Source organism: Nomascus leucogenys, chromosome 6 (assembly GCF_006542625.1).
Source record: "Nomascus leucogenys isolate Asia chromosome 6, Asia_NLE_v1, whole genome shotgun sequence".
Classification (NCBI taxonomy): Eukaryota; Metazoa; Chordata; class Mammalia; order Primates; family Hylobatidae; genus Nomascus; species Nomascus leucogenys.
In genome coordinates this window covers 83,982,971-84,052,814 of record NC_044386.1, presented here as the reverse complement: position 1 = coordinate 84,052,814, position 69,844 = coordinate 83,982,971, and the positions used below count along the sequence as shown (strand labels likewise).

The 69,844-nt window shown below is 51.8% G+C and overlaps 1 protein-coding gene across 1 annotated transcript; it reads left to right on the top strand.

Annotated features, from left to right (window-relative positions):
• The first annotated feature begins 32,708 nt into the window (after positions 1 to 32,708).
• On the top strand, positions 32,709 to 68,252 carry RBPMS2 (RNA binding protein, mRNA processing factor 2). The gene is made up of 8 exons (XM_030813820.1): positions 32,709 to 33,065; positions 56,515 to 56,592; positions 57,770 to 57,808; positions 58,668 to 58,730; positions 59,011 to 59,161; positions 59,594 to 59,742; positions 66,917 to 66,986; positions 67,159 to 68,252. The coding sequence occupies exons 1-7, from the start codon at positions 32,979 to 32,981 to the stop codon at positions 66,977 to 66,979; spliced, it is 630 nt and encodes a 209-aa protein (XP_030669680.1). The 5' UTR covers positions 32,709 to 32,978; the 3' UTR covers positions 66,980 to 66,986; positions 67,159 to 68,252.
• Positions 68,253 to 69,844: the final 1,592 nt, after the last annotated feature.

Below are 69,844 nucleotides of genomic sequence, written 5' to 3'. Positions count from 1 at the left end.
TTGAGGAGTCAATTTCTTTTTTTTTTTTTTTTTTTTTTTGAGACAGAGTCTTGCTCTGTTGCCAGGATGGAGTGCTGGAGTGCAGTGGCACGATCTCGGCTCACTGAAACCTCTGACTCCCTGGTTCAAGCGATTCTCCTGCCTCAGCCTCCCAAGGAGCTGGGATTACAGGCACACGCCACCACGTCTAGCTAATTTTTGTATTTTTAGTAGAGACAGGGTTTCACCATGTTGGCCAGGATGGTCTTGATCTCCTGACCTTGTGATCTGCCCACCTCAGCCTCCCAACTGTGCCCAGCTGAGTCAATTGTTTTTCTGTGGCACAATCTCTTTTCTCTGTTCCAAACAGAAGACACTCTTAGGAGCAGAAAACAAGCCCACCAGAGTGACACCTCCTTCCCCTACCCCACAACAAGTGGGCAACCATGGGGGTCTTTAAATGTGGTGCCATTTATATGTCAGATGTTCCCAATTTCCCCATACAATACATCCCTTCTCCCAGGTCCAGCTGTGAGCAGGTCACACTGAGGCCCTGTCCTCAGGGCAGTTACAATCTGGTTGCACTTTGCTTCTTTCACTCTTCCACTGAACAATTCCACTTCCTTCCACTGAACACACGGTTTGGGGACCACCCAGTTCAGCCCAGATAGCACTATCTCATATTCTCTAACAGCTCTGCACCCTTCAGAGTTTTTAGATGGAAAGAGGAGAAACTGACTCAGGATAATTGAAGCAGGAAAGGAAGATAACAACAGGCTATCTCAAAGAACTGATATGAAGCCCAGAAAACTAGGCTTGGAAACAAATAGGAATCCGAAAGGCTAGAGCCACTGGCAGGAGTAGAGCTGGGAGCAGTCAGGCCAGGAAGACCTTTGCAGCCACCACCAGACACTGAGCACAGCTGCCAGGGGCAGGAGCTCTGCACTCTGCTACCTCCTCCCCGAGACTCAGTTCAGACCTAAAGGCCGGCATGCGGCTGGTTGACCTTGGTCTCCCACACAAGTCCTGTGGCCACTGGCAAGAGGCCGAATGTTTCATCAAGTTGCAAGAGGGCCTAGTGATTCTGCCCAGGATGACTCTCCAATCATCCCCGAAGGCTGGGTTATTGGGGATATCTGAGGGTCCGGTGATGCAGTTATCTTCTGCATCCTCACCTGGGACTCCTCTCTCTGACCCCACCCTCCACACATGGCTGAGGCATCCCACTCACCCAGCCCCTTCCCCTTCCGCAGGGACTGATCACAGCTTTTCCCGGTCTCATATGCATCTGTCCTACTATATAAAATGTCTTTCTCGTGAGACTACCTGGGCACCGGAAAGTCCTCTCCTTAGGAATCCCTTCTCATGGTGAAGATGCTCTCTGGAAGGCCCCCAGAGGAAGACAAGTGAGTTCCATATGGTGGGGGAGCTCCAGACATTCCTGACCCGCATGCCAGATCACAATAGTGGATTATTTTATGAGGTGTGCAAGAAACCTCACGGTTCTTTATTTTCTTTTTTTTTTTTTTGAGACGGAGTCTCGCTCTGTCGCCCAGGCTGGAGTGCAGTGGCGCGATCTCGGCTCACTGCAAGCTCCATCTCCCGGGTTCACGCCATTCTCCTGCCTCAGCCTCCTGAGTAGCTGGGACTACAGGCATCTGCCACCACACCCAGCTAATTTTTTTTTTTTTTTGTATTTTTAGTAGAGACGGGGTTTCACCGTGTTAGCCAGGAAGGTCTCGATCTCCTGACCTCGTGATCTGCCCGCCTCAGCCTCCCAAAGTGCTGGGATTACAGGCTTGAGCCACCGCGCCCAGCCAGAATTTTTTTTTTTTTTTTTTTTTTTAGTCGGAGTCTTGCTCTGTTGCCCAGGCTGGAGTGCAGTCATGTGATCTCGGCTCACTGCAAGCTCTGCCTCCAGGGTTCATGCCATTCCCCTGCCTCAGCCTCCCAAGTAGCTGAGACTATAGGCGCCCACCACCATGCCTGGCTAATTTCCCTCTCTGGGAAAGCCTTCCTCCAGTAATCTCCACGTGCTTAGCTATCTGGAAGCTCTCAGAACCATCTGCTTTGGGGCCTTTTATGGAGAATTCGTTATGTAGGCATGATTGATTAACCATTGGCCATCAACTTAACCTTCAGCTCCCTCCCCTCCCCTGAGGTCACAGGGTGGGGCTGAAAGTCCCAACCTTCTAATCCCACCCTGGTCTTTCTGGTGACCAACCCCATCCTGAAGCTGCCTATGGGCTGCCGGCCATCAGGCAATCATCAGCATACAAAAAGACACTTACCACTTTGGAGATTCCAAGGATTTTAGGAGTTGTATGCCAGGAAATGGGGATGAAGACCAAATGTATATTTCACATTCTCACAGGCTGTGCCACTGCTGATGGGGGCGGGGGGCACCCCTTGACTTCTGTTTCCTTCCTAGTTGCAGGGATTTCGCACTCTCCACTCTCCCACAGGAAGGCTGGAGTTGAGTTTGCCAGGTGGACGAGTTGGAGAAAAGGTGTTTGGAGAGAGGAGCTACACAGTGCAAATGCACAGAGATGTGAACTATCCTTGATGGACCTATGGTCCACTTTAAAGGCTTTAATGCAAGAGAAGGTGGTATGTGGGGAGGCTGGCCTGACCCTGAGGGGCCTGAGCTCAGAGAAGGGGGCTCAGCCCAGGGCAATCCAGTCCCCAGCTGGGAGGCAGGCAGGGGGCCAGGCAAGAGGGGCCGGGCGATGGCCCTCAGGAAGATAATCTTATGACCTGACTTGTCACAGTTCCTGCCACTTCTCAAAGACATTCACCCTTGGAGGGGGAGTCCCACTTCCTGCTGTCCCTCCACTTGCCTCCTGTGCCTCGTGCTCCCTCCTCAGTGTCCCCTGGGATCTGCATCTGAGGGTAGTGAGCAATTTACAGGTCAGTCTCCCCGCTAGGATGAAGCGGATCCCTTGATCCCGAGAGACACAGCTGAGATGTCTTTGTGTCCTCACAACCCTCAGCAGGATGACTTTTGAAAGCAGACGCTTCATTAAATGTTTCATAAGTGAACAAAGGCTTGGACAGTGACCTGAGAGGTAAGGAATGTTTACTCCCATTCTGCAAAGGAGGTAGCTGAGGCCTGGAGAGATTCTTAGCGGCAGAACTGGAACTAGAATAGAACCCTGAGCCCTGTGCGCACCTTCACCCTGTCTTCAGTGGGGTGCCAGCTAGGCCTGACCCCATCCTTTCTGACGTCCTGGTATATTTTTCCCATCCGCACTGGGCTAATGATCTTAACCCCCAATCCCAGAGCAGCCGGGCCCTCCCGCTCCCCACGCACCACGGACCACTAGGTGGCGCCAATTGGTCATTCAGTCCTTTCTCAGGGACCCGCAGAGCCTTTGTCTCCCAGTCTCTGGGCTTAGGTGGGGGGTGCATGGACACTTTAGGAGGTGGGGGCTGAGTTAGTGTAGAGCAGGGAAGTTTTAAACAATCTTCCATCAGATTATCTGCTTTGTGCTCATGTAACCCTCTTGTTGGTTTGTTTTTGTTTTTGAGATAGGGTCTAGCTCTGTCACCCAGGTTGGAGTGCAGTGACGCAGTCAGAGCTTGCTGCAGCCTCCAACTCCTGCGCTCAAGCAATACTCCTGCCTCAGCCTCCCAAAGCATTGGGATTACAGGGGCGAGCCACCATGCCTGGCCTCATTAACCCTCTAGTTTGTTTTTCACAATAACCCTGGGAGGTTGGGACAATTGTCCCCATTTTATAAAGAGAGAAACCTAATTTCTTTTTTTTTCTCTTTTTTTTTTTCTTGAGACAGAGTCTTGCTCTGTCACCCAGGTTGCAGTGCAGTGGTGCGATCTCAGCTCACTGCAACCTCTGCCTCATGGGTTTAAGCGATTCTCCTGCCTCAGCCTCCCGAGTAGCTGGGATTACAGCTGGCTAATTTTTGTATTTTTAGTAGAGATGGGGTTTCACTATGTTGACCAGGCTGGTCTCGAACTCCTGGCCTCAAGTGATCCACCCGCCTTGTTCTCCCAAAGTGCTGGGATTACAGGCGTGAACCACTGCGCACGGCTGAGAAATCTAACTTCTTTTTTTTTTTTTTTGAGACGGAGTCTCGCTCTGTCGCCCAGGCTGGAGTGCAGTGGCGCAATCTTGGCTCACTGCAAGCTCTGCCTCCTGGGTTCACGCCATGCTCCTGCCTTAGCCTCTCCGAGTAGCTGGGACTACAGGCGCCCACCACCACGCCCGGCTAATTTTTTTTTTTTTTTTTTTTTTAGTAGAGACGGGGTTTCACCGTGGTCTCGATCTCCTGACCTCGTGATCCACCCGCCTCGGCCTCCCAAAGTGCTGGGATTACAAGCGTGAGCCACCGCGCCCGGCCTGAGAAATCTAACTTCTGAGAGGTTAGGTGACTTGGTCATGGCCACACTGCAAGCTGTGTCTGAAACCCAAGTCCCAGATACAGGGTCCTGGGATTTTTGCAAAGCCAGCAGAGAACCCTGAAGCCAGATTCCTGTGTTTAAACACTGGCTCCATCAGTTCCCGACTGTGTGACCATGGTTATTCTGCTTAAATCTGGGCTCTGGTTTCATCGTTGGTGAAATGAGGATAAAGCCGATCAAACATGGATAGAGTTAGGAAGACAGAAGAGCTGGAGTCAGGCCAGGGATGCAGCAAACCCTCAAGGTCAGCTCTTATTTATTTGTCTTGATTATTGTCACCTGAAGGGGCCATCCCCCCATCAACCCCCTCTTGAGCAGCCTCTGGGGAATAACAAAGAGCATTCACAGCAGCCCAGAGTAAATGAATGCCTTCTTTCACAAAGCCTTCCTTCCTGTCTGGCCTCCTGGAGGACCTGGGCTGTGCCCACCCACCATGGGGAAGGGGAGGATGAAATCTCTCCACTCTGCCTCCTGCAACACATGTGAGGTTCGGGTCCTGGTCAGTTAGTGCATTTGGGCATAATCCCCCCTTCTCTCTTCTGCCCATCTTCTTGTGAAAGCGACTTCGACAACTCTAAAGTGGAATTTTTCTTTTTTTTTTTTGAGACGGAATTTCGCTCTTGTTGACCAGGCTGGAGTGCAATGGCGTGATCTCGGCTCTCTGCAACCTCCCCCTCCCGGGTTCAAGCAATTCTCCTGCCTCAGCCTCCTGAGTAGCTGGGATTACAGGCATGCATCACCATGCCTGGCTAATTTTGTATTTTTAGTAGAGACGGGGTTTCTCCGTGTTGGTCAGGCTGGTCTCGAACTCCCAGCCTTAGGTGATCCGCCCACCTCAACCTCCCAAAGTGCTGGGATTACAGGTGTGAGCCACTGCGCCCAGTCTACAGTGGAATCTTTAGACCTAGTTTACAGAGGAAGTCAAGGCTCACCGAAGGTGGGTGGCCCTAGGTCATATAGCTGTAAATGGCAGATCCAGGTTGGGCATCCAGGTATCTGAGGCCTCACCTTGGTGTTCAGGGCCTTTGAAAAAAGGACCAAACATGGGATGCTTCCTTTCCCCCTAGCTCTGTCCCCAAAACCCCACAGGCCAGACTCCATTTCCTTAAGATTCCAAGAGCATCACCTGCTGGGACATAAATGGCAGGGAGGGGCCCCTGAGTCCTTGGCCCTGGCAGACCAAGACGGGAGGGGTGGGGCTTGAAAGGCTTAGGCGGTGACCCCGAATAGGGAATGGGAACCCCAAATTCCTGAGGAGGCCTGGGGCGGGGGCTGTGAATGAGACAGCCAGCCCATTTCCACTCCTCCCCCGCAGCTCCAGCTCCCGCCTTCAGCCTTAGCCTCCAGGCAGATGCCCGCCCCAGGGGTGCCCCCCAATCCCCGCCCCCAGCGGGTGTTGGGTTCAGTAAGCAGAGCCCCAGCTCACCTGGGAAGGTGCAGAGTGAGGAGGGCGTCCAGTTACAAGCTAGGGCTGGGAGGACAGGCAGGGGCAGCCCAGGGGCAGGGGCCAAAGGTATGGAAAATGATGGTGGGGGCAGGTGTCAGGGGAGGTCTCAAGACAGCCCCCCACTCTGCAGGCCCTATCCCCTTGCCTCCCAGAAAACCTCCACACTCCTGGCATCTGAAGACCGGGGCATCTCCCTGCAGACTAGGCCTGTGCTTGGTAAACTGTGAAAGGCTCTGCACACTCCTGGGAGGTTGTTCTCTTTCAGCTCCACTCCTTTCTCCCCTCCACCCAGATGGCCTCCTCTCCCGCCCCTCTACTGGGCCCTGGCACAGCACTCCATGCCTATTTAAGGCAAATCTCCTGATCTCCTTTTAAATAACATTCGCTTCTTGTTGTGGAGAAAGCAAGCAGGGCCTGAGCTCAGGGAAAGGGGAGGAGACTCAAATATCCCATGGGGTGGGTCATGGGGGAGCATGGGTACGGGAAACAGTTATGTACTCCCCCTCCCAAAATGAGCCTTGAGAAGGTCCTTTCCCCCATCCCCCGAGTCCTGCTGGTCCCTCATTGCATAGGCCCTGGATTGGCTCGAACCCTTTTAGAGGGGCTGGGGCACTCCCAGAAGGCTAGGACAGGGCAGCTCTTGCAGGGTTTGGGGGAGGGGCATGGGGGGATATATGCTTTGGCTAAAGGAGGGGCATACCCAGGAAGACTGGCAAGGGCCTTGGAGGGTCTGAGGTTGGACGGACATCTGACCTCACAGCCCACCCAGTGTGAACGATGCACCAAAACTGCTCTTTGTTAGAACCTGAGGCTCAGAGAGGCCAAAAAACCTGCCCAGGGTCACACAGCCTGAGTGGAAGGGTCTCAAATCCAAGCTGGCAGTCTCCAGATTTAGTGCTTTCTCCCCTTCTCTGCCAGGTCTCCTTGTGTCAGGGACTGTGTGACACGTGACTTCTAGGCCCTTTTCAGGCATCATTTAAAGCCCTGAGCATACACTCTTCCTCCGCCTGCTTCCCTCTCTTCTGCCTCCTCTCCAGACCCACCAGAGCTGCCTTTCCCAAGTCTTGGGTCCCTGACTCAGACCTGCCCCACTCCTACTTCCTTCTCTCCCACTTCCCCTCTTCCTAGTCTTTCCCCCAGGTGGCTGCCTCCCTGGCCTCCCTTCTAAGCATCGCTAATCCCCCTGTGGTCCTCACATGACTGAGACACCCTCTCCAGGGTTCAAAAAGATGGTCAGGGATCTTTTACAGATCATGTTGCCTCCTCGGGACCAGGCTCTTACTCCTCAGGCATGTGAGCCCCAGCAGGCTGGCCCCACCCCTGTCAGGCTGGACTGGGGGCTGGGGGACCAGAGTGAGGAAGAAGCCCTAGCCTGGCCTTCCTCTGCTCACTGAGAGCTGAAAAAAGCATAGTGGTCAGTTGGTCCAGTGGCCTCGTATCACAGATGAGCAAACTGTGGCCCAGGGAATGAGAAGGAAGGCCCCAGGCTCCCCACAGTGAACTAGAAGCTGAGCTGGGTCTGACTGGAGCCCCTAATAACCTAAGGTGGGGGCTTCATCCTGGGAAAAGAGGGTCTATTATAGTAGGAAATTCAGCTACGGTCACTGCCCCAGTGTTAGCGTGCTTGTTGGATGGGGCGGGGGCGGGGGTGCCTGGAGGTGGGAGTATGTGAGGGTGAACTTTGTGTTTAATGAGGGTGTACTTGATCTTCTCTGGGTCTTTCTAGCCTGGCTCTACCGTTAACCTCTTGTGTGTCATTGGGCAAGCCGCTTTTCCCTCTTTGGGCCTCAATTTCCTCCTGTAAAATGAGTTGGAGAGATCTTTGAGATCCCTTCCAGCTCAGACCTCATGCATCTCCCAGCAGCCCAGCCTCATCTGCCCACCTGCTTCCAGGCTCCTGCCCTGGCTAAGGCTTGTCTCACAGCCTGCTGAGGCTCCCATAGCCTCTCTCAGAATGGTCCCTCTCAGCTGGGCACAGCAGCTTATGTCTGTAATCCCAACACTTTTGGGAGTTCAAGTCCAGCCCGGACAACATGGCAAGACCTTGTCTCTACAAAAAATCAAAAAAACATTAGCTGGGTGTGGTGATGCATACCTGTAGTCCCAGCTGCTCGGGAGGCTGAGGCAGGAGGATTGCTTGAGCCCAGGAGGTCAAGGCTGCAGTGAGCTGATTGTGCCACTGTACTCCAGCCTGAAGGACAGAGCAAGATCCTGTCTCAAAAAAAGAAAAGAAAAGGCCAGGCATGGTGGCTCACTCTTGTAATCCCAACACCTTGGGAGGCCAAGGTGGGTGGATCACAAGGTCAGGAGTTCAAGACCAGCCTGGCCAAGATGGTGAAACCCCGTCTCTACTTAAAAAAATACAAAAATTGGCCGGGCATGGTGGTGGGTGCTTGTAATCCCAGCTACTCGGGAGGCTGAGGCAGAGAATAGCTTGAACCTGGGAGGCGGAGGTTGCAGTGAGCCAAGATCGCGCCACTGCACTCCAGCCTGGGCGACAGGGCAAGAGTGTCTCAAAAAAAAAAAGAAAAGAAAAGAAAGGACTGGGTACAGTGGCTCAAACCTGTAATCCCAGCACTTTGGGAGGTCAAGGCAGATGGATCACTTGAGGTCAGGAGTTCAAGACCAGCCTGGCCAACATGGTGAAACCCTGTCTCTACTAAAAATACAAAATTAGCCGGGCATGGTGATGCGAGCCTGTAGTCTCAACTTCTTGGGAGGCTGAGGCAGGAGAATCGCTTGAACCCGGGAGGTAGAGGTTGCAGTGAGCCAAGATTGCACCACTGCACTCCAGTCTGGGTGACAGTGAGACTCCATCTCGAAAAAAAAAAAAAAAGAAAGAAAGAAAGAAAAGAAAAGAAAAGAAAAGAAAAGAAAAATTAGCCCAGTGTGGTAGCACACACCTGTGGTCCCAGCTACTTGGGAGGCTGAGGTGGGAGGATTGCTTGAGCCTGGGAGGTCAAGGCTGCAGTGAGCCAAGATTGTGCCACTGCACTCCAACCTGGGTTACAGAGCAAGCCTTGTCTCAAAATAAGTAAGTAAGTAAATAAATAAATAAATAAATAAATAAAATAAAAAAAGAATGGTCCCCCTCTCCTTATCACATGCATTCAGCACATCCCTCCTGCAGTCTTGGACCCTGGCTGAGTTTCCTCATCTGCCACGCAGCAATGACAACCCTCCCTTGGAGGGTCTGTGATGTGAACACCCAGTGGGACACACCCGTGAGGCTTGGGAAATGCTGATGGCTTAACCAGCAGTCCCAGCTTTTCTGCACTGAACAGAAAGCCTGCCCGTCCCACCGCATTCTCCTTCATCCAAGTTGACCAGGTCCTCCAAGTTTGGTTCAAGTCTTCTTTTCCTCAGAAAAGGCCAGTTCAGGTCCCCTCTGTGAACTGGAGCTCCTACAGGGCTGGACTTCCACTTGCCTGCCTCCATCAGCAGCTCCTACCATCCCGTGGGAATGCAGAGCTGGGGGCTCCAGGAGACCCAGCTACCAGGACATTTGATGAGGAAGTGGCTGGGTCTGTGGGCTCATTCCCATAGAACATGACTCTTCCTGCCCCAGAGCTGTTTTTGACACGGGATTATCTTTGACCTTCAGAAACATCCTTGCTGCCAACTCTAAAAAAGCTCAGAGTTGGCCGGTCGCGGTGGCTCATGCTTGTAATCCCAGCACTTTGGGAGGCCGAGGCAGGTGGATCACAAGGTCAAGAGATCAAGACCATCCCTGGCCAACATGGTGAAATCTCATCTCTACTAAAAATACAAAAAACTTAGCTGGGCATGGTGGCATGCGCCTGTAGTCCCAGCTCCTCGGGAGGCTGAGGTGGGAGAACCGCTTGAACCCAGGAGGCAGAGGTTGCAGTGAGTCGAGATCGCGCCACTGCACTCCAGTCTGGCGACAGAGCAAGACTGTCTCAAGGAAAAAAAAACAAAAACCCAGAGTTGGGCTTCAGGTCACACACTCAGCTGGAGGTTTTAGACCCCATCTTACCCTGTTTCAGTGATTGACCAAATGAATGTTCAGTGTTCAGGACCAAATGACCTTCCGCAAAGGCACAAGAAGGAATAGCTAGCAGGAAATACAGTTTGTTAGAAGATACCACTAAGGGAAGAGAAGCCAGAACCTACCAGTTTGGCATCTTCCTACTCTGGGGTCTGAACTGCATCAGCCACTTACTTCAAGCCTCAGTTTTCTCATCAGTAAAATGGGAATAATGATACCGATTTCATCCTACATGAGAATTAAATGATATATGCAAAGCGCTTTGCTTTGCATATATCAGATGGTTCCCCTGTTTCAATAAGAACTGTAGCTACTATTTTTTGTTCTTTTTTTTTTGAGACGGATTTTCACTCTTGTCGTCCAAGCTGGAGTAGAATGGCGCGATCTCAGCTCACCGCAACCTCTGCCGCCCAGGTTCAAGCAATTCTTCTGCCTCAGCCTCCCGAGTAGCTGGGATTACAGGCGCCTGCCACTGCACCTGGCTAATTTTTGTATTTTTAGTAGAGACGGGGTTTCATCATATTGATCAGGCTGGTCTCGAACTCCTGACCTCAAGTAATCCGCCTGCCTCAGCCTCGCAAAGTGATGGGATTACAAGCGTGAGCCACCGTGCCCAGCCTTGGCCTAATTTTTTGTATTTTTAGTAGAGTCAGGGGTTTCACCATGTCAGCCAGGCTGGTCTCAAACTCCTGACCTCAGGTGATCCACCTGCCTCGGCCTCCCAAAATGCTGGTATTACAGATGTGAGCCACCACACCTGGCCTATTTTTTGTTCATTTATGAAGTGCCAGGCCTTGAGCTAAGCACTTTGCATATATTATTATGAAGTGCCATAAATGAACAAAAAATTCATTGACAAGGTGGGAGGGGAGTGAGTGGAAGTAGAGAGGCACAAACGCAGAGTTTGCTTAGCCAGAGGTGGGCAGGTGGTGAATAGCTAGAGTAAAATCACAACGTCCCAAGTATGGTGCTAAGCAGTCTATATACATTATTTCATTTATTTTTTTATTTTTATTTTGTTTATTTATTTATTTTGAGACTGAGTCTCGTTCTCTTGCCCAGGCTGAAGTGCAGTGGCATGATCTCGGCTCACTGCAACCTCTGCCTCCCAGGTTCAAGTAATTCTTCTGCCTCAGCCTCCCCAGTAGCTGGGACTACAGGCATGCGGCACCACACCCAGTTTATTTTTGTATTTTTAGTAGAATGGGGTTTTGCCATGTTGCTCAGGCTAGTATTGAACTCATGAGCTCTCAAGTGATCTGCCCACCTGGGCCTCTCAAAGTGCTGGGATTACAGGCATGAGCCACTGCACCCAGCCCATTATTTCATTTAAATCTCAGCTTCTTCCTCTGTCAAAAGTAGTGGTTTTGAACAGAAGCTTCCCAAGTCCTTTCTAGTTTAGTGAGTACTTACAGAATGTTTTAAATCTACAAAGTATTTTTCACTTTACAGAGCCGACCACTATTTAGTTCTGTGTTCTAATAGTTGTCAGTGGCCACACAAGTAGATGTGGAACTAGAACCAGGGAGGATGGCTCGGTTTTTCCCCAGAGCCCAGTGGCAGGAGGCTCTGAGCCCGGTGAGCAAGAGCTGAAGGCCCACAGGGGCTAGGGAGGGCACGCCCCTTGAAGGCAACGACGTCATGGAAGCTTGGCTCTGGCTTCCAGCCAGCATCCGGTTCTATCTGGTTGTGCTGGGGCCCAGAGGACTGGGTCTGGAACTCATCAGCCCCACCTGTCAGCCCTCCCCTGGCCGGCAAGCAGGGGCCTTTGGTTATCACTAAGGAGAGTGCGGCTGAGGGTGAGCTGAACATGGCCACAATCCAGAGTCCCAATATCCCATCCCCGCTGGGCAACTCAGGGGAGGGAGCTGTGTTCCTCAGCCAGGCACCCGCAATTTGACTGAGCTCTGTTATGTGACAGGCACCATGAAGTATGCAAAGACCTCATTTATTCATTCAGTAAATATTTATTGAACACTTAACAGTGTGCCTGGCCCTGAGCTGGTTCCAGAGAATCACAAAAATTCCTGCCTGGCCAGGCGTGGTGGCTCACGCCTGTAATCCCAGCACTTTGGGAGGCCTAGATAGAAGGATCCCATGAGCCCAAGAGTCTGAGCCCAGCCTGGACAACATAGTGAGATCCTATCTCTAAATTTTTTTTTTTTGAGACACAGTCTCACTCTGTCGCCAGACTGGGGTGCAGGGGTGCTTAGTAGAGACAGGGTTTCACCATGTTGGCCAGGATGGTCTCAATCTCTTGACCTCATGATCCACCTGCCTCAGTCACCCAAACTGCTGGGATTACAAGCATAAAAAAAATTTTTTTTAAGGTTAAAAAAGTAAAAAAAGTTCGGGTACAGTGGCTCACACCTGTAATCCCAGTACTTTGGGAAGCTAAGGCGGGTGGATCACAAGGTCAGGAGATCGAGACCATCCTGGCTAGCATGGTGAAACCCCATCTCTACTAAAAATACAAAAAATTAGCTGGGCGTGGTGGCGGGTGCCTGTAGTCCCAGCTACTCGGAAAGGCTGAGGCAGGAGAATGGCGTGAACCTGGGAGGCAGAGCTTGCAGTGAGCCGAGATTGCGCCACTGCACTCCAGCCTGGGCGACAGAGCGAGACTCCGTCTCAAAAAAAAAAAAAAAAAAAAAATCACGTATATGGCTGCTATCATACACAGTACTGAGGCCTCGAGTTTTGTGGAATACGTAGTACTGCATTTCCTCTTCACACACGCTGTAAGGTGTAGATATTATTACATCCCCACTTTACAATTTGGGGAAACTGAGGCTCAGATGTCTACTTATTGTCCAAGTCACTTAGCTGTTTTCTGTTTGTTTGTTTGTTTGTTTGTTTTAAAGAGACAGAGTAGGCCGGGCGTGGTGGCTCACGCCTGTAATCCCAGCACTTTGGGAGGCCGAGGCAGGTGGATCACGAGGTCAGGAGATCAAGACCATCCTGGGTAACAGGGTGAAACCCCGTATCTACTAAAAATACAAAAAATTAACTGGGCATGGTGTCAGGCACCTGTAGTCCCAGCTACTTGGGAGGCTGAGGCAGGAGAATGGCGTGAACCCGGGAGGTGGAGCTTGCAGTGAGCCGAGATCGTGCGAGACCACAGTGAAACCCCGTCTCTACTAAAAATACAAAAACATTAGCTGGGCATGGTGGTGGGCGCCTGTAGTCCCAGCTACTCCAGAGGCTGAGGCAGGAGAATGAGAGAATGATGTGAACCCAGGAGGCGGAGCTTGCAGTGAGCCGAGATTGCACTACTGCACTCCAGCCTGGGTGACAGAGTGAGACACCGTCTCAAAAAAAAAAAAAAAAAAAAAGAGACAAAGTAGTTCTCTGTTGCCCAGGCTGGAGTGCAATGGCATGATCAAAGGTCACTGCAACCTCCAACTCCTCAGCTCAAGTGGTCCACCTGCCTCAGCCTCCCAAGTAGCTGGAAATAAAAGGGCATGCCACTACACCCAGCTAATTTTTTATTTTATTCTTCTGTAGAGACAAAGTCTCACTATGTTGTCCAGGCTGGTCTTGAACTCCTAGCCTCAAGTGATCCTCCTGCCTCGGCCTCCCAAACCACTGGGGTTACAGGCATGAGCCACCATTCCCGGCTTCATAGCTGATAAATGGTAGCTCTAAATCTGTCTGGTAACAAATGAACTATAATCATCCTGCAAAATTATTTCCCTTTCTCAACCTGCTTGTTTCTGCCAGTGGCACCACTAAGCCCCCAGGCCTGAGACCCTGCCTTTTCCCCTGATTTCAGTGTCTCAGGACAAAAGCAACCCTGAGAGAGCTGGAGGGTGGCTGGCAACTCAGTGCACACTGAGGGGGCAGGAGGAAAACAGCACTTTTCTTGCTTCTTTTGCCTACCATGGATTTAATGTTGCTAACTCCTAAATCGTAATCCCAACTTTTTTTTTTTTTTTTGAGACGGAGTCTCTCTCTGTCACCCAGGCTGGAGTGCAGTAGCGCAATCTCGGCTCACTGCAAGCTCTGCCTCCTGGGTTCACACCATTCTCCTGCCTCAGCCTCTGGAGCAGCTGGGACTACAGGCGCCCACCACCATGCCCAGCTAATTTTTTTGTATTTTTAGTAGAGACAGGGTTTCACTGTGGTCTCGATCTCCTGATGGCGTGATCCGCCCGCCTCGGCCTCCCAAAATGCTGGGATTACAGGCACGAGCCACCGCCCCTGGCATTTTTTTTTTTTTTTTTTTTTGAGACGGATTCTCACGCTGTTGCTCAGGCTGGAGTGCAGTGGTGCCATCTTGGCTCACTGCAGCCTCTGCCTCCCGGGTTCAAGCGATTCTCCTTGAATTTAGCACATCTGGCTAATTTTTGTATTTTTAGTAGAGACGGGGGTTTTCCACTATGTTGGACAGGCTGGTCTCAGACTCCCGACCTCAGGTGATCCACTCACCTCGGCCTCCCAAAGTGCTGGGATTACAGGTGTGAGCCAGCACACCCAGCATTTTTTTTTTTTTTTTGAGGCAGAGTCTCACTCTTTTGCCCAGGCTGGAGTGCAATGGCACAGTCTCGGCTCACTGCAACCTCCGCCTCCCGGGTTCAAGCTATTCTCCTGCCTCAGCCTACTGAGTAGCTGGAATTACAGGCGTGTACACGCTCAGCTAATTTTTGTATTTTTAGTAGAGATGGGGTTTCACCATGTTGGTCAGGCTGGTCTCGAACTCCCGACCTCAAGTGGTCCACCCACCTAGGCCTCCCGAAGTGCTGAGATTACATGCCTGAGCCACAGTGCCCAGCCCTCCCAGGTTCTTTCTGAGACTTTCACATGCTAATGCAGATTGTGAACCTTCCAGAGTGCTGGAGAGGGGTGAAAGGAGCAGAATGCAGCCTCTCAAACTTCCCTCCTGCAGCACCTACCAGCATTTCTCCTCTGAGAAGGTGGCCACTGCCTGCTATCCACTTTGGGCAGTCTTCTCTGCCCTAATCTCTCTACCACGCCAGGTTCCTATTTCCATCTGCCTGAGAGAGATTTCCTACCACATCCGGACACCTAGCTGGTCCCAAGTGACTGCCTCCACATTCCTCTGGGTCCTGTCCCCAGGGCCCTCTGTCCAGGCCCCTCCCACTTCCCTCCTGCAAAGCTCTGGGAGACCCGGTGCTTCCTCCTCCCTCCACCTTTATGGCCCTGCAGTGGTTATGCCCTGATGACTCTTCAGCTCCCACCCAGGCCTGGATCCAATTCTTGCCTTGTTCATGACAGCACCTCTCTGTTCACCTGACACTCCAGCTACACCAGGCCCTGTATACCCAGACTTTTCTTACTCATGTCCTTTCCTCTGTCCAGAATGCCCCCGACTACCCATCTTCAGGTTCCATCCCATGCAGTGGCCTTCCAGGATCCTTCCCAGCTGACTAGATGAAAGCTGCAAGTGGCTTCTCCTTCCCCTTGGGTGCAGTTGTTTGTGCTCAAAGCAGCTTCATCAGTGGCAGGGTCTGATGTAGTCCTTGGTGCACAGCAGGTGTCCCCTAAATATTCGTAGTTGGAAAGAGTGAGTCTAATCCAACTCCCCCATCTAACAGTGGAGACATAGAGTGGAAGGGATGTGCTTGCTCTACTATCACCAGCCAGGAGACAGGGCAGGGCCTAGGATGGGTCTCCCGTAGGGCTCCTCCGCGAGCGAGGCTTTTTCTGCCACTCACTTTAAGAAGGAATTCCTCTAGGGAGAAAAGAGGTCAGGTGGTGGCCTTCTGCCAGCCAGCCCTCAGTCGTTGTCCCATACTGCAACTGTCTACTCCAGGAAGTCGCTGGTTCCTGCCATATCTCTCAGAGCCTTCCTACTGGCCATCCCACAGTTCCCAGCATCTCTACCATCTGGTCATTGTCGAGGCAGAAAGGCTCTTGGGGATTATCCATCCATAGGGTTCACAAAGTCCTCAGGTTTTCAAACCCTGCCCTCTCTGGCTGTGCTCAAAACTCTTTTTTTTTTTTTAGGCGGAGTTTCACTCTTATTGCCCAGGCTGGAGTGCAGTGGCGCGATCTTGGCTCGCTGCAACCTCCGCCTCCCAGGTTCAAGCAATTCTCCTGCCTCAACATCTTGAGTAGCTGGGATTACAGGTGCCCGCTGCCACGCCCAGCTAGTTTTTTTGTATTTTTAGTAGAGACGGGGTTTCGCCATGTTGGCCAGGCTGGTCTCGAACTTCTGACCTCAGGTGATCGCCCATCTCAGCCTCCCAAAGTGCTGGGATTACAGGCGTGAGCCACTGAACTGGGCTGCTTACAACTCTTACGTGTCCGTGTGTAGATTTTGGGAGCAGGCATGCAGATGATGCAGGGCAGATGAGTCCCAAACGGGGGCTTAGCATGGGAGTGTTCTAGACTTTGCCCAGAAAAGAATTCAAGGTGGGCCAGTAGTAGTAGAAAACAGCTTTATTGAGCAGCATGTTACAGCTCTGGCAGTGTTACAGCTCCGTGCCCGCTCCTGCAGAGCAGGGCTACCCCATAGGCAGTGTGCTGACAGTAGCAGTTCAGGGCAGTTTTGTGGTCATATTCATATCTACTTTTTTTTTTTTTTAAGACAGAGTCTCGCATTGTCACCTGGGCTGGAGTGCAGTGGCACAATCTTGGTTCACTGCAACCTTCGCCTCCCAGGTTCAAGAGATTCTCCTGCCTCAGCCTTCCGAGTAGCTGGGATTACAGGTGCCTACCACCATGCCAGGCTAATTTTTTGTATTTTTAGTAGAGATGGGGTTTCACCATGTTGGTCAGGCTGGTCTCGACCTTCTGACCCCAAATGATCTGCCTGCCTCGGCCTCTCAAAGTGCTGGGATTACAGACATGATCCACCGCGCCTGGTCTATACCCACTTTTAATTACACATAAATTAAGAGGAAATTTATATAGAAATTTCTAGAGAAAGGGTGGTAACTTTTTTTTTTTTTTTTTTTTTTTGAGACGGAGTCTTGCTCTGACACCCAGGATGGAGTGCAGTGGCGCGATCTCGGCTCACTGCAAGCTCTGCCTCCTGGGTTCATGCCATTCTCCTGCCTCAGCCTCTCCGAGTAGCTGGGACTACAGGCGCCCGCCACCACGCCCGGCTAATTTTTTGTATTTTTAGTAGAGACGGGGTTTCACCGTGGTCTCGATCTCCTGAACTCGTGATCCGCCCGCCTCGGCCTCCCAAAGTGCTGGGATTACAAGCGTGAGCCACTGCGCCCGGCCGTATATTTTAAATTATTATTATTTTTCAGACAGAGCCTCAATTTGTTGCCCAGGCTGGAATGCAGCGGTGCAATCACAGCTCACTGCAGCCTCCATCTCCCTGGCTCAAGCAATTGCCCTGCCTCAGCCTCCCGAGTAGTTCAGACTACATGTGTGCACCACCATCCCTGGCTAATTAAAAAAAAAATTTTTTTTTTTTTTTGAGACAGAGTTTCACTTTATTGCCCAGGCTGGAGTGAAATGGCGTGATCTTTGCCCACTGCAACCTCTGCCTCCTGGGTTCATGCGATTCTCCTGCCTCAGCCTCCCAAGTAGCTGGGATTACAGGCATGCACCACCACGCCCAGCTAATTTTGTATTTTTAGTAGAGATGGGGTTTCACTATGTTGGTCAGGCTGGTCTCGAACTCCTGACCTCCAGTGATCCACCCACCTCGGCCTCCCAAAGTGCTAGGATTACAGGTGTGAGCCACTGTGCCTGGGAAAAAATTTTTTTTTTGTGACAGAGTCTCAGTCACCCAGGCTGGAGTGCAGGGGTGCAATCTCAGCTCAGTGCAGTCTCTGCTTCCCAGGCTTGAGATTCTCCTGCCTCAGCCTCTCAAGTAGCTGGGATTACAGGCACCTGCCATAACGTCCAACTAATTTTGGTATTTTTTTTTTTTTTTAGGAGAGCCAGGGTTTCACCATATTGGCCAGGCTGGTCTCGAACTCCTGACCTCAAGTGATCTGCCTACCTCAGCCTCCCAAGGTGCTGAGATTACAGGGGTGAGCCACTGCGCCTGGCCAAATTTTTTTTTTTTTTTTTTTGGTAGAGATGAGGTATCACTATGTTGCCCAGGCTGGTATGAAACTCCTGGACCAGCGTGGGGATGTTAAAGAGAACATAGGCCAGGGGCAGTGGCTCACTCCTGTAATCCCAGCACTTTGGGAGGCCTAGGCAGGAGAATCACTTGAGCTCAGGAGTTCAAGACTAGCCTGGGCAATATAGGGAGACCCTATCTCTACAAATAACAAAAACAATTAGCCAGGTACGGTGGCACACACCTGTAGTCCCAGCTACTTGGGAGGGTGAGGCAGGAGGATTGATTGAACCTGGGAGTTCAAGACTGCAGTGATTGGGCCACGGCACTCTAGCAACAGAGGAGGCAACAGAGCAAGACCCTTTCTCAAAAAAAAAAATTAATTAATTAAAAATAAATAAATATGGCCAGGCGCGGTGGCTCATACCTGTAATCCCAGCACTTTGGGAGGCTGAGGCGGGTGGATCAGAAGGTCAAGAGATCGAGACTATCCTGGCTAACATGGTGAAACCCTGTCTCTACTAAAAAACACAAAAAATTAGCCGGGTGTGGTGCCGGGCAACTGTAGTCCCAGCTACTAGGGAGGCTGAGGCAGGAGAATGGCGCGAACTCAGGCGGAGCTTGCAGTGAGCCGAGATTGTGCCACTGTACTCCAGCCTGGTCGACAGAGCGAGACTCCGTCTCAAAAAAAAATAAAATAAATAAAATATAAATAAATAAATAACAATGTAAAATAAAGCGTACTATAAATTCAAAGGATTATTGTTAGATAAGCAATTAATAAATGTTTGGGCCAGGCACAATGGCTCATGGTTATAATCCCAGCACTTTGGGAGGCTGAGGCATGAGGACTGTTTGAGCCAGGAGTTTGAGACCAGCCTGGGCAACATAGACAGATCTCATCTCTACTAAAATAAAAAATTAGCAGGTGTGGTGGTGTGTGTCTGTGGTCTCAGCCACTCAGGAGGTTGAGGCTGAAGCAGAAGGACTGCTTGAGCCTGGGAGGTCAGAGCCGCAGTGAGTCGTGATCATGCCACTGCATTCCAGCCTGGGCAACAGAAAGAGACCCTGTTTCAAAAAAAAAAAAAATAAAAAAAAAAAAGGTCAGGCATGGTGGCTCATGCCTGTAATCCCAACACTTTGGGAGGCAGAGGTGAGTAGATCACTTGAGCCCAAGAGTTCAAGACCAGCCTGGGCAACATGGTGAGACCCTGTCTCTACAAAAAATACAAAAATTAGCCAGGCGTGGTGGTACACACCTGTAGTCCCAGCTACTCAAGAGGCTGAGGTGGAAGGATTGCCCAAGCAGGGGAGATTAAGGCTGCAGTGAGCTGAGCTCATACTACTGCACTCCAGCCTGGGGAACAGAGTGAGACTCTGTCTCAATAAATAAATAAATGAATAAAATAAAAAATAAAAAAACAAATGTTTATCTTGATGATTCTTGGAAGAAAGCTGAATTTTATTTTGTTTTTTGTTTTTCTTAAAAAATAAAAAAAATAAGGTCAGGCATGGTGGCTCATGCCTGTAAATCCCAGTACTTTGGGAGGCCGAGGCAGGCGGATCACCTGAGGTTGGGAGTTCAAGACCAGTCTGACCAACATGGAGAAACTCTGTCTCTACTAAAAATACAAAATTAGTCGGGTGTGGTGGCATATGCCTGTAATCCCAGCTATTCGGGAGGCTGAGGCAGGAGAATCATTTGAACCCGGGAGGTGGAGGTTGCAGTGAGCCGAGATCACGCCATTGCACTCCAGCCTGGGCAACAAGAGCAAAGAAAGAAATAAAAATAAAAAATAAAATAAAATGCATATATAAAATATATGATATATAACATATATTATATATTATGTATATATTAATAATATATATTAAAATTATATATATATTTTTAGCCATGGGGGTCTCACTATGTTAGGCCCGGCTGGTCTTGAACTCCAGGTTTCGAGCAATCCTCCTGCCTCGGCCTCCCAACGTGCTGGGACTAAAGGCATGAGCCACTGTGCCTAGCCTAAAACTGCATTTTAGACTCTAGACCTCAATTCAGACTTAACTCCTTTGTTACATTCTAGTACCAGAAGTTGGGAGAGTCCTGGGTTCCAATTCCAATCCTGTCAGTTATAGCTGTACATCACAGTCCAGGTTACTTAACCTCTCTGCACTGGAAATATAAAATAAGGAAAAATCATTTCATGGAGCAGCCAGGAAAGATAAATGAGCTCAGGGATGAGATACGCCTAACTTTGGGCCCAGCACACAGCTGGCCTTAGCAGCCTTCCATCATCAGGGTGCAGGGGCCATCATCCTCTTCTCTCCTGGGATCACCAATCTCTACAGCCTTTCCACATAAGCTGCTGGTTTCCTACATCTTCAAGGTACTCCTAGAGGCCTGGCCTACTGGGCAGAATCCCCTTCCCAAAATATTTCACCACCCCCGTTGCCATACAGTTCAGAAGAGGGCTTAACCAGGGTTTGAGGTGACAGGAATCAGAGTCAGGTGCTAGGAATGGGGTGGCTGTCTGCCAAGGCTGCTCTAGGACAGGGAACATGGGTTTGCTCTATGGGACTGTAGAACCCAGGGCCGTTATATATAGAGGAGTTGGGTGGAGGCAGAGAGAGAGGGATTTGGGTTTAACTAATTTTTTTTTTTTTGAGACACAGTCTTGCTCTGTCACCCAGGCTGGAGTGCAGTGGCACGATCTCGGCTCACTGCAACCTCTGCCTCCTGGGTTCAAGTGAGCACGCTCGACTAATTTTTCTATTTTATTTTATTTTTTGAGACGGAGTTTCGCTCTTATTGCCTAGGCTGGAGTGCAATGGCGCAATCTCGGCTCACTGCAACCTCCGCCTCCTGGGTTCAAGTGATTCTCCTGCCTCAACCTCCCGAGTAGCTGGGATTACAGGCATGTGCCAACATGCCTGGCTAATTTTGTATTTTTAGTAGAGATGGGGTTTCTCCATGTTGGTCAGGCTGGTCTCGAACTCCCAACCTCAGGTGATCCGCCCACCTCAGCCTCCCAAAGTGCTGGGATTACAGGCCTGAGCTATCGTGCCCGGCCTAATTTTTTTATTTTTAGTAGAGATAGGGTTTCACCATGTTGGCCAGGCTGGTCTCAAACTCCCGACCTTGAGTGATCCATTGCCTCGGCCTCCCAAAGTGCTGGGATTACAGGTGTGAGCCGCCACATCTGGCTGGTTTAACTGAATTGTTTTGTGTGTGTATATATACGTGTATATATATGTGTGTATATATACATATATATATATATATACACACACACAATTCAGTTAAACCAGCCAGATGTGTGTGTGTATATATATATACACATATATACACATACATATACACATATATATACACATATATATACACATATATATATATACACACACACATACATATATATGTGTGTATATATATATATATATATATATATATATTTTTTTTTTTTTTTTTGAGACGGAGTCTGGTTCTGTGCCCAGGCTGGAGTGCAATGGTGCGATCTCGGCTCACCACAACCTCCGCCTCCCAGGTTCAAGCAATTCTCCTGCCTCAGCCTCCCAAGGAGCTGGGACTACAGGAGCGTGCCACCACGCCCAGCTAATTTTTGTATTTTTAGTAGAGATGCGGTTTCACCATTTTGGCCAGGATGGTTTCAATCTCTTCACCTCGTGATCTGCCCGCCTCAGCCTCCCAAAGTGCTGGGATTACAGGCATGAGCCACCACACCCGGCCTTTTTTTTTGAGACAGAGTCTCGCTCTGTCACGCAGGCTGGAGTGCAGTGGTGCAATCTCGGTTCCCTGCAACCTCTGCCTCCTGGGTTCAAGTGATTCTTTTGCCTCAGCCTCCCAAGTAGCTGGGATTACAGGCGTGCACCACCACGCCTGGCCTGAATTATATATTTGAGAGGACATTATGCCAGGCAGTATGTCAAGGACTTCCTATACATCATCTCATTTGATTGCACACAAACATTATGAGATAAGTACTATCCCTATCCCCATTTTACAGATAAAGAAACCAAGGCTCAGAGTCCCTCGTCATTTGTCCAAAGTCACAGAAACAAATATAAAATGTATCAAAGTTTGAATCCAGGCCTATCTTAGTGCAAACCTTGGAAGCTTAAACATTGTGTTAAGAAGTCAGGCCAGGCATGGTGGCTCATGCCTGTAATCCCAGCACTTTGGGGGGTGGAGGCCAGCGGATCACAAGGTCAGGAGTTCGAGACCAGCCTGGCCAATATGGTAAAACCCTGTCTCTACTAAAAGTACAAAAATTAGCCAGGCATGGTTGCGCATGCCTGTAGTCCCAGCTGCTCGGGAGGCTGAGGCAGAAGAATCACTTAAACCCAGGAAGCAGAAATTGCAGTGAGCCAAGATCACGCCACTGCACTCCAGTTTGGGTGACAGAGTGAGACTCTGTCTCAAAAAAAAAAAAAAAGAAGTCAAAGGCTGGCCGGGCACAGTGGCTCACACCTGTAATCCCAGCACTTTGGAAGGCTGAGGCGGGTGGATCACCTGAGCTCAGGAGTTCGACACCAACCTGGGGAACACGGTGAAACGCTGTCTCTACTAAAAATACAAAAAATTAGCTGGGCATGGTGGCATGTGCCTGTAGTCCCAGCTACCTGGGAGGCTGAGGCAGGAGAATTGCTTGAACCAGGAGGTGGAGGTTGCAGCGAGCCAAGGTCACACCACTGCACTCCAGCCTAGGCGATGGAGTGAGATTCCGGCTCAAAAAAAAAAAAAAAAAAAAAGTAACCGGGTGCCATGACTCACGCCTGTAATCCTAGCACTATGGAAGGCTGAGGCTGAGGGATCACCTGAGGTCAGGAGTTGAATACCAGCCTGGCCAACATGGTGAAACCTCGTCTCTACTAAAATACAAAAATTAGCCGGGCATGATGGTGGGTGCCTGTAATCCCAGCTACTTGGGAGGTTGAGAAAGGAGAATAGCTTGAGAATCGCTTGAACCCAGGAGACAGTGGTTGTAGTGAGCCGAGATCATGCCACTGCACTCCAGCCTGGGCAGTGGGCGAGACTCCATCTCAAAAAAAAAAGAAGTCAAAGGCCAAGTATTGAATAAATGTTAATTATCACTAAATTGTTATCATTATCTGACAACAATATTACTCTAATGAGAGCTAGAGGTTTGGCAGTGGAATGAGCAATTTGGGGTGGGGGATGTGAGTTGCTTCTCCTCCAGTTCAGGCAAAGGTCGGATTAGCTTCTGGTAGAAATTCAAGTGTTTAGCACAGACAGTTGGATTCAGGACCTAAGGTTCTAGTTGTGGGGGTACAAGGAGATTTCCAAGGCCTGTTCCCAGAGATTTGGATGTAGCTGTTTTTAGATGGGACCCAGAAATCTTCTTTTTTCCAGGGGAAGGGTTTTACTCTGTCACCCAGGCTGGAGGGCGATAGTGCCATCATAGCCCACTGCAGCCTGGAACTCTCAGGCTTGGGTGATCCTCCCACCGCAGCCTTCTGAGTAGCTAGGACTACAGGTGCAAGTTACCAAGCCTGGCTAATTTTTTTGTATATTTTGTAGAGATGGGGTTTCACCATGTTGCCCAGGCTGGTCTCAAACTCCTGAACTCATGCGATCTGCCTGCTTCAGCCTCCCGAAGTGCTAGGATTAAGGCGTGAACTACCGTGCCTGGCCCTGAAATCTGTCTTTTTCAAAAGGCAATTCTGGACTGCAGCCAAGTGTGGGCTCCATTGGCTTGGTTGACCTCTAGAGACTTTTTCTGTTGCACAGGCTGAAGTGCAGTGGTACTATCACAGCTCCCTATAGCCTCCACTTCCAGGATTCAAGCAATTCTTCTACCTCAGCCTCCTGAGTAGCTGGGACCACAGGCACACACCACCATGCCCAGCTAGTTTTTTGTTTTTGTTTTTTTGAGACATCGTCTTGCTCTGTCGCCAGGCTGGAGCGCAGTGGTGCAATCTCGGCTCACTGCAACCTCTGCCTCCTGAGTTCAAGCAATTCTCATGCCTCAGCCTCCCGAGTAGCTGGGATTACAGGCACGCGCCACCACACCCAGCTAATTTTTGTATTTTTAGTAGAGATGGGATTTCACCATGTTGGCCAGGATAGTCTCGATCTCCTGACCTCATGATCCACCTGCCTCAGCCTCCCAAAGTACTGGGATTACAGTCGTGAGTCACTGTGCCTGGCCTAGTTGTTTTTTTTTTTCTTTATAGAGATAGGGTTTTGCTATGTTGCCCAGGTTGGTATCCTCCTGCCTTAGCCTCCCTGAGTGCTGGGATTACAGGTGTGAGCCACTGTGCCTGGTCCTAAGCAGCTTCTGCATAGATTGTATGATCTGTGGTGCCCTAACACACCACTGGGAAGTATTCCTTTGGGTTAGGCATTGTCCTCTCCCCCTACTTCTTCCTTAAATTTCCAAGGCCTTAGAGAGGATGAGTGCACCCTTCCCCTCATGGGCAACAGACTCTTCTGGATGGTAAAAAAGGCAGTATAGGAGGGCATAGGCTCACACTGCCACCTTCAGTGGTGAGGGTAGAGACAGCTCATCTTCCCTCCTCACCCTATCCCACCTCATTCCATGTGGAGCCCCTGTCCCTGAGACTGTCAGTTGCCCCACTGGACTCTAGTCAAGTGTAACAATTCCTACTTCAAGTCCCTTAGAAAAGTAGCCCGGTAGAGCCAGCCTCCCAGGCATGCTGGGCAATTCTGCAGTTGGTCTGGCCCAGAAGGCCCTCTCCCAGGCTCTGGGAGGACAGGGACTCAGGCAGGGCAGCAGGCCAGAGAGGCTTTCAGTGACCTTTGTTTCCCTGGGAAGGACTCAAAAGCAGTAAAAGTTTAGCAAGTGTCATTAAATTGTTGCCAGAACTTAAAACTCATTTAAAAAAATGCACATGCGCACACACACACACACACACACAAACACACAGACTTTCTAGAGGATAACAGATCATTGGGGGGGTATATATGAAAATCTATTTGATTAGGTTTGATTTTTTTTTTTTTCTTAGAAAGAAAGCTTCTAAGCTACTTGCTTTTGAAATTAAACAGAAAGTATTGCTGGGCTCAGTGGCTCACGCCTGTAATCCCAGCACTTTGGGAGGCCGAGGCGGGTGGATCACGAGGTCAGGAGATCGAGACCACCCTGGATAACACGGTGAAACCCCATCTCTACTAAAAATACAGCTAAGTTTTTGGCGGGCATGGTGGCTCACGCCTGTAATCCCAGCACTTTGGGAGGCCGAGGCAGGTGGATCACGAGGTCAGGAGATCGAGACCATCCTGGATAACACGGTGAAACCCCGTCTCTACTAAAAATACAAAAAAATAGCCGGGCGTGGTGGCGGGCGCCTGTAGTCCCGGCTACTCAGGAGGCTGAGGCAGGAGAATGGCATGAACCCAGGAGGTGGAGCTTGCAGTGAGCCGAGATCGTGCCACTGCACTCCAGTGTCTGGGCGACAGAGCGAGACTCCGTCTCAAAAAAAAAGAAAGTATTAAGTGAACTCAGTACTTTGCTGTGTAACTTCAAGCTAGTTGATTTTGGCCGCTGAACCTCAGTTTCCCCATCAGCAAAGGCTGTAGTTTCTCAGGAACTGGCAGTGAAGCAGGGCGTGGGCCCTGTGGTTTCACAGGCCCTGGGTGCTAAGAGGGAGGTGTGAGTAGGGAGCTCAGGGCTCAGACAGAAACCTTTGGCCTGCCAGACATCCCTTTGGGGCTTCTCTTTGTTTTTTAATCCTAGGTCCTCTCCCCATTCAGGTTCCTGGCATCTCACTCTCCCTCCCATCCTGGAAGACAGGAAAAGCAGCCTTTGACCTGTTAGTGTAAAAATACTGTAGGGCGCGGGGGCTCACGCCTGTAATCCCAGCACTTTGGGAGGTCAAGGCAGGCGGATCACAAGGTCAGGAGTTTGAGACCAACCTGACCAATATGGTGAAACCCTATCTCTACTAAAAATACAAAAATTAGCCGGGCATGGTGGCAAGTGCCTGTAACACCAGCTACTCTGGAGGCTGAGACAAGAGAATTGCTTGAACCCAGGAGAAGGAGGTCGCAGTGGGCCGAGCTCGCACTACTGTACTCCAGCCTGGGCAACAAAGCAAGACTCCGTCTCAAAACAAAACAAAACAAAGCAAAGCAAAACAAAAAAAACGCTGTCAGAGATATTTCCTTGGTAACCCTAGCCTTTCAATCATTCAATATTCATTACTGAAACCCCTCTGCCAGGACCTGAGCTGGGCTTCCAGGATTTGATTCAAAGGTGAAGAGACGCTATCTCTGTCCTCAGGTGGTCCCCTGCTAATTTTCAGCTATGTGGTGGGGACAGGAGAAATAATGTCTTTGGGAGATGGTGTGCAGGGAGGAGACACTGCCTCTTAGGAAGGCTGGATCTGAAGTGAAGTTCTCGTGTTGTTCCTTCGCTGACTTTACAATCGCCCCTCCTGTTGTCTTGGGGCTTTGAGGACTTCAAAGAAGTTTCAGCATCAGAATCTCATTTAATTCTTACAGAAGCCTAGGGAACACTCATGAAAGCCTGAAAGGTGTCTCTAGTTCTCTAGTTTTACCTTGAGAAAACAAAGCCTTAGACAAATTAAACTATCTGCCTATGGTCAAACGGGTTGCCGTGGTGACCTGGACGCAGATCCAGGTCTTCTGGCACAGCTACTTTGGAAATACTGTTTATCTTAGATTGGAACCTGGGATCCACGTTCACAATGTGGCCCAGAGGAAGGCAAGGAGAGAAAGGGAGAGCTCAGTGATTTGGGGCTGAAATTAACCAGTTGCCTGGGCTTGGTGGCTCATGCCTGTAATTCCAGTACTTTGGGAGGCCGAGGTGGGCGGATCACCTGAGGTCAGGAGTTCGAGACCAGCCTGGCCAACATGGCGAAACCCTGTCTCTACAAAAATACAAAAATTAACCAGGCATGATGGTAGGTGCCTGTAATCCCAGCTACTGGGAAGCCTGAGGCGGGAGAATCACTTGAACCTGGGAGGCAGAGGTTGCAGTGAGCCGAGATCGCACCATTGCACTCTAGCCTGGATGACAGAGCGAGACTCTGTCTCAAAAAAAAGGAATTACCCAGTCTATGACTTTGACCTGCAAACTAGCAGTGGACCCAGGGCAATAATCACAATCTCCAAGAGCTTACCATGAGCTCTTATCTTACTTAACATTCTTGCAATTGTGTACTAGTATTCCCATTTTACAGATGAACTGACTGATACTAGCTGGCAACTTGCCCAAGGTTACAGAATCAGAATCCTATCACAGGGCTATTTCATGCTTTTCCCACCATCCATGCCATCTACCAGTGGCTAGTAAAGTTCCCTTAATCCTACAACTAGGGATAGCAGGAACAATAGAAAGATTATATTAACTGCTTGGGGCAGCAGCCTGTCCCCTTCCCCTCCAGAGACCTCTTGCACTTAAGTGGAGCTTAAACCTATAAACAACGGGCGGGCGTGGTGGCTCACACCTATAATCTCAGCACTTTGAGAGGCTAAGGCAGGCGGATCACTTGAGCTCAGGAGTTCGAGACCAGCCTGGCCAACATGGTAAAACCCTATCTCTACTAAAAATACAAAAATTAGTTGGACATGGTGGTGCGCACTTGTAATCCCAGCTACTCAGGAGGCTGAGGCAGGAGAATTGATTGAACCCAGGAGATGGAGGTTGTGGTGAGCTGAGATCGCACCATTGCATTCCAGCCTAGACAACAGAGTGAGACTCTGTCTCAAAATAAATAAACAAAAACCTGTGAGCACCAAGAAAATATACCTCAGATGGCTGGGTGTGGTGGCTCACGCCTATAATCTCAGCACTTTGGGAGGCCAAGGTGGGTGGATCACTTGAGGCCAGGAGTTTGAGACCAGCCTGGGCAACATGGCAAAACCCATCTCTACTAAAATACAAAAATTATGGCCAGGCACGGTGGCTAACGCCTGTAATCTTAGCACTTTGGGAGGCTGAGGCAGGTGGATCACTTGAGGTCAGGAGTTCGAAACCAGCCTGGCCAACATGGTGAAACCCTACTAGGGAAAGTTAGCAGGGCCTGGTGGTGGGATCCTGTATTCCCACCTACTTGGGAGGCTGAGGTGGGAGAATCGCTTGAACCCAGGAGGTTAAGGTTGCAGTGAGCCAAGACTGTGCTACTACATTCCAGCCTGGGTGACAGGGCAAGACCCTGACTCCCCCCGCAAAAAAATAAAGAAAAAGAAAATATAACTCAGACACATCTCAGCCTTTAAGCTTCAAGGTCATCCTCTCTATCTGCCTTTCTTCTTTTTCTTTTAAATAAAGAGGGGATCTTGCTATGTTGCCCCATCTAGACTTGAGTCTGGGCTCAATTAATCCTCTCAGCTCAGTCTCCCAAGTGGCAGGGACTACAGGCGCACACCACCAAGCCCAGCTTCTACCTGCCTTCTTATTGCCTAGGCTTTCTTGGTGGTGGGAAAGTTGGGGTCAGAATGGGGGCCTGCCCTGAAGTAGCCAGGCACACTCTCAGGAGTTGAGTTCCAGGGTGGTGTTTCCCAGGAGTGAGGCCATCTCTTTTCCCTACCCTAAGGATGAAATATTGAAGGATGATGTATGTACAGTACATCAAAGAGAAAGGGCCATTGGCTTCAGATAGCCCAGAAGCTCCAGGAATAGCCCAGTATTGGTTCAGCAAAGGTTTATTAAACACCTACTACTGAAAATGCCCACCATCATCTGCTCCTCGCTGGAGGCCAGGGGGCTGCAGAGATTAAGGAATTCTACTCACTCAGCAGGGTTTACAGCCACTCCTTGGAGTCAGAAAGCTTCCCATGTGGTAGGTGAAACTTCAAAACAAGGTATTCCCAGGCTCAACAGGACACAGAGAAGGCACTCTGAGAGCACAGGGGAGGGAGAATGGGTACTGGGAAAGGTCTGGAAGCTGGGGGTGAAGAGTGAGGATGGGAGGATTCCAGACAAAAGGAATAGAAATTCGAGAAGCTCAGAGGTGATATGGAGCATGGCAGTGGGGGAGGCCTGGGGCACTGAAGAGATTACTAGAGGCTACACTACTAGGTCATAGCTGGAGAGACAGAGATATAAGTTCCTACCCTTCAGATGTCTGGAAGAGTTGTACACCCCAGACTCCTCTCTCCAGCCTCCTTCTTCACATCAGCTTCCGGTCAGCACCAATGGGTACGCATGACTACTCATGAAGGTGCGGGCTGGGTGGGAGCTTTGTGTTTATATGATCTCCAAATCCATGTGGGATTGGAGATTCTGCCATTTCAGGGGCCATAGGGGTGCACAGAGAGGGAAAAGACAGTTGTTGCCTCCAAAGTGCTTAAGGACTGGTCACACACACAGGAAACTTTCTGAGGCATTAAGAATGCTCATATAAGAGGGCAGGCTCATGCCTGTAATCTCAGCACTTTGAGAGGCCAAGCTGAGGCCAGGAGTCCAAGACCAGCCTGGCCAACACGGTGAAACCTTGTCCCTACTGAAAATACAAAAATTAGCCAGGTGTGATAGCCGGTGTGGTAGCAGGCACCTGTAATCCCAGCTACTCAGGAGGCTGAGGCACGAGAACTGCTCGAACCTGAGAGATGGAGGATGCACTGCACTCAAGCCTGGGTGACATAGTGAGACTCCGTCTCAAAGAAAAGAAAAAAAAGAAAAGAAAAGAAAAGAATCCTCATATAAAGTTTGCCCATGAAGGCAAAAGAGAAAAAAACTGGAAATAATACAAATATCTAACAAGAGACAGGTTAAATAAGTAATGGCAGTCTAATAAGGGTTAAGCAATTACTACAAATTATGAAGAACTTAAGAAGAAATACAGGCTGGGTGTGGTGGCTCACGCCTATAATAACCAGCACTTTGGGAGGCCAAGGCAGGAGGATCACTTGAGCCCAGGAGTTCAAGACCAGCTTGGGACAACACAATGACAGTCCAGTCTCTTAAAAAAAAAAAAAAATTAGCTGGGCGTGGTGTTGCACTTGTAATCACAGCTACTTGGGAGGCTGAGGTAGAAGGATCACTTGAGCCCAGGAGTTCAAGGCTGGAGTGAGCCGTGATTGTGCCACAGCACTCCAGCTTGGGTGACAGAGCAAGATCCTGTCTCTAAAAAAAGAAAAGAAGGCCGGGCACGGTGGCTCACACCTGTAATCTCAGCACTTTGGGAGGCCGAGGGGGGCGGATTACAAGGTCAAGAGATCAAGATCATCCTGACCAACATGGTGAAACCGTCTCTACTAAAAATACAAAAGTTAGCTGGGCATGGTGGCATGTTCCTGTAGTCCCAGCTACTCAGGAGGCTGAGGCAGAATAGCTTGAAACTGGGAGGTGGAGGTTGCAGTGAGCCGAGATTGCATCACTGCACTCCAGTGTGGCGACAGAGCAAGACTTCATCTCAAAGAAGCCCCCAAAACAAAAACAAAAACAAAAAAAGAAATGTAGTGATGGGGGTCAGTTGTGGCCCCTGTGTCATTTGTCACCTTTTTGGGCCTTAGCTCTCCCATCTATGGAGAAAATGGAGACCAGAATGGAGAAGAATGGTGACCAGAATTACAAGATGAGAGGCTCTTCTTTGAAAAATTCAAATTAACCATATAATGGCTGAGTTCAGAAATCTGGCCAGGCTCCTTCTCCTGGAAAAAGCATGGGAAAAGCAGGATCTTGAGGGAAGGGAAGATTTGGATTGATTAGTGGGAGCAGGGGAGGAAGGGGAAGAGGAAGAGTATTCCTGGGCCAAAGTTAGAGACAAACCTGATAGGAAGACCTATTCTAGGGGAGGGGGTGGTGATCAAGCCTACAGCCAGATTGGACTGAGGCCTGTGGAGGATGGTAGGGGTATCTGAGGATTCCCCAGGTTGGTTCTACCTGGAGATGCCTGAGGCTGGAGGCACCTTAAAAACTCTGGGTAAAGGTCTGACTCCTACAGGCAGCAGTTCCCCCTTTATAGGGCCTGAGCCAAGTGTTGGCAACAGGCCTGATGGGAAACCAGGGTGCTCCTGGCCTTGCCACCAGCAGAAAGTGGTCCCCAGCCCACAGTAGGTGCTCAATAATTATTCTTTTTTTTTTTTTTGAGATGGAGTCTCGCTCTGTCGCCCAGGCTGGAGTGCAGTGGCGCAATCTCGGCTCACTGCAAGCTCCGCCTCCCGGGTTCACGCCATTCTCCCGCCTCAGCCTCCGGAGTAGCTGGGACTACAGGCGCCCGCCACTGCGTCCAGCTAATTTTTTGTATTTTTAGTAGAGACGGGGTTTCACCATGGTCTCGATCTCCTGACCTCGTGATCCGCCCGCCTCGGCTTCCCAAAGTGCTGGGATTACAGGTGTGAGCCACCGCGCCCGGCCTTCAATAATTATTTACTAAAGGAATGAGTGTATCATTGGAAAGACATTGCCCATCTCTAGGCCTCAGTTTATCTGTGAGATGGCAGGTCAGGATGGAGATTATAATTTACTGGGAAGACTAAACCACAGCACAGTGATCCTGTGGTGCTAGTCCTACCTAATTCAGGAGGTCGACACACAGAGGTTCTGGGGCTCAGGCACTTGTCCGCGGTCTGAGATCCTAACCAGGCCGTGACTGCAAATCCAGCTTTTCTTTTTTCTTTTCTTTTCTTTTCTTTTTTTGAGACGGAGTTTCGCTCTTGTTGCCCTGGCTAGAGTGCAATGGCAAGATCTCGGGTCACCGCAACCTCCGCCCCATCCAGGAGAAGGGGCACTGAGGATGGACCCAGTTCTCCCGCGGCTCTGCAGGATTCAGGCTGCAGCGCTTCCACCCATCCCCGAGGTGGGTGCGGGGTTTCTACTGTGGCAGCAGGGCCGGCCCCTATCGGCTGGGTTTTCAAATACAAGAGAAAACCGACCCAGAGGCCGCGCCCTACTAACCTGCGCGGGGGTGGGGGGGAGTCACGACGACCCCCCACCCCGAGCCTCGAGGCTACTACATTCGTCCCCAGCCTTCGGGCTCAGAATAGGAGGCAGGGAAAGGTGTGAGGGGCACTGAGGTCGGGGGAGGAGCGAGAAGACCCGAAGGCCAGGTGTGTTGAGGGCAAGGTGGGCAACAGAACCTTCTTGGTCATTCGAGGCAGCCCTCGCTAATGACCATTAGGGTCCCAACACTCGAATCCCCACCTAAGTCCTATTCAGATAGCGACTGGGAGTAGGAAGTTTGAGATCCTAAGTCCCACCCTCTGGGCTGGGAGCCTGAGGCCAGAGAGGGGAAGTGATTTCCTCAAGGTCACTCAGCAAAACAGCGCCCAGCCCGGGCCAAAGCTCAGGTGTCTCCCAACCTCCTCCCCTCGGCCATCACTCCCAGAACCCGGTCCCCCGGAGCTGAGGTCTGGGCAACTGGATTTAGGGGCAGAATGAGTCGGGCACCCCAAAACCCTAGATCAAGATACAAGGGGAGTCGACGGCTCGGACACCTCGCTGCGGGCGCCCTAAGCGCGAGGCCGCCAGGGCAGGGCCGCCCAGGGACGGGGGCGCTGCGTGCGGGGCACTGGGCTCCACCTCCCGCGGGCTGGGGCGCGCAGCGCGCGGCCCCTTTAAGAAAGTTCGCTAGGCGAGTTCATCAAAGTTTAAAAACTTGCCGTGGAGAAGGGAGCGGGGGAAGAGGAGAGAGGGAGAGCGCTGACCCAGGCGAGAGACAGGGGAAAGGCCCGGCCGGAGGCCGGCGCGCCGCGGCCGGGGCCGGGGCGAGCCCGCGGTGGGCGGTGGGGATTGGCTGCGCGTTCCCCCGGAGACCGCGCGCAGGCGGGGGAGGGGGCTGGCCGGGCCCCAGCTGAGGCCGGTTCCGGCCCCCGCCCCCCGCCGCCGCCCGGCGCCCGCCCCCTCCCCCGGCGCCCGCCCCCCGCCGCCGCCGCCGCCGCCGCCGCCGCCGCCGCGGGCGCACTCGCCGGTCGCAGTGAAAAGGCGGAGGCGGCGGCCGCTCCGGCTCCCACTGCCTCCCCCGCCGCACCCCCTCCCCACCTCCCGCACCCGCCAAACTTGATGTGACCCTGGCCCAACGCGGAGGCTGCCCCTCTCACTGCCCCGTGGGTCCCCCGCCACCCGCTCCGCACCCGCGAGCGCAGCGCTCCCCGCGCCCCTTCCCACTCCCCGCGGGGCCGGCGCCGCGCTCGCCCTCGCGTTCCTTCCCGCCGCCCCCTCCCCCGCACCATGAGCAACCTGAAGCCGGACGGCGAGCACGGCGGCAGCACCGGCACCGGCTCCGGCGCGGGCTCCGGCGGCGCCCTGGAGGAGGAGGTGGGTCTGTGGCCCCGGGACTTGCCGGGTGAAGCGCACGCTAGGCGAGCGCGGGAGAGGGCGAGCGGGGCCTGCCGCGCCTCGCGGGGCCGGGGTGGCCATCGCTCCCGGCGCTTTCCCGCCGCTGCCTATCGCCCGGGTAGAAGCGGCCCGTGTCCGCGGGCGGGAGCGTGCGGCCTGGACTGCCCCGCCGGACAGGCATTGTCTCCCCGCCCTCTCGGGCTCGAGGCGGGCCGCGCGCGCCGGCCGCCGTCCGGGCGTCCCGCGGTGGGCAAGATGCGCCGCGTCCGTTCCACGCCTGCCGCCCGCGCGCCCGTTGCTCCCCATCCCGGACCCACTCGCCGTCTTCCTCCGAGGCGCATCTCCCGCGTGGCCAGGACCGCGCCTCGGCGGCACGGAGCTGAGCGGGATTAGCACGGCCCGAGGGCGGCACCTTCACTCCACTGCCTTTTCCACCCTGACCCCCTCCCCGTGACCTTGGAGGCCTGGGCCGGCCGGCCGGCTCCTCGGTTCATGCGAGCTGTTGTCATGGGGGTGGGCGGGCTTTCTTCACAGCCCCAGAACCTGGGCTTTGGCAGAGGTGAGCCCACAATTTAATTAGTTTGGAAGGAGATGACTAAAGACACTCCGTTCGTCCTTCTCCTCTCTCTGGGTTTGTCCTGGCAACCAAGCCAGGACCCCAAAGCTGGCTCGGGTGGGATCCTGCCAGGAGGGGCGAAATCATCTCGTCCACCGGCCATGTGCGAAAGGGAGGGAGTGTAAGGCGGCTCCGTGGAACCACCAGCAGCTGGGTGGTTAATGGATGGTAGGGAGGATGTGTGTGCGGGGTGGGGTGCTGGATAAAAGCCTCAAAGCTATCAGTGAATAGGAACGAGGAGCTAGGCTGGCGGAGACAAGAACTGGAGTAGAAGGGGACAGGCTTCGCAGGGCCTCTGGCCTCTGCTGCGTCATTCTAGGGGTGAGAGACCCTTCCTGCCCCTGCCCTGGCATGTTCTCGCCCAGGAAACCAAGGGCTGGTTATCCACCTTGGGCGCCCTTCCCCTTGGCCTGGGGGAGAAACCGCAGAGCCCCTGGTGTGGACTGGTGTTGCCTCCTCCCCTTGTGCTGGGAGGTTGGTGCAGAATGGCGCCGGTGGCCCTCGGCTGGGCTGGTCTCAGCGCGGCCAGCTCCCACTCGGCAATTCAGAGACCTTCAGCCAGCCCCAGTCGATGAGAATCTAGGTCTGGATCTCCACTTTTTGGCGGAAGGGGAAGGGAAGAATGTACAACTGTGACATCTGTCCACTAATGGCTTGAGTGTGGTGGGTCTGTTTGGACTCCAGAGGCCTTGCCCTCCTTGTACCTTGATGCCAACAGGCCCTTGGCTTTGGGGATCTTGCCCCCATCCTGACTCTACCTGGCTGTTAGAATCTCCCTTGACAGTTGGGGAGGGTGACAGGGTTGCTAGCATACTTGGAGTCTCTGCTTGGCCCCCTGCCGTGGGCTGAAACTGGGGGAGAGCATGTCTCCTATGAAGCTGGATGGGGACCCAGAACCCCACTTCTGCTAAAGGATCTACTTCAGTGGGGACTTCACACTGCCCAAGAGGCTGGTACTGGGCAAACTCTCAAACCCACTGCTGTTGGGTGAGAAGGGTGACCCATGTGGCCATTCTAAGTCTTGAAAAAAGCATTTGAGGTTTTAGCCACTCCTTTCTAAGGACCTTTTCTGGGAAAGAGGGCAGAATTCTCAAAACGTGGAATCCCTACTATTCCTCCTTGGGAATTGAGATGGCCTGCGGCCCTATGGTGGTTCCAAATCAGTGCACTTACAAAAGGGCATGGTGGGCTCGCGTTTAGCAGAGGTCCAAAACGAAGGGTTCTGAGGGTCTCCTGGAGCCCAGTATCTGTCTGGTCTGGTAAGGGAAAGGGTTATTCCCCAAGCTCTGGCCTAGTCTTCTGAATAGTGGGCCATGAGCCCCTGTGCTGGTGGCTCCATCTTGGATTGGTGGTGTAGGCTGGAACTGGAATCCTCCCTGTAGTTTAGATGCTCCCTAGGCAGTCAGTTCTGCAGCCCCTAAGAGCAACCATCTGGAGAATCAGCGTTAGCAGTGGTTTACTCCCATGGCTGACACAGGCGGCTTCTTCCCAGTCAACTCTTGGAGACTAGAGAGAGCAAGCCCAGAAAACCAAGGAATGCTGCTGCACACCATAAGACCTCAATTCCTAAAGGCGCTGGGTCATTGGCGAAGGGAGTGTATTTTCATGGTTCTGGGAGTTATCAGTGAGGTCGCTTGTCCTGAACTGCTTTGGATAGCCTTGACTCTGCCTGCTTGACTACCTTACCTATAGGCTTTATCCATGTCATATGCATTAAGTTTTCTTTCTGGACCCAGGGGTTAAGGATACAAGTGAAAATTCTCAGCCTAGGAGGTCGGAAGGACTTGCCAGGAAGTGGTGGTAGGTGAAATGCAATGGTAGATAAAATAAAGGCATATCAGCACACGGTACCATGGTGCTCCTGAGAGATTAGAGTTCAGCCTTCCCTGAGATGTGGGTGAGTAGGAGGAGCGAAGTTAGACCTGTGGGGGTGGAAAAGGCATTCCAAGAGGAGGGAGTCGCATGTATAAGTGAGGAGGCAGGTTTGTGTAACCACATGGCTTGTTTGGGTAACTACCTGGAGTTTGCTATATTGCAGCAATATCAGGCAGTGCAGCCATAATGAGAGTTTGGAATTAGGGCAGTAATGACTGTGGGATTACGGGAAAATTGGCACTTTTCTGCCACTTGGGAAGATGTGTTCAAAGCTTTGATACCCTTTGAAAGCTAAGGAGGGCAGTAGGGAATTAAGGGGAGGAGCTGAATGTCCCTCCCAATCTAGAGGTTCTGCTGTCCTGCAGGTAAGTCTTGGCTGGAGCTGGGGACCACATGAGGTAATACAGTACATGAACCTGCCTGGGGCAGGCTGTGTCAGTACTGCCAAACTTCAGACCTAAACGTCCTGTCTTAGTGATTCTCAAGGGATAACTGGGTAGTTACCGTGTCTCTGAGGAGGGATAAATGTGATTTTTATTTTGAAAGTGGAGACCTTGCTTTCATAATACAGTTGCTGTTGGCCTTCCATATCTATGGGTTGCCTATCCATGAATCCAGTTGTAGATAAAAAATACAATAATAAAAAAATACAAATAAATATAACAACTATTTACATAGCATTCACGTTGTATTAGGTATTGTGAATAATCTAGAGATGAGTTAAAGTATCCAGAAAATGTGCATAGGTTATTTTTTATTTTTTTGAAGGGGAGTTTCACTCTTGTCACCCAGGCTGGAGTGCAGTGGCACGATCTCAGCTCACTGCAACCTCTGCCTCCCAGGTTCAAGCAATTCTCCTGCCTCAGCTTCCTGAGTAGCTGGGATTACAGGCGGCCGCCACCATACCTGGCTAATTTTTGTTTTTTTAGTAGACAGGATTTCACCATGTTGGCCAGGCTGGTCTTGAACTCCTGTCCTCAGGTGACCTGCCCACCTCAGTCTCCCAAAGTGCTGGGATTACAGGCCTGAGCCACTGCACCCAGCCTTGTTTTGTTTTTGAGACAGTCTCTGTTGCCCAGATTGGAGTGCAGTGGCACAGTCTCGGCTCACTGCAACCTCCTCCTCCCAAGTTCAAGTGATTCTCCTGCCTCAGCCTCCAGGATTGCAGGTGCACGCCACCATGCCTGGCTAATTTTTGTATTTTTAGTAGAGACGGGGTTTCACCATGTTGGCCAGGCTGGTCTTGAACTCCTGACCTCAAGTGGTCCACCCAGCTCAGCCTCCCAAAGTGCTGAGATTACAGACGTGAGCTACCGCGCCCGGCCTGTGCATAGGTTATATACAAATTTTATATAAGGGACTTGAACATCTGGAGATTTTGATATCCAAGGGGGAACCCTGGAACCAATCCCCCTCACATATCAAGGGACAACTAACAGTATGAGGTGATACCAAGTTATAGTAATTTTTAAAAACCACTTTTTTGAGGTATGATTGGCATATATAAAGCTGTATATTTAGTGTATACAACTTGAAGAGTTTGGAGATTGTTAAATTAATTTTTAACTGGGGGGCACCCCTGGAAGGGGGAGAGTGGTATTTATACTATTGGGTTGAGGGAGGATATAAGTTTCTAAGAGTTAAAAAAGTTTTTGCCAGCTTAATGGTAAGCTATAGAAAGGCAGGGGTTAATGGCAGCTAAGGGGGCTACAGTTTGACCTGAGGGGCTTTGCCCTTCTGTGCCCTCCCACCTCATCCCAGTGTGGCTGGGACAGGGCTGCTGCTTGTAGGCCTGGTACCCTAGAGTCCATCATGTATCCTCAGAGGGGTGTCAGGAAGCAGCCAGAGCCCTGGGACCACTGGGTGGCTTGAGGTCAGCCCTCCCTGAGATGTAGGTGAACAGGTGCTTAGACTTGTGTGGATGGAACAGGGAGGGGGGTGTGAGAGGTGGGGGATAAGGCACTCTAGATGAGTGCGAGGTAATTCCTGGATCCGGTGTGCTATTTGGGCACCTCCCTTTTCTTTAACATCAGTAGCATTTGAAAGCATCTGGGACATCTTGGTCTGCAGGCTTTCTTTGAATATGAGGGAAAGGAGGCTTCTCTGTTTCTAGGCACTCACCTAGAAGCCGGGCCAGGCAGATAGCAGTAGGAGGTCAGGTTCCCCTCCTCCCTGGGAGTTATTGTGGATGTGTCCCCTCTGCCTAAGTAATCTAAGGGAGAGGCTGTACTAATAATAGTGAACCTGTATGTTGTATTTATGCCAGGCATTGTTATATGTACCGCACCATTTTAACTCTTAATCTTTGTAAGAGCATTATGAAGTACTTACATTATTATCACCATTTCATAAATAAGGAAAGTGAGGCACAGAGAGGTTAAATAACTTTCATGTAGCTGTTAAGTGGGGAGGTTGGGATTTGAACCCAGAGTTTGCTCCTAACCACACAGTATACTGCTATTGTATTTTATATTAGGGTTTTTGGTGAGACTTGAAGTCGGGGAGAAAGGTATCTGCAATTTTCTTTTTTTTTTTTTCTTTTTTTTGAGACAGAGTCTCGCCGTGTCACCCAGGCTGGAATGCAGTGGTGTGATCTTGGCTCACCGCAACCTCTGCCTCCCAGGTTCAAGCAATTATCCTGCCTCAGCCTCCTAAGTAGCTAGGATTACAGGCGCACACCACTATGCCCAGCTAATTTTTGTATTTTTAGTAGAGACGGGGTTTCACTATGTTGGTCAGGCTGGTCTCGAACTCTTTTTTTTTTTGAGACGGAGTCTCGCTCTGTCACCCAGGCTGGAGTGCAGTGGCGCAATCTCACCTCACTGCAAGCCCCGCCTCCCAGGTTCACGCCATTCTCCTGCCTCAGCCTCTCCGAGTAGCTGGGACTACAGGCGTCCGCCACCACCCCCGGCTAATTTTTTGTATTTTTGGTAGAGACGGGGTTTCACCGTGGTCTCGATCTTCTGACCTGGTGATCCACCTGCCTCGGCCTCCCAAAGTGCTGGGATTACAGGCGTGAGCCACCGCACCCAGCCAGGTATCTGCAATTAAAGTTTCTAATGGCTGAGTTTTGGGTGATGCCAACCAGAAGCCCAGAGACTGACTCCGGACTAGTTTCCTTTGGGCTGGTGGCATCCCAAGACGGGTGATGGGAGCTGTCAGCCCCTGCCAGGAGGGGCCTTTTATCACAGATATTATTTAGAGTTGCCGTTGCATGAAGATAATAAACAAACCAAGCCAGTTTTATTTTATTTTAATTTATTTATTTATTTTTGAGATGGAGTCTCTCTCTGTCGCCCAGGCTGGAGTACAGTGGCGTGATCTCGGCTCACTGCAAGCTCTGCCTCCCGGGTTCACGCCATTCTCCTGCCTCAGCCTCCCAAGTAGCTGGGACTACAGGTGCCCACCACCATGCCCGGCTAATTTTTTTGTATTTTTCGTAGAGATGGAGTTTCACTGTGTTAGTCAGGATGGTCTCGATCTCCTGACCTCGTGATCCACCCGCCTCGGCCTCCCAAAGTGCTGGGATTACAGGCGTGAGCCACCGCGCCCAGCCCCAGCTAATTTTTTTGTATTTTTAGTAGAGACGAGGTTTCATCATGTTAGCCAGGATGGTCTCAATCTCCTGACCTGGTGATCCGCCCACCTCGGCCTCCCAAAGTGCTGGGATTACAGGCGTGAGCCATGGCGCCCGGCCTTAAATTCTTTTTTTTTTATAGATGGAGTCTCGTTGTTGCCCAGGCTGGAGTGCAGTGGCATGATCATAGCTCACTGCAGCCTCGATCTCCTGGGCTCAAATGATCTTCCCACCTCAGCCTCATGCCCGGCTAATTTTTTTTTTTTTCCCGAGACAGAGTCTTGCTTTGTTGCCCAGGCTAGAGTGCAGTGGCGCAATCTTGGCTCACTGCAATCTCTGCCTCTTGGGTTCAAGTGATTCTCCTGCCTCATCCTCCCAAGTAGCTGGGGTTACAGGCACCTGCTACCACACCTGGCTAAGTTTTGCATTTTTAGTAGAGATGAGGTTTCACCATGTTGGCAGGCTGGTCTCGAACTCCTGACCTTAGGTGATCTGTCTGCCTTGGCCTCCTAAAGTGCTGGGTTATAGGTGTGAGTCACTGCACCTGACCTCGGCTACTTTTTTGTAGAGACAGCGTCTGCTTTGCTGCCCAGGCTGCTCTTGAACTTGTGGCCTCAAGCGATTGTCCTGCGTTGCCTCCCAAACTGCTGGGATTACAGATGTGAGTTGCCACGCCCAAGCAGTTTTATTTTAAATTCTCTACAAATGGCATACTTACTTATTTCCTGTACCTGGGCGTGACTACTTTCACACACTCTTCTACTACCCATTGCTTTGGGCATTTTAACTAAAGAAATGATTCTTGCTCTAAAGAGCCATTTGGCTGATATTCTGGGGGGCATTCTTTTGTGTCTCCTTACCCCTTCCTTTTCCACATATGGGCAGCCTGTTTAGTCTTCCCCAGAGAGAACCAGTTTCTAAATCCCACTCAAGGAGGCCAGCCAGGCATGTTGGCTCATGCCTGCAATCCCCTGCATTTTGGGAGGCCAAGGCAGGAGGATCACTTGAGCCTGGGAGTTCAAGATCAGCCTGGGCAACATGATTAAACCCCATCCTTACAAAAACAAAAAATTCGGTGGGTGTGGTGGTGCATGCCTGTAGTCCCAGCTACTCAGGAGGCTGAGGTGGGAGAATGGCTTGAACCTGGGAGGCAGGGGTTGCAGTGAGTTGACATCATGCCACACTGCACTCCAGCCTGGGTGACAGAGTGAGACCTTGTCTCAAAAGAAAAAAAAAATCCCACTCAAGGCTGGGACATGCTGGCTTCCTCTCCTCCCCATGTCCAGGGTGGGACTGGCAAGCGCCGTAAGTAGAGGAAGCCATGGCTCGGGTGCTGAGCCTTTGCTTGGCTCTCATGCTCTGAACCCATTTATCCCATGGGGCCTCAGGACAATCCTGTGAGCTGGAGGCAGGGTGAGTCCCGCCTGCCCTGAGTACTGAGCTCCTGGTCCAAGATTACCCAGAACTGAGCTACAGTGCTGGGTTCTGGATCTGCTCTGGCATTGGTTACGGGCAGCAGCGACATCTGTTGTCATGTCACTTCCTCTGTCTTCCGCCCATGGCTGCCCCAGAAGGATCCACACGCCTCTGGCAAAACCATGAGGCAGTGGGGCACAACCTGTCCCCTACACTTCAGAAATGATGCTACCTAGCTGGGCATGTTGGCACACGCCTGTAGTCTCAGCCTCTCAGGAGGCTGAGGTGGGAGGATCGCTTGAGCCCGGGAAGTCGAGGCTGCAGTGAGCCAGTATCCCACCACTGCACTTGAGCCTGGGCGATAGAGTGAGAGACCCTGTCTCAAAAAAAAAAAAGTAAAAAACAAAAAAACGCGGTGGCTCACGCCTGTAATTCCAACAGTTTAGGAGACTGAGATGGGCGGATCACTTGAGCCCAGGAGTTGGAGACCACCCTGGGCAACGTGGTGAAACCCCGTCTGTACTAAGAATATAAAAATTAGCCGGGTGTGGCAGTGCACACCTGTAATCCCAGCTACCCAGGAGGCCGAGGCAGGAGAATTGCTTAAACTTGGGAGGCAGAGGCTGCAATGAGTCAAGGCAACATAATGAGACTTGGTCTCAGAAAACAAAAACAGGCTGGGCACAGTGGCTCAGGCCTGTAATCCCAGCACTTTGGGAGACTGAGGTGGGTGGATCACAAGGTTAGGAGATCGAGACCATCCTGGCTAACACGGTGAAACCCCGTCTCTACTAAAAATACAAAAAAAAAAATTAGCCGGGTGTGGTGACAGGCACCTGTAGTCCCAGCTACTAGGGAGACTGAGGCAGAAGAATGGCGTGAAGCTGTGAGGTGGGAAGATTTCAGTGAGCTGAGATCGCACGCGCCATGCAGTCCAGCCTGGGCTACAGAGCGAGACTCCGTCTCAAAAAAAAAAAAAAAAAAAAAAAAAGCCACCATTAAGTCGAAACTGTGGGCAGCCTATGAGGCTTCATATGCCAGAACCCGCCCACTGCTTGTCCAGGCACCGGCATGGCCTACTTGTATTCTGCTTCTTCCCACATTCCACCCTTTGATGGAGAGAGTACGGTTACCTCTGATATGTGCCAACACTAGACAGGTGACAGGATTGTTGGGCCCTCCCTTCCTGAAGAGTGCACTGGTGGCTGTATCAGCGTTGGAGGCCTCTGGAGTGCAGCAGGGCCTGGGTGTGGTAGGAGCGTTTGCCTAGGCCCATCTGCCTTGGCTGTCAGTCACCTCACGGCCAACTGAGCAGAGGCTCTTGACTGTCACAAGCTATCAAGGCCACCTCTAACCTCCAGGGAGGATGGGCAGAGCCTGACTTGGACCAGGCCATGGCAGAAGTCTGGAGTACTTAGCCCTTCTTTGTGGTTAACCAACCTCCCCCTCCTCAACTATCTTACGCTTTTAGTGCAGGTAGGGGCGGGGATTTAGGAGAGGATACTACTGGCATAGGAGCTGAGACCTTTTTTTTTTTTTTTTTTTTTTTTTTGAGGCAGAGTCTTGCTCTGTTGCCAGGCTGGAGTGCAGTGGCTCAGTCTTAGCTCGCTGCAACCTCCGCCTCCCGGGTTCAAGCAATTCTGCTGCCTCAGCCTCCCGAGTAGCTGGGATTACAGGCGCCTGCCACCATGCCCAGCTAATTTTTTACACTTGATCTTAGCCAAAAGGCAGAGAAGCGATCTGGCTAATTTTTTGTATTTTTAGTAGAGATAGGGTTTCACCATGTTGGCCAGGCTGGTCTCGAACTCCTGACCTTGTAATCCGCCCACCTCGGCCTCCCAGAGCGCTGAGATTACAGGTGTGAGCCACCACGCCTGGCCCATTTTTGAAGAACTGTTGATGAAAAGGCTCTGCACCTTCCAGCTTTTGCCCAGACTGGTCCCTTTTTTTTTTTTTTTTTTTTTAATTCTGACACAGGATCTTGTTTTGTTGCCCAGGCTGGAGTGTAGTGGCATGATTACGGCTCACTGTAGCCTCGAGCTCCTGGGCTCAAGCAATCTCCCAGCTTCAGCCTCCTGAGTAGCTGAGACCACTGGTGCACGCCACCATGCCTGGCTAATTTTTTTTTTTTTTAAGACGGAGTCTTGCTCTGTCGCCAGGCTGGAGTGCAGTGGTGTGATCTCATCTCCCTACAACCTCCACCTCCCGGGTTCAAGGGATTCTTCTGCCTCAGCCTCCCGAGTAGCTGGGACTACAGGTGCACACCAACACGCCCGGCTAATTTTTGTATTTTTTTTTTTTTGAGACAGAGTCTCGCTCTATCACCTAGGCTAGAGTGCAGTGGCGCAATCTCGGCTCACTGCAACCTCCGCCTCGTGGGTTCACGCCATTCTCCTGCCTCAGCCTCCTGAGTAGCTGGGACTACAGGGGCCCGCCGTCACGCCCAGCTAATTTTTTTGTATTTTTAGTGGAGATGGTCTCGATCTCCTGACCTCGTGATCCTCCTGCCTTGGCCTCCCAAAGTGCTGGGATTACAGGTGCACGCCACCATGCCCAGCTAATTTTTTTGTATTTTTAGTAGAGACGGAATTTCACCATGTTGGCCAGGCTGGTCCCGAACTCCTGACCTTGTGATCCACCCGCCTCTGCCTCCCAAAGTGCTGGGATTACAGGCGTGAGCCACCGCTCCCGGCTGGTTCTTGTTCTTTTTTTTTTTTTTTTTTTTTTTTTTTTTGAGACAGAGTCTCTCTCTGTTGTCACCCAGGCTGGAGTGCAGTGGCGCAGTCTCGGCTCACTGCCAGTTCCACCTCCCAGGTTCACGCCATTCTCCTGCCTCAGCCTCCCGAGTAGCTGGGACTACAGATGCCCACCACCATGCCCGGCTAATTTTTTTTATTTTTTTAGTAGAGACAGGGTTTCACCATGTTAGCCAGGATGGTCTCGATCTCCTGACCTCGTGATCCGCCCGCCTCAGCCTCTCAAAGTGCTGGGATTACAGGCGTGAGCCACCGCGCCCCGCCTCTTGTTCTTGATGTAGAGTCGTGGCCATATATATCCAGGCACAGCTTGAGATGGAGGGTCCTACTATGTTTGTGGCAGGGAGCTGCAAATCAGAATGCAGGTTGCGGAAGCAGCTTCTACCTCTGAACAGAAACTCTCTCCTGACAGGAGCATCATGTTAGGAAACATCTCTCCTGTCAGGTTTCATTTGCCTCCATCAAGTAATGGGCTAGGTGTGGTGGGCTCGGGGCTGTGTGTTCATGCCAGCATAGCATCATGTGGTTTAAGGGTTGGAGGTATTGATTTAGGAGCTGGCAGTGAGGGGTGTAGGGGTCCTCTAGCCCAATGCCTTGAATCTAATCCCTTTTGCAGGGTATTGTATGGCAGTGGTGGCAACTGCAACCCTTGCCAGGCACACAGGCAGGCAGTAGATCTGTGTTAGCTGGCCACACAGCACCAAGAAGGCTGCAGGAGGTGGGTGGGCCTGGGAGGCTTCCATGCTGGGGTGCCCAGTGAACTTTGCCTCTGAAAGCCAAGTCCTGCCCTTGGCTCTGTCTGGAGCCTGATGGAAGGCATGCTTCAGCCAGCCTGCCCTGACACCGAGTTTGCAAGCACAGCTCATTCTCTTGTTTGGTCTAGTTCCTAAATGAGGTGTAGGTCAAGTGCACACAACAGGCTTTGACCAGGTGTGTTCCCACGACATTAAGGCTTCTCTTCCTGGGGCTGGAAGTGGCTTGGAGAATGAGGTCTGAAGCCTTCTTATACATGCCCAGCCCTGTCCCTCCTTTCAGATAACTTTTCACCCTGGCTTAGTTCCCCCCAGTCTCTGTTCCCCCCACCCCTACACACACACACCGTTGGAAGTATAGGACACATTGCACATTATGAGGAAGAGCCCCAAACTTTTCAGGCAACTTGGACTTAAGCCTCAGCTCTGCCACTGGCCAGCCAGGCACCTGATCCCTGAACTGATTTCTGCATCTGTAAAATGGGGACCCTATACCTGTTCTACTTGTTGCTCAAAGGACTACGAGCTTTGCATGCTGATGGTTTGTGTAAAGGAATGAAACTACAAGGGGCAGCCTAGGATGGGGCCTTATAGCCAGGCCCTGATAACATGGGATTTGGGGCAAGAGGGATAGCAGGGGCAGGCAGGACACCAGATCCCACCTGAACCTGGGACTTGTCCTTACTAGGTGAGGCTGTGGTGACACTGGTAAACTCCGGGGCCAAGTGTCCTCTAGATGGGGGCTTCTTGCAAGGGGATCTGGGCATCGTCCTTGCCTGGGTAGCTGAGCCGCCCCAGAGCTCCTTGCAGGAAGCACGGGAAACATGTTGTGGAGTGTGTGGATCTAGGTTCACATCCACTGTCTGGCTGTGTGCTGCTTGCCATCTTCCCCTGTGTCCTTATTCAGAGCCTTATAAGTCCTGGGTCTGCGGGCCATGTCGCCACATTCCATCCACCTCACGTCAAGTGGCCATACTCAGAGGGCCTTCTTTCCTATGGGAGGCGTAAGAGCAACCTGCTGGTGCCAAGCCTAAGCGTGGGACCCAGGCAGGACGCAATCCCCCAAAACACTCCCACACCCACCCCCTACCTACCACGGCGACCAAGACCACACCAAGGGTATGACTGCCCTGACATTTCTGTTCGGCAGCCCTAACATTGGCTCTGCAGAGACCCCCCTCAAACTCCCAGGCCCAGCTTGGTCTAGGGCCCAGAGCTGGCCCCTGACTTCCAGCTTGTCCCCTTCTCTTCTCTGTTCACACCGCTTCTTTGCTGCCTTGTGTGCACAAGGAGTCACTGAAGCGCTGAGCAGATGGAGGACAGTGGCTGAGTCTTATCTGAGACTCAGTCACATTCTACTGCCCTTTAAAATGCCTGGTGTCATAGAGTGTCAGTGTGTGATGGGACCTGAGGTGAGTCTACTTTCCTGTAGCTGAGACTGATGAGCAAAGGCCACAAAGCCACCTGCCATGGCTGGTGACAGGGCTGGGGCTTCAACCTGGGCTTCCTGAAGTTGTTTTGAGGTTCTTTGTCTTTTGTTTGAAATCTCGTCAGCGGGTATCTTCTGAGCTGGACCCTGAGTGCAGTATTCTGGTTCTCAATGGGGTCTCTTGCCCTTGGGGGAGCCAGATCAGATCTAGGTGCAATGATGATGGCAGCAAATTCTAAAAACATGTTCAGTGTCTTTATAACAGGAAAGCCGTAAACTTAGAATTGTAGGCTGCAGCTCATGTGCTGTGTGGTCTGGGCTGGTAGGGATGGCTGGGCCCTGCTCCAGCCACCCACCCCCAACCTCCCCACAGCTAGTGGGGCACAAGGCCACTCACATTCAGCTGTGGAGAGTTGGCAGTCTGTCGGTCAGTCTTGTCGTTGGCCTGTAACCACGTAGGATTCACCATGTCACCATCCAGTGGGACCACCCCCCACCCCCCTGCCACCGCCACCATCATACCTACCCCAACCTTTTGCAAGATACTGTGTCTGTCCTCTTTGCTCATGAGCTGAAGACCAGGCCAGGCGCGGTGACTCACGCCTCTAATCCCAGCACTTTGTGACTACAGGCGTGAGTCACTTTGGGATTGCAGGAGGATGGCTTGAGCCCAGGAATTCAAGATGAACTTGGGCAACATGGTGAGACCCCACCTCTAAACAAAATTAAAAAATTAGCCAGGGGCTGGATAAAGTGGCTCATGCCTGTAATCCCAGCACTTTGGGAAGCTGAGGCGGATGGATCACTGGAGGTCAGGAGTTTTTGAGACCAGCCTGGCCAACATGGTGGAACCCCATCTCTACTAAAAATACAAAAATTAGTCGGGCATGGTGGTGGGCGCCTGTAATCCCAGCTATTTGGGAGGCTGAGGCAGGAGAATCACTTGAACCCAGGAGGCGGAGGTGGAGGTTGCAGTGAGCCAAGATCATGCCATTGCACTGCAGCCTGGGCAACAGAGTGAGACTCCATCTCAAAAAAAAAAAAAAAGCCGGGCTTTGAGGTGTGCACCTGTGGTCCCAGTTACTCAGGAGATTGAGGCAAGAGAATCGCTTGAGTCCAGAAGGCTGCAGTGAGCCATGTTTGTGCCACTGCACTCCAGCCTGAGTGCAGTGGCACAAAAAAGCTGAAGGCCACTTGTTCCTGGGTACCTTGGGCTGGCCCCACTGGGTCTGAGTGGGTTGGTGTGAGATCAAGGTCTGCAAAAGAGTATTGACTCGTGAGCTGGGCACTTGGGAACAGGCTGTTTCTGACATGCTCAGTAACTGCGAGCTACTCACTCGACCCCTAGGCCCTGGTTTCCTCGTCTAAAAATAAGGTTTCTTCCAGCTCAGATGTTCTGTATTTGGGTTGCTACTGAGGGCTGGGAGTTGGGGAAGGATGTGGGAGGGGCTTATAAGAGGCTCGTTTTTCCCTTTTTGGATTTCTCTCCTCTTCTCACCCCCCCTTCCCAAAGTAGTGTTTTCCATCCAGATGACACCAGGAGAGCTCGCTCGAAGCAGTGGGTAGGGGACTGCTGAAGCACGTGCATTTGTTACTTGAACATTGTGAGTGGACAGTTGAAACAATTCTTCCTTTCCAGATTGAATTCTAACTTTTAGAGATGCTAAAGGGTTGCTGCAAAAGTCTTTTTTTTTTTAAAGGATATTTCTATTGCCTGCAGTGAGATTTTCCTGGGGTGTCTTCTTTCCAAGTCCCAATCCTGTGAGACAGGAATTTACAGAAGGCCAGAGTTGGCCTCTAGGGGTGACTGTTCCTGGTGGGTTGGTGGGTTGTCTGTGGGCAGGGAAGAGTGGGGAGTGGTTCTAGTGGTTTCTTGCCTCAGTATCCTTGGTGGAGAAGGGTCTGTTTGCTTGCTTGCTTTCTTTTTTTTTTTTTTGAGATGGAGTTTCACTCTTTTTGCCCAAGCTGGAGTACCATGACGTGATCTTGGCTCACTGCAACCTCCGTCTCCCGGGTTCAAGCGATTCTCCTGCCTCAACCTCCCAACTAGCTGGGATTACAGGCGTGCACTACCATGCCCGGCTGATTTTTGTATTTTTAGTGGAAACGGGGTTTCACCATGTTAGCCAGGCTGGTCCAGAACTCCTGACCTCAGGTGATCCGGAGAAGGATCTGTTTTCTAGGTGGTGGTTCCTGGAGTCTGGGGTCCTTTGTGGCTATTCGAAGGCCGGGATTTGTCTTCCAAACTTAAAGCTTAAGAGACTTTAATATCCCTGAGCCTACCACTGTTTTTGAAAGCAGTGTTTACCTTTTCCGTCGCTAATAAAAGCCAGCACTTATGGAACTTGTCCTCATGGTCACGGTATCTGAGAAGTTGAGAGTTGGATCCCTCAGCATCGGACTTGTCCTTCCCCTTGCAGAGGGAGACACACTTCTGGTGAGCGGCCAGGCCGCAGCCGCTTCTGACCAAGTGTGCAGTCCCCATGGTCGTGGCTCGTGGCTGACCCTGTGTCCCAGTCCTGCTCTTCATGGAGGCTTTTCTCAGCTGCTTTGGCCCCTCCTTCTCCCCCACGAGTCCATTCCTTATTCCTGCAGGACCTCCATGTGAGCTGGGCCCTGTGTGTGCCCTGGAAGGAGGGACCCTAAGCATCTGCTGTCCAGGGCACTGGCCTTTTGTGGCAGCAGCTTGAATGCCAGGTCTGCCCATGGTGGTGTCAAGGGCCAAGAGAGACGTCTACCTGAGCTGATAGAAACAGGCCGAGTAGGCCCGGTGCAGTGGCTCACACCTGTAATCCCAGCACTTTGGGAGGCCAAGGTGGGCGGATCACTTGAGGTCAGGAGTTCGGCCATCCTGGCCAACATGGCGGAACCCCATGTTGTGGGGTTCTGGAGAACTACTAAAAATACAAAATTTACAAAAATACAAAAATTAGCTGGGTGTGGTGGCGTGCTCCTGTAGTCATAGCTACTCTGGAGGCTGAGGCAGGAGAATCACTTGAACACAGGAAGTAGAGGTTGCAGTGAGCTGAGATGGTGCCACTGCACTCCAGCCTAGGTAACAGCAAGATTCCATCTCAAAAAAATTAAAAAATAATTAAAAAAAGAAAAACAGGCCGAGTCCCTTTCCACACAAGCCTGGATTTGTGCTGGTGTCTTGGGTGCTCCTGATACTTTGCTCCTGAAGGGTTTAATTTTGTCTTTTCGGAAGATCCTGAAACAAATGTCAGTTTGTCTGAAGGAAGAACATCACTGACACGTAGATGGGAATGGTTTTGTCAGAGCCCCTTCTTCCTACTTCTCTTCTCTAAAAAATGACCCCTTAACCTCTGGGCTGGAGAGGGCTGTTGAGGAAGAACATTTGGATGTCAGTTTGCAGCTCACACCTTCCTGAAGGAGAGGGCTGGGTGACCTGGGCAGCCTGGGCAGGCTTTTCCATCGTGGTGGGATTAGACAGCATGGTCCTGAAGCTCCTTCTAGACCTATTCGTACTGGGAGGGGATTCCCCATTCCAGGGGCCTCCAAAAACAAGGCTGAGGATGGGGGGCCCTACTTCCTGTGCCACCCAGGTGCTGCCCTCCCCTTCCCCAGGACCCCAGGGCTGAGTTACGATGCTGGAGCTGGGAGTGAGACTGAGGGGCCTCCCGGGGAGGTGGGGAGAGGTCAAGAGGTGGCTCAGGATGGGTGAGGTGGCTCACACCTATAATTCCAGCGCTTTGGGAGGCTGGGGCAGGAAGATCACTTCAGCCCAAGAGTTGGAGACCAGCCCAGGCCACAGAGTGACGCCCCATCTCAAAAAAAAAAAAAGAATAAAAATAAAAGTTTAATTTTTAATTAAAAATAAAAATAGGTAGCTCCCAGGCACTCTATGTCTAGCACTGGCTGGAGGGAAAGAGCTCAAGAACACACAGGCCCTTCTCCCCAAAGGAGTCAGGCTTATAAACAATTGACAACAAAGACGTAGAGGACTCCAGGACGTGCCAGTGATAGCCTGTGGGGTCCATGGACCCCTCTCCCACCCTCCCACTCCCTGTGACTCTAGAGGCAAGTCTTGCCTCAGAAAAGAGCAGCTCTGGGTGCCCCCAAAGCTTTGCTGGGCAGAGACACAGTTGTGCCAAAAGTTGGTCAGTTCCCCTAGGTAGGCCTGGCACTGTCTGGGACTTCCAGCAGGGCTGGGTCTGCTCCTTTGGGTCATAAGAGCCACACAGCCATGTCTGTGGTATTCTGTATGGGCACACAACCCTGGCTACGTTCCTTGCCTATATTGTTGCTTGCAGCAGGTTCCACCAGAAGGGTTGTTCCTCAACAAGTATCTTTGAGTTCTCAGGATCATCCTCCATCCATTCCCCAGGTCTCCCCCATACCTGTTCCATCTGACTACAGGCGTACCTTCCAGCTGTGCTGAGCGCCTGACTGTGCTCCCAGCATTTCTGCTCTTACTTGCCATAAGGGTGACTTTTTTGGAAGGGCTGTGGTTGCCCTTCACATTTCGGGACAGGAATCCTTGGGTTGCTGGATGCTTCTGCAGAAGGGATGAGAGTATGGAAGAGGGCCCAGGTGAATGCGTTTGGTGCCTTCCAGCAGCCTGAGATTGTGAGAACCACCCGTTTGCACTCTTCAAATGCTTTAAAACGTTTTGTGTATGTGCCGAATTCTTGTAATAAACCCATGGAATAGGCAGGACATGAGTTATTTGGTTGAGCTTTCCTTCTTGTCATCAACTAGTTGTTGGTGCCTGAATCCTTGTCTACATCTAACCTTTTATTTTATTTTTTATTTTTGTTTTTTAGAGGTAGGATCTTGCTCTGTTGCCCAGGCTGGAATGCAAGTGGTGCAATCATGACTCACTGCAGCCTTGAATTCCTGGGCTCAAGCGATGCTTCCACCTCAGCCTCCTGAGTTGCTCAGTCTTCAGGTGCCTTCCACCACGCCTGGCTGATTTTTTTGCGGGGGGGATAGGGCCTTGCTATATTGCCCAGGTTGGAGCATCCAGCCTGTTTCCTGAATGTTTCCCCTGTTACCCTGACGTAGGTACCACAGTGGTCCCCAGTACTGGCCTGAGACACAAGACTAGTTGGCTGGACCTTGGAGAAGTAACTGCATGTCTGTGTTCCTGCCGTTGCTGAAGGATCCTGGCTGTGCCATCAGCTTGCCTTGTTACCCTGTTCTTGGCTTCAGTTTCCCCATCTATAAAACGAAGGGGTTGAACTAGCTGATCTCTGTGGTGTTTTCTATTTCGGGCATTACCTCCTCTGGGGAAGAGAAAAACTAAAGAATCTAGTGACCACCTTAGGACATCTCACCCACATTACCAGCTTCAGTCTGACCTGGACCCAATCCAGCTTCAGTCGACAACCTTAATAAGTGGCTCATGGCACCTGATGAGGGAGCTCCTTGTGCAGGTAAATGCAGGAGCCCTGAATGAAGCCAGCATTTTATTGCTCTCACAAGTAATGGGGAGAGTAAGGTGAGCTCTCAGTCTTGGAGATAGATGGTGTTTGTGTTGTGAAGATGAAGCCAGGCATGGTGACTCATACCTGTAATCCCACCACTTTGGGGAGGCCAGGGCAGAAGGATTCTCTGAGCCCAGGAGTTCAAAACCAGCCCAGGCAACATAGTGAGGCCTCATCTCTACAAAAATGGAAAAGCTAGCCAGGCATTGTGGTGTACACCTATAGTCCCAGATACTCTGGAGGCTGAGGCAGGAAGATCTCTTGAGCCTAGGGGTTTGATGCTGCAGTGAGCCATGATAGGGCCACCGCCCTCTAGCCTGGGAGACAGACCGAGACTCCATTTCCAAAAAAAAAAAAAAAAAAAAAATGAGGCCAGACATGGTGGCTCACACTTACAATGCCAGTACTTTGGGAGGCCAAGGCGGGTGGATCACTTGAGGTCAGGAGTTCCTGACCTCAAGGAACTCCTTGAGGTGAGGAGACCAGCCTGGCCAACGTGGTGAAACCCTGTCTCTACTTAAAAAAAAAAATAGCTGGGCGTGGTGACAGGCGCCTGTAATCCCAGCTACTTGGGAGGCTGAGGCAGGAGAATCACTTGAACCCAGAGGACGGCGTTGCAGTGAGCAGAGTTTGTGCCACTGCACTCCAGCCTGGGCAACAGAGCGAGACTCCATCTCAAAAAAAAAAAAAAAAAAAGAAATGAAAAATAAATATAAATTAGAAACTGAGATTTGGAAAGATGAAGTGGCTTCCTCAGGCCAAGCATGAAGCTAGGAAGCAAACTCCAGTGTAACTAAGGCGTGTTCTCTTTGCTTTTTTTTTTTTTTTTTTTTTTTGAGACAGGGTCTCGCTCTGCTTCCCAGGCTGGAGTGCAATGGCATGATCTCGGCTCACTGCAACCTCCACCTCCCGGGTTCAAGGGATTCTCGTGCTTCAGCCTCTCAAGTAGCTGGGACTACAGGTGTGTGCCACCACACCCAGCTAACTTTTGTATTTTTAGTAGAGACGGGGTTTCATCATGTTGGCCAGGCTGGTCTCGAGCTCCTGACCGCAAGTGATCTACCCTCCTTGGCCTCCCAAAGTGCTGGGATTACAGGTGTGAGCCACCATGCCCAGCCCTCTCTGCCATTTATGGTATCGTTCTGCCATGCTTGATCACATCTGGTCTCTGGCTGTGAGTTTCTTCTCTGCAGGGACTGAGGTGTGTAGAGATGGGGGAGGTCTCCAGTGCTTAGACCGACTCTAGGGACATTGGGAGATGGAAATGTTTTGAGGCTTCGTTCCTGTCTCTAGGGCTTTCTGTAGTCAAGGTGAGGGGTACCTCAGACTGCTGGGAACTATAAGGCGAGGGGTCCTAATGGCCACTATGGGACTTCAGAGGAAGGAAAGGGGAGTTGAGGACGCCAGAAAGACCTGAAGGCTGGATACCTTTAGTTAAGGAGTGAGGAAGGGGTGAGCTGAGGGGGCAGTGCAGGCAGCCTTGTGGACGCTTGTCGGGGCCCTGGAGTGGATGGGCTGGGCGGGCTTGATGGAAGCAGGTGTTGGGTGGCTTTGGAACTTCTTGTTCCTCCCCACGTGTGGCTGGTCAGCCTGCGGAGCCCATGCTTCCCCTGCTCCTGGTTTGCCAGTTTCCCCTTTTTCTGCCCTCCTCACTCTGGTGTGGCTGTCATTCTAAACAAGTGTCATACTGAGTGGACGGATGGCAGCACTTACCCACCCATGAGGCTGATGAGGCTGCCCTGTGCCGCTCCCCCTGCCCTCACAAACAGCAGAGTGTGCCTCACAAACAGCTGTGTGCCATTGACAAATCACTGAGTCTTTCTGGGTCTCAGTCTCCTTATCTGTACAAGGGAAGGGGCTTTAAGATGTCATCTGCTGGGGTGGCTGGAATCTAGTAGGAACCAAGGCGGGTGTTTGGGGGTCACACTTGCTGTGATTTAGCCTCCCGGACTGTTCCCCACAGAGCATCTGTGCTCAGGCAGACAGGGGCCCACCAGCTCATCCGTGACTGCCTTGACCACCTGAGAGCTGGCCAGGGACAGGATGGGAGCTGTGGGGTAGCCTTTTGGACTCTATAGAACCTGAAAGATGGAACCCTGAGGAAAAGGGTCATCGGGCCCAGAGGGAATCCTGGAAACGAGTCTTGAGCCGGGATGAGGAAACAGCCCCTACACTCACCCCACCCCACCCCAAGCAGGAAACTGTGCTGAGAACTTGCTATTTAAGAGGCCTCTGGGGAGGTCTGGCCAGAAAGGAGCCATTTGAGGGAGGGTTTAAAATTAGCCCGGGTGAAATGTGTGGCCCCTGGGGAGAACTGAAGCAGAGGTTTCCGTGGATCTGCTCTGGTCTGGGTCTTTGACCCAAATCATGTCCTGCTTTCCTGGGGAGGAAGGGGAGGAGAGAAGGGAGTGGTACTGGTCTAGGTCCCTCTATCAGGGCACTGGTGGCTGCACTCTTGGCCCATCCTCTGGGGGTGAGGTGTTGGGGGCAGACCCTGAGCTACCCAGAGGGCTTGGTGCTCAGGTCCTGTCGTCCTTTCCCAGCACCCAGAGCACCCATCACCTCTTCCAGGCTGGGCATGTAGTAGGAAGACTTGGGTTTTGGTTTTTTTTTTTTGAGATGGAGTTTTGCTCTTGTTGCCCAGACTGCAGTGCAGTGGTGCAATCTCAGCTCACCGCAACCTCTGCCTCCTGATTCAAGTGATTCTCCTACCTCAGCCTCCCTTGTAGCTGGGATTATAGGCATGTGCCACCACACTCAGCTAATTTTGTATTTTTTAGTAGAGACGGGATTTCTCCATGTTGGTCAGGCTCGTGTTGAACTCCCAACCTCAGGTGATCCACCCACCTCGGCCTCCCAAAGTGCTGGGATTACAGGTGTAAGCCACCATGTCCGGCCTTTTTTTTCTTTTTTTCTTTTTTTCTGAGATGGAGTCTCACTCTGTTGCCTAGGCTGGAGTGCAGTGGTGCGATCTTGGCTCACCGCAACCTCAGCCTCCTGGGTTCTAGTGATTCTCTTGCCTCAGCCTCCCAAGTAGCTGGGACTGCAGGGATGGGCCACCACACCTGGCTAATTTGTTGTATTTTTAGTAGAGATGGGGTTTCACCATGTCGGCCAGGCTGGTCTCAAACTCTTGACCTCAAGTGATCCGCCTGCCTCAGCCTCCCAAAGTGCTGGGATTACAGGCATGAGCCACTGCACCTGGCCGAGGCCTGGGTTTTGAGTTCCAGGTCTGCTGCCTTTAAAGAACAAGCCATGTGACCTTGGACAAGTCACTTCTGCTTGGGGATTCACACGCACAACTCAAGGCCCTTACATCAAAGGGCAGAGAGGCCTGCTGGGCTCAGGTCAGGAGCTCGGTTTCACCCATCCTGGAGCCTTGGCTGTCCAGACCCCCAGATGCTGCCAACAACAAAGCAGAATTCGAGTGGTGTCTCTGTGGGACATGAGCTGCCAGGGCTGTGAGGTGTGAGGTGCCATCACTCGAAGCCCGGGCACAGAGGCTGGTATAGTGGTGCCTCTACTGAGGGAAAGACGTGTCCCAAGGGAGAAGATGCGTCCCAAGCGGCCCGAGATTCTGCTAAATGGGTTTGGCAAAAGCTCACGTGAGGTTTGTCTTCACCATGGCTGAGAGTCATTCTTGCGTGGGTGGGAGTGGTGACACCAGTAACCAGCAGCTATCCTGGCTGGTTTCCTTTGACATTCTTGGCTCTGTTGAGTTCTCTGGGTGCATTGGGTGTAGTTTCGCCTAACATTACTCCAGCTTCCTGAGACAAGCCACTGATAAAAGCCATCGTCTCAGAAAGGCTGTTGTCTGGGGTCAGCGGGCCATCACTAGAGAGTGGAGCAAGTTCTTTGGTAGCTCTCAAGAAGGGGATGTGGCCCACTGTAGGGCAACTAAATGCTTTCAAGAATGGCCGCGTGATGGGGTGAGGCACGTGAACTTCTAAAATCTGCAGCGGTGAGTTCAGAAGACCTGTGCTTGGCTTCGCAGGAGGAGATGTGGCCCAGAGCAGGAGTCAAGTGCGTAGGGACGCTCTGCTTGTTCACATTTTTCATTATTCAGGAAGCCACAGTTTCAAAAAATGTTTTGAATGGATCTAAGCTATGGAAAATCTCCCCTCCCCCATCACAATTTTTGGCTGATCAGGGCTTGCTAGTTTAGCATCCAGTGCCAGCAGCGTTTAAATAGCAGCAGTGGCTACAGTCACAGGATGGACACCTGGTGTTTAGACCTGGCTTGTAACCATGTTGGGGGCAATGCTCAAAATTCACAGCATCAGCCAGGCGCAGTGGCTCAATCCTGTCATCTCAGCACTTTGGGAGGCCGAGGTGGGCGGATCACTTGAGGTCAGGAGTTTGAGACCAGTGTGGCCAACGTGGTGAAACCCGTCTCTACTAAAAATGCAAAGAATTAGCTGGGCGTGGTGGTGCACGCATGTAATCCCAGCTACATGGGAGGCTGAGGCGGGAGAATCGCTTGAACTGGGGAGGCAGAGGTTGCAGTGAGCCAAGATGGCGCCACTGCACTCCAGCCCGGGTGACAGCGAAACTCCATCTCAAAAAAAAACCAAAAAACTCAGCATCAAATGCTTCACCTGAAGCTGGCAAGATCTTGGCGTGTTCTTCAAAACTCAGCATAGTGACTGTTTACCCATTACCCTGTTCAGTCAACATTTAGTACCATCACCATGCTAAGAGCAGGGAGAGAGGCAGGAGTATGAGGTGTTTCTTGACATTGAAGGTCCCACATCTCGTGTAGGAGCAGGAGATGGATGAGAAAGTGCCGGGCCCTCTGTTGAAATCACTGCAGGGCATAGTGGGCATGGGACTCTGTTTCCTTTACATCTTTGCTCCTCCCCTCGACCAGACTGGAGGCTGTCTACCAGGAGGCCATGGGTATCATCTAGAAAATAGATACTTTTTTGTCTGAGGGGCCAGTGGTGCAATGGATTAAAAAAAGATACATTTTTACATGTACATTTTTGGGGGATCAGACACTGCAGCTTTCTTTAGATTTTTAGAGGAGGCTTTGGTTTGAAAAGGCATACTGATTAGCATGGCGTGGTGGTGTACCCCAGTAATCCCAGCTACTCAGGAGGCTGAGGCAGGAGAATCTCTTGAACCCAGGAGGTGGAGGTTGCAGTGAGCTGAGATCACGCCACTGCAGTTTAGCCTGGGCAACAGAGTAAGACTTTGTCTCAAAAAAAAAAAAAAAAAAAAAAAAAAAAAAAAAAGGCGTGCTGGGCTGGGTTTGTACCCTTGTTGAACAGGGCTTTCTTTTTGCCTCTGTTCACCAGCAGACTCAGTCTTTGTGCAGAGGCATCCGGCAGACGCTGCACGATGCCTCTGGGATGTACCCAGAGAAAGGAAAGGGCTTTGAGAAATGGAGTGCTGTGAAACAATGTTAATTTGCCTGGGGTATCCAAGGAGGCCCGGGAAAGGCTGAATTCCTCTAAGCCCTAGAAGGATTCCAGTTGCCTGCCTGAAGGAAGAGCTGTCGTCATCCCTGTCCGTCTTGGGCAGCCTGGCCCTGATCACTGCTCTCTCTCTCCAGGTCCGGACACTGTTTGTCAGCGGCCTCCCTGTGGACATTAAACCCAGAGAACTCTACTTGCTCTTCCGGCCGTTCAAGGTGAGTCAGGACCCAGCCGCCCCCTGGGTAGAGCCTAGGACCCTGGAGAAGCAGCGGGAGTGAATCTGGGGTGGGGCAGGGCAGCAGGATGATGCGGGAAGGTGTGGCAGAAGCTGTGGGGGCAGGTCCAGCCCCTGTCCTGGTTCTGTGAATTCACATGCTGCCTTCTGAGCCTCTGTTTCCTCGCCAGTTAAATGGAGACAGTAAGAATCTTTTTTTTTTTTTCCTCGAGACGGAGTCTTGCTCTGTCGCCCAGGCTAGAGTGCAGTGGCGTGATCTCGGCTCACTGCAACCTCCGCCTCCTGGGTTCAAGCAATTCTCCTGCCTCAGCCTCCCAGGTAGCTAGGATTACAGGCACGCGCCATTATGCCTGGCTAATATTTGTGTTTTTAGTAGAGATGGAGTTTCACCATGTTGGTCAGGCTGGTCTTGAACTCCTGACCTCGTGATCCGCCCGCCCTGGCCTCCCAAAGTGCTGAGATTACAGGCGTGAGCCACAGCACTCGGCCTTTTTGTTTGTTTTGTTTTGAGATGGAGTCTCGCTCAGTTGCCCAGGCTGGAGTGCAGTGGCGTGCGGCTCACTGCAACCTCCGCCTCCTGGTTTCAAGCGATTCTCCTGCCTCTGCCTCCATGCCTCCACCCTCCACCATGCCTGGCTAGTTTTTATATTTTTAGTAGAGATGGGGTTTCACCATATTGGCCATGATGGTCTGGATCTCTTGACCTTGTGATCTGCCCGCCTCAGCCTCCCAAAGTGCTGGGATTACAGGCGTGAGCCACGGTGCCCAGCTAACAGTAAGAATCTTTAAATATATGTGGTTATATAAAGAATCTTTGAGATTCAGTGTAGCCTTTTCAGTTTGCAGATGAGAAAACTTAAAAGGTAAGGTCTGTGCTCTCGGGTTACTAGTTATTGGAGCAAATGGGAATTTCTGCCTAAAGTGATGAGTGCTGCCGCGTGACGCCCACCCCATGTGCTAGACCTCATGATTCAGAACGCAGGGCGGTGGACGTTTGGCAGTGGTGGAGGTCAGGGTGGGTTGATGTTGACAGGGAGAAGGGTGTGAGAATGACTCAGGGGAGCCCTGGGGAAAGCGGGGGCTGATGAGGTGGCAGCGCTGGGCTAGCACAACACACGCTTCTGACCTTCCGCGGTAACAGCCACCTCTCTCCTCAGGGGTATGAAGGGTCCCTGATCAAGCTCACCGCAAGACAGGTAATTTCTCTCCTAGGGTTTTCTTCCTCCCAGCCCAGACTGACTGCTGAGCTTCAAACAAGGGCCTGTTAACCTTTCCCTAATCTAGAGGCATCTGGCGGTAGAGACTTGCTCCCTGTTGTCCTGTTTCTGACAGAGCAACCTTTGTAGGTCCCACTGTCCCTTTACTGGCCATCTGAGCCCAGCCAGCTCCTGGTCCTCCCTGTCTGTTTCTTAGGAATCTGGGAGCCCCGCTGGCTGAGGACAGTAAAGCAGTTAGCTGAGCTCTAGCTTTTTTTTTTTTTTTTTTTTTTTTCGAGACGGAGTTTTGCTCTTGTTGCCCAGGCTGGAGTGCAATGGCATGATTGAGCTCTAGCTTTTAATACAAGGAGGCCAGGGCCCGCTAGCCTTTGGGGGCTATTTGGGGTCTAGACTGATCCTTGGGAAAATGAAGTTGGAGCAGTTTTCAACCTATTGCTCCTTGATAGAACCGGAGTCTTCCCATGCCCTTGATACATTGGTGTCCCCTTTCTTGCTGGGGAAAACACTGGGACTTGCTTTTAGTTATCTGCATGCATTAAAAACAATACTTTTACTAAAAGGGTGATGTTTAATTCAGTGGAATTAAGCTCTGTTGGCATCATTTCCCACAGGGTATTCCTGGAGAGGGGGACGTGACTTTTGGTGCATGTTAAACTGCTGTTCTAGTGAACAGGGAGGATGTGGGCTGGAGTTTTGGGGGGCTTTTTTTCCTTTTGTATTCTCATCAGCAGGGCAAATACTATTTCCACATAGATGATACTCTTTTTTTGTTGTTATTTTGGAGGGAGAGGTGGAATGCTGGGAGAGATATAAGGGTGTTCTCTCTTTTTCCTACTAGCCTGTTGGTTTTGTGATCTTTGACAGCCGGGCGGGAGCAGAAGCGGCCAAGAATGCGCTGAACGTGAGTAGGTGGAGAACAGGTCTTCTCTGACCCACAGCCCTCTTAGGCAGTGGGTGTGCAGATGTATCTTATTTCCCAGCCATCCCTGGGCAGAGTCCTTGGCGACACTGTCTGTGCCAAAGGCCGTTACTCAAGGCCTGAGTTGCCTTTCCTCTGCCTCAGCCACCATGTGGGCAAGTCTTCCAGGCGAGCTTGTTTATGGAGCTCTTCTCTATTCTCTGCCATTAACACTCTGGGTCCCTCAGAGTAAGCCTTTCTCTTCTTTTCTCTACCCATGTAGGGTATTCGCTTTGATCCCGAAAATCCACAGACTCTGAGGCTAGAGTTTGCCAAAGCCAACACCAAGATGGCCAAGAGCAAGCTAATGGCAACTCCAAATCCCAGCAACGTGCACCCCGCCCTAGGAGCACACTTCATCGCACGGGACCCATGTGAGTGGCACTCTGAGCTGGCAGGCCCTCATTTAGTTGCATTCGGGGCAGACTTGCAGGCTCTTGCAGAGGGAAGCCCCTTTTCCAGGAGGCTTTTTGTGTCCACGGCCACCCATTTTTGAAACACCTGGTTTTCCTCCCTCCCCTGCAGCCTTCCTAGAATTTCTGAGTTGCCAGGGCTTCCAGCTTCCCTGAAACCTTCTTTAATTTCTCATTTGAGACGGGCTGAGGCCTGCCTGAAAGCAGGCAGGATGCACACCATGACAGGCCAATTTAACGTGGCTTCCTTGCCTGGTCTTGGGGTCCTCTGTGGTTGGGAGTGGTCTGGCCTCAGTGTGGGGCATATGGCTCAACCATAGTGCTGGGTCCCCTTCTCTGTTTGGAAGGGGAGGCAAGTGTTCTGATGATGGAGGCCATTGTCTCCTGTTGTAGATGACCTGATGGGGGCTGCTCTGATCCCTGCATCCCCAGAGGCCTGGGCTCCCTACCCTTTGTACACCACAGAGCTGACCCCAGCCATCTCCCATGCTGCGTTCACCTACCCAGCTGCCACTGCTGCTGCCGCCGCCCTCCACGCTCAGGTAAGCCCTTTAAGGTTGGGGAGGGCGAAGAACAAGGGCTCTTGGCTGACCAGACTTTGCATGTGCCTGGCCACTTGGCCGCTGCTGTCCCAGAGCTGCAGCAGAACTCTTGTCTTCCTTGATGGTTTGAAAGCCCAGACCCCAGGGACCTATTTGTCCCTGCCCTTGGGTTTAGGATCTGACAGAGAGGAAGAAGACAACCCACGAGTTCCCGGGGAGGATGCCAGGCAGCCCAGCTGCGGTTCCCCAGCCCCGAGCACCCCTGCCCAGGCACCGACTATGTTCCCCCATGGTGATGGGACTATGATTCTCTATGATTCCAGTCCTAACCTGGGTATGGTCTCTGGAGCCAGACCATCTGCCTCTGCCCCTTCCTGTCCCTTTCATCAAGCTCTTACAGATTGCTGTGCCTTGATTTTTTTTTTTAGTCATCTGAAAAATGGGAATGATCAGATAATCTGCCTTAGGGTTGTTGTGAAAGTTAGATGTCAAGACGAAGTGACTACTGAGTGCTAGGATGTAACCTAGAGCACCCTGAGAGCTCACTGAGTGTTGGCTCTCGCTTCCATGAAGGCTGGATGCTGTCCACTGTGAACCTGTGCCGGGCAGGAAACAGGGAGTGAATGCTTCTGGGGAGAGTCGGGGCTGTTAGAGCAGGGCCAGGAAGGCTCTGTGTGGGGTGCTGGGCTGGGGGTGCCCAATGGGCAGGCAGGGGGTCAGGCTTTCCCCTGGCTATGCAGGCACCTCCTCTGGTCTGACTCAGCCACAAGTGCAAGTCACTGGAGCACTATGCAGGGGAGGTCTCGTCCCACTCTGTGTGTGTCGGGGAGCAGTGGGGTGCCTCACAGTGGCAGTGACAAGATGTGGCCAGGCAGCCACAGCAAGGGGCTGGGGGGCACTTTTGAGCCCACCTCAACCTCTGACCAGCCAGATGATGAGCACTGATCCCCAGGAAGAGCTGCCCAGCCAGGGTGTGCTGTGCTGCTGCGAAGGAGAGAATTGAGGTTGCTGGGACCTGGCTGGGGAGCAGGAGGGGATGAGGAAGGAAAGCAGGAGAAGCCAGAAAGGAGGGTTCACAGGAGCCAGAGCTGAGGCGGGAGGAGTCGGGTGCTCTGCCCGAGAGCTGTGTGTATGTCCATTTTCAGGCTCTTCCAGGGGCTCAGTGACACCTGGGTTTGTCCAGTTCCAAAGTGGAAAGTTCAGATTCAGGGGCTGCTACCCTAGCAAACTGTTTTCCCCAGCAGGGGAATGCTCCCTGGCTCCGCAATGTTCAGTTGTACTGAGGGCGGAATTGTGGTTAACCCTGGCACTCTTCCCCAGCTGAGCACCACAAATAGCTCGAAAATTGATCAGAGGATAAGGAAGGTGGTAAAGACCTTCCCCTGGAGGGAATTGTTGGGTATTTACTGCAAACTGGGTTCTGTGGCTGGAATAGACCGGGGAGCAGGGAAGGTCATCCTGTCCACCCTGACCTGGGCAGTGACTTGATGCTTCAGGTCAAGCGAATGTTTAACTGCAAGGCCCTGGGAGGCACTGGAAGGAATCGCAGACTCCCACCTCACTGGGCTCCTCACCTCTGATCCCAGATTTGGCACCAGTTGGCTACATGATCCTCACCTCTGGGCCTCTGTATCCCCATCTGTAAAATGAGAGGGATAGACCAGATCAGGTGGAGAGGTTCTGCCCTATCCTCTGAATTGCTAGGCTGTGACAGAGGTTGGGAGCCAGGGACAATGAGTTTGTCAAATGAATCAGAGAGGGCACCTCTGCCCAGCCAGCTGGGGGTGGCACTGCTCTCTGGCCCTGAGCTCCACGCCACAGGGCTTTCTTCCTCCTGTTGGCCTCCCTCCCAGTTTTCTCCCACCCCATCCACACTCTGCAGCTGTCCAACTCTGGCCCAAATCCTGGTTCTCAACAGCTGTGGGACATTGGGCACGTTACCCACCGTCTCTGTGTTTCTGTAAAATGGTGATGTTAATGCCTACTTGATAGGTGTGTTGTTCGCATGATGGCATGGAGGGAGTGCTGTGAAAGTGCAGATGGTTGTGATGTTATTTAATATCATTATTGTCTGGGTCCCCTTGGGTCCTCTCTGAGGCTGGAGGCCTCTTTGTGCCTGAGTTCCTGCCTTCTGGCCTTCCTTGGACGGGTACTGGGATAGAGGCCACCCACCCCAAAGGATAGTGGCGTTTTGGGGGAGGCAGGCTAATGGGAAGAGATTAGAGCAGGGAGTCTTTAGTTCTGTCCTTGCTACTCAAACTCTCTGGGCAGCCATTTCCTCAATAGTAAAACAGGTTGTTTTACTGTTACCCGACTAAGAACATTTTATTTTTTTCCTTCCAACAGCCCTACTGCTTGCCCCCTGACAGTGCTGCCCCAGAGATAGGGGATAAAAGTGTCTAAAGGAAGTATGGACACTGTTGATATTAAGTGAATTGTTCTCAACCCAAAGGACCAATAGAAGGACTGAGTTTTTCCATGCCTGGGGGCAAGGAGGTGACTTCAGGAGAAGGTAGCAGCTGAAGGACAAGGGGATGAGAACAAGTACCTCTGTTCTCTACCCCAGCTGCATGCCGTTTGCCAGTAGCCCGGCCAGGCCTCCACAGCTACGTGGCTGCAGAGACCAGACCTGCAGGAGGGGTCCTGGAGGTTGTTCGGTCCTGCTCTGTCTTGGCATGAGGCCACCTTGCCTGGCCTTCTAACCCTTTGATACAATCTTCCCCTTAAAGAGGGTGAGGCACAAAAGCAACTGTGGATGGCAGGCCCAGTGCGGTTCAGCATAGAAAGATGGTGGCCTAAAACAGGGGTTCTCAGTGTCCTATTGCATCCCAGGGTCCTCCCAGACTGGATTTCATTTTCCATTCCAACCTGAGGATATGCGGGTCTTCCATGGCCTTTTTCTCCCCCTTAAACTGGCTCACCCATTTACTAGTGACCTTAAGGTTACATAAACTCCCTTGCCTCTATTTTCTTATCTGTATCATGGAGATGATAATAGCATCTACTTCATAGGGTTTTTGTGAGGATTAAATGAACTTAGTATATGAAATCTACCTAGAACAGCATCGGGCACAGGGGAGGTGCTTCATGAGCAGGAGCTATTGTTGTATTAGCATATCTGCATTTATGGAAAAAAACCGGCAGTTTTTGTTCTCTTCCCTTTGGTTTATCATCCAGTCCCCAGAAAACCTGTACTTTTAATTCTTCAGTTCGGTAGGTAGTTTGGGGCAGGTGTGTAAGTAAATCTATAGGTGTGAATCTTAGAAAAACTACAATACATATTTAATCTTTTAAAACCTTAAATATTAGGGCCAGGCACAGTGGCTCACGCCTGTAATCCCAGTACTTTGAGAGGCCTAGGTGGGCAGATTACCTGAGGTCAGGAGGTCAAGACCAGCCTGGCTAACACGGTGAAACCCCGTCTCTACAAAAATACAAAAATTAGCTGGGCGTGGTGGCAGGCATCTGTAACCCCAGCTACTCGGGAGGCTGAGGCAGGAGAATCACTTGAACCCAGGAGGCAGAGGTTGCAGTGAGCCAAGATCGCGCCACTGCACTCCAGCCTGGGTGACAGAGTGAGACTCTGTCTCAAAAAAAGAAAACAAAACAAAAAAAAAACAAAAAAACTTAAATATTAGGACTTAAAAAAAATATTAGTAAGTGTAGCTCTACATTTTGGATACCTGGCTAGTACACCATTGTACGAATGTGTCCAGCTCCCTGTAGATGGTAAATTGGTTTGTCTATACAGTTTTGCTTACTGATAGCTATACGACAGTGTATATCCTTGTGTGTACTTCTCTGGGCACTTCTTCTGTTTTGTTTTCTTTTTTTTTTTTTTTTGAGACGGAGTTTCACTCTTGTTGCCCAGGCTGGAGTGCAATGGTGCGATCTTGGCTCACTGCAACCTCTGCCTCCCAGGTTCAAGCGATTCTCCTGCCTCAGCCTCCCTAGTAGCTGGGATTACAGGCGTGTGCCACCACGCCCGGCTAATTTTGTATTTTTAGTAGAGACGGGGTTTCTCCATGTTGGTCAGGCTAGTCTCGAACTCTCGACCTCAGGTGATCCGTCCGCCTCGGCCTCCCAAAGTGCTGGGATTACAGGCATGAGCCACTGCGCCCAGCCATTGTTTTGTTTTCTTTATGATAAATTCCTAGAACTATGACAAGATCAAAGTGTAGACTTACCAATCTGGGTTAAATATTGTTTTAATTTCGGATGAGTGAGGCTTCCGTATCTTTGGTTGTTTATATCTTTTTTTTTTCTTTTTTGAGGTATTTTTATTTTTTTGAGACAGGGTCTCACTCTGTTGCCCAGGCTGGAGTGCAGTGGCATGATCTTCACTCTTTGCAACCTCTGCCTCCTGGGCTCAAGCACGATCCTCCTGCCTCAGCCTCTCAAATTGCTGAGATTACAGGTGTGTGCTACCACGCCCAGCTAATTTTTGTATTTTTTGCAGAGACGGGGTTTCGTAATGGTGGCCAAGCTGGTCTCAAACTTCTGGGCTCAAGAGATCCGCCCACCTCTGCCTCCTAGAGTGCTGGGATTACAGGTGTGAGCTGTCACGCCTGGCCTTATATTTATTCTTATGTAGGTTCATCCCGTTGCTTGCTTTCTGGTATATCTTCTCAACTGGTCACTCCCAGGATCTGAGAGAGGGCTGAGTTTGCATCCTCCGCTCTTTGTTTTGAAGCAGCCCTCTTGGAGCCTGGTCACTATAGCTTGTGGGGGGTACTCTTAGGAGCCCCCGCTCCCCCTGGGCACACCTGGAGGCCCTGAAAGGACCCTGCGGGTGCCCTATCTTGCTGGCCTGGCCCCCCAGGGGTCTCCTGTAGCTGGAGCAGAAAGAAGAGCTCTAGGAAGGGATTGTGCGGCTTCTAGAGGACCCAGGCCACTGGCCTATGCCAGGCAACCAAAGGAAGTGGAAAAGCAGCCCTTCTAAATGCATTCTGTCTGCTTCAGTGGCACAGCTGTCCCAAGCCCAAATATGGGAGCTTTCCTTTACTTTCTCCCCAAGGAGTCCCTCAGGCTGGAGGGAAAGTCGCTGCTTGGGAAGCAGGAATCTCCCAGCACCTTGTATCGAGAGTGTAGGGCAGGATCCAGCAGATTTGCTGAGGGCGGCCTTAGGCAGTCATTCAAGGCCTCAGCTTCCCAGTGGTGAAAGAGGTTGGGTTGCAGGCCTCCTGAGCTCCTTCCACTCTGTCGTCCATGTTCTCCCCTTGTCCGGCCCTGCAGGACACCCAGCCCGTCAGGGACTTCCTTGCTGTGGGGCTGCGCCAGCTGGAGGCTACATGAAGGGCGGTGGTCAGGGCCCACTAAGGGGCTCCCTGAGCTGGTGCCAGCTGCCGGCTTCTCTGATAGCAGCATTGCTGGTTTCCTTGCGTGTCCCTCTCTTGTGGAGTAAGTGCTAGCGTCCAGCCAGGTTTCTAACTTCCTGCTGAGCTCCTGGGAGGTGGTGGCTGGAATTCTGCGGTGTACAAAACAGCACCTAGAATTTGGCGGGGATAGGAACAGGTTCTTAGGAAGCTTCCATCAGCCCCCAGATGGCCTGGCATGGCTTACCCAGGAAGCAGGAGTTCCCAGCAGCCAAGTGGGTAACTGGGTCTGCCTGCTCCAACCTCAAGGGAGCTGTCTGCAGGTCCAGCTTCTACTCCTTTCTTACCACACGCTCATGTGCTGCCCCTTCCCTTCCTGATGGGACTCCGGCTCTCCTCCCTGGATGCTGATCTCCCAACCCCAACTCAAGGTCCTGTGTTGTCCTGCCTCGCCCCCGCCAACCCCCTCTCCCTGTCCTGGGTCAGGCTGGGACAGACATGCTTCACCGTGCATAACTGGGGCAGGCGGCCTTCCCTGCGGTGTTGGCAGTCAGCATACTTGCCTTCCAGATGACTGGCCCAGAGGGAGGAGGGAATGTGTCATTTTCTTGACCAGTCTCTGGGAACCCAGCTTTGGGGCTACTGCTCTGTGGGGCCTTCTGGCAAGTGCCAGGGTTTAGGCAGCTTCCAAGCACTGGTGAGGATGATCTCATATAGCTGCCGCCCGCCTGATGTTATAGACCTCTAGACTTAGAGGCTCGTGATGGAGGGCATGGCACAGCGGGGGTGGGAAGGTCAAAACGGGAGCCTCAGCTGGGTCTCATCCATGGCTTCTCAGAAGAATCAGGACTGATGTTGGAGAGTCCTACCCCTTGGGGTCTACACGGACTTTGGGTTTTGTTTTGTTTTTTGTTTTTTGTTTTCGTTTTTGTTGGAGACGGAGTTTTGTTCTTGTTGCCCAGGCGGAAGTGCAACAGCACGATCTCGGCTCACTGCAACCTCCGCCTCCCGAGTTCGAGCGATTCTCCCGCCTCAGCCTCCCAAGTAGCTGGGATGACAGGCATGCACCACCACGCCCGACTAATTTTGTATTTTTAGTAGAGATGGGGTTTCTCCATATTGGTCAGGCTGGTCTTGAACTCTCAACCTCAGGTGGTCTGCCTGCCTCGGCCTCCCAAAGTGCTGGGATTACAGGTGTGAGCCGCTGCACCCAGCCTTGTTTTGTTTTAATAGAGACATTATCTCCCTATGTTGCCCAGGCTGATCTTGAACTCCTGAGCCCATGTGATCCTCCCACCTCAGCTTCCCAAAGTGTTGGGATTACAGGTGTGTGCCACTGCACCCGGCCTTACTGTATCTTTACATCCTGTCTTACCTGATCCTCACAACCACATATGACTTCATCATTTCTGTCCTATAGCTAGATGAGGGCACTGAGACCCAAAGAAGTCAAACAAAAATGTATGAGGCTCATTCTCTTCCTCCTCCTCCACAGAATTAGGAATTCCGTGCTGTGTCAGTAAAGGGGAAGGGCGGGTTGCTGGCACCACTGCCCCCAGCTGCCAGGGCTCCCGCCAGCATAGTGGCCCATTTGGATTGGGCTGATTGGGGTATGAGACGCCTAAGTGACTTTCTTTCGTTGGAACCTGTGTCCTGCAGAGGAGGCACATCAGGCAGTGCACTCCCACTTTCCGGATAGAGAAACTGATGCTTTTAAAGGTGAGTAACTGGCCCAACGTGTGCCAGCCAATCAGTGACAGAATCAGGACTCCAGCGGGGACACCGATGGCCATGGTTACCTGGCTTCCTGTTGAGGGAAGAGATGCACAGCTGGCTCCTGATGTTGGCTTCTCTTGCAGGTGCGCTGGTACCCTTCCTCTGACACCACCCAGCAAGGATGGAAGTACCGTCAGTTCTGTTAGTTCTTCAGTAAGTGTTGGCCCCAGAGGCCCAGGACAAGTGTCCTAGACTCTGGCTCCCTGCAGGGCCGTAGTTCCTCCCTCTGCCCCGGGTCTCAAGAGCTTAGCCGAGCCCAGAGCAGGCCTGGCTTCAGCTCTAGTCCCATGCCTCTGCTCATGGCCGCCTCTCTCCCTCCCTCCAGGTCTGGTCACCGGGGAGGTGGTTCTGGGAATCTGTGGTGGTGCCGGGACAGGCGCCCTGAGTTCCCACTGCCCCCGGGTGGCCTGCACAGAGCTGCTGCCCTCCAGAGACTGTGAATCCCAAGCCTGACTCAGTGGACTGCTTCCTGTTCCCCTCCCTTCCCTTGTTCTACACCCTCAAGCCTTTCTCCAATGCCTCCCAAGAGGATTTGGGGACTTTCTCGCTGGGGCGCCCAGATCCAGCTCTGAGGCCTCACTGGGACCTGACCTCCTGCCCAAACTTGCTTCTGTAGCTCCCCCTCGAGGAAGTGAGGCGTTTAATTTTGCATGTTTTCTGGCATGAGTTAAGACACTTACACTTGTGTATATATGAGTGTACAGTTTGTTCTCACACTGTCACCATAGCGACAGGTCCTGGCTCCCAGTGGTTCATCCTGCCTGGCCCCTCTCTCCTCACCCCGCCCCTGCACCCACCCCGCTTCAGGGAGGCCCAAGTCCTGTGGCCCCACACGCTTCCAGGCTCAGCTCCCACCTCCACCCAACAGATAGATGGGGTTTGCTTTTTCATTTCACACGGGGCTCCTCCGCTCCTGTCTTCTCGGATGGGCCAACAGTCGTAAGAAAGCCCTCTCTGCCCGTTCTGTTCACCTCTCCATAGCGCACCCCGCCCGCCGCTGCTCTTCATTCTTTCCAAACCTTGAAACCAACCAAAACGTGAGAAGTATTTTTGTACCCTGTGTAACAAAATATTTATGCATCATAAAGGATTTTTCATGTGTGTACCATTAATTATTAAAGCGACCTCGTTCGCCCTGTCAGATAAGTTTAATGTTTAGTTTGAGGCATGAAGAAGAAAAGGGTTTCCATTCTTCAGCAGTACGCCTTTGTGTCAGGCATTTGTTTAAGAAAATGAAATGAAGGAACCACTGTGCAATGTTTTTTGTTTTGAGCATATCAGTGCTTTACTGTCAGCCGCAGCTGTGACCGTCTGGCCATTTCAGACTTGGGAGACGAGGCGGCTATTGTCATTGCTGATCCTGTGAGAATGTGAAACTGGATAATATATGAAATGCAAAATAAAACAAAATCAAAATGACTGCTCTCTGGCCTTTACTTCCCCCTTCCATGGACTCAGACTGCCATTGGGAATGCAGAGCCAGAGAGATGTGGAGTCGGGGGAAGGAAGTGAAGTGGGCCTGGCCCGCTGGCAGCTGGCTTGTGACTGTAAAGGTGGTGGGGGAGGACCTTGGAGCTCGCTTAGCCTCTCCTGCCTCCCTCATTTGTAAGCTGGAGAAACAAAGTCCAGGGAAAGTGACTTGCCTAAGGGCCCGGCAGTTGTGGCTTTACTTCCTCAGTTTCCAGGCTGTCAGCGTAGGGAGAGACTCCCTATACCAAGAGCAGGCCCCCAGGTGGGACCTTCCTGGGGGAAGGCAGTGATATACTCGGCTTAACCGTTTACGGCCTGTGGTCTTTTCGAGCCTCGCCCTAGTAGAAGAGGACTGAGGTTTGGGCTGTTGGGCTCTGCCAGGTGGTGTCTGTCCTTGGCGTGCCTCTTGTGAGGCTGTGCTGGAGGGAAGGCTAGGACCTGGAATCTTGCCCAGAAGGGGTTAAGCTCATCCACCCTGTAGTCTATGGGCTGCAACTCTGATTGCTGGAGCAGGAGCAAATGGGTGTGAGGCTCAGGGAAGCTGTGTGGTGCCAAGAGCCCAGGCTGGCCTGGGCCAGGTGTCAGGATGCCGTCATGGCCCTCAGTCTTACCTTTTGTGACTTGGGGTCTCGGGTTCCTCGTCTGTGAAGAGGTCGCTTGAAATCCTTTCCGACACTTAACTGGAGGGCTGGTGTGCTGAACTCAGGGTTTAACTGTTTGTTTTTTCATCCACTCCTGGGAGAGCTGCCCTGTACCCCACCCCACCTCAGACCCAAAGCCGTGCCTGGAAAGGGAGGACAGCAGAGGCCCCGAAACCCCCCTCCCAATAGGTGTTGCTCCAGCCTTGCTCTAAGCAAAACTAAAGTGGCTGTGGCTGGCTCTGGTCACTTCCTCATCTGCATCTCAGGTGACCGTTCCCCGCCTTACCCCATCTCCTGAATGCCAGTCCTGCATGGGTCGGCTTGGGTCTAAGATGTCACTGCTGGTGAATGCGTCAGCTGGCGACCCAGGTTCTGTGAGGGAGGAGGAGGAGGAGCCTGGCCAGGAGGGTGGCTGTGGGCAAGTTACCTGGACCTCAGAGGGTGGCTGTGTTCGTGCCCAGAGGAGTCCGGGGTTACTTGTCTCCCGTGCTGTGCCCCTTGCCTCACTGCAGTATCGGACCAGCTGGCAAGGCCGCCCAGCCTTCAGCCCCTGCCTGTGCTGGTGGGGAAGCTGCTCTGAGCCCTGCGGCCCCCACCCAGGGCCAAGCCGAGGGCTGACCTACTTCATCTGTGTCAAGAACCAGTGGGTCTTCCTGAGGTCGTGAATTATTTAGCAAAGGTGCCTGGGCCTTTTTGAGAGGGGCTAAGAAAGCTGCTCTATAATTTAAAGGCCCCTGCGCCTGCGGCTTCCCTGGGGGGCCTCCTTCATGCTTTAGCAAGCAGGGCCCAGGCCTGAGTCTGAGTGGAGGAGGAGCTGGGGAAGGAGGAGCCCTGCAGCCATTCCAGAGGGCGCTCTCAGCCGGACTGGGGGCTTTTCTCAGTGTAGGGCCTCTGCAGAAA

Bases quoted from the DNA above. Each gene is read 5' to 3' on its own strand.
- RBPMS2 (XM_030813820.1), top strand. From the start codon at position 32,979: ATGAGCAACCTGAAGCCGGACGGCGAGCACGGCGGCAGCACCGGCACC. The intron at 33,066-56,514 runs GTGGGTCTGTGG...CTCTCTCTCCAG, and splicing joins GCGGCGCCCTGGAGGAGGAG to GTCCGGACACTGTTTGTCAG. The intron at 56,593-57,769 runs GTGAGTCAGGAC...CTCTCTCCTCAG, and splicing joins TGCTCTTCCGGCCGTTCAAG to GGGTATGAAGGGTCCCTGAT.